The sequence below is a fragment of the Peromyscus leucopus genome, chromosome X (assembly GCF_004664715.2).
Source record: "Peromyscus leucopus breed LL Stock chromosome X, UCI_PerLeu_2.1, whole genome shotgun sequence".
Classification (NCBI taxonomy): Eukaryota; Metazoa; Chordata; class Mammalia; order Rodentia; family Cricetidae; genus Peromyscus; species Peromyscus leucopus.
In genome coordinates this window covers 17,109,934-17,174,497 of record NC_051083.1, presented here as the reverse complement: position 1 = coordinate 17,174,497, position 64,564 = coordinate 17,109,934, and the positions used below count along the sequence as shown (strand labels likewise).

General features: G+C 43.3%; 1 protein-coding gene across 2 annotated transcripts; it reads left to right on the top strand.

Moving 5' to 3' along the window:
• Positions 1-7,891: 7,891 nt before the first annotated feature.
• Akap4 (A-kinase anchoring protein 4) lies at positions 7,892-20,533 on the top strand. Of its 2 annotated transcripts, none has more exons than XM_028894033.2 (6): positions 7,892-8,029; positions 10,583-10,678; positions 16,114-16,164; positions 16,641-16,742; positions 17,526-19,631; positions 20,185-20,533. In XM_028894033.2, exons 1-6 carry the CDS (start codon positions 8,003-8,005, stop codon positions 20,338-20,340), a joined length of 2,538 nt encoding a protein of 845 aa, XP_028749866.1. In that variant the 5' UTR covers positions 7,892-8,002; the 3' UTR covers positions 20,341-20,533. The 2 variants fall into 2 exon arrangements, with proteins under 2 accessions (XP_028749866.1, XP_028749867.1); XM_028894034.2 differs by lacking the exon at positions 7,892-8,029 and adding an exon at positions 8,590-8,744 and having other exon boundaries at positions 20,185-20,521.
• The last annotated feature ends 44,031 nt before the right edge of the window (positions 20,534-64,564 follow it).

Genomic DNA, 64,564 nt, shown 5'->3' with positions numbered 1-64,564 from the left:
TAGTTTGACTGAAATGATTTGGGTCCAGGCCAGGTACCTCAACCCAGGAAGCAAAACTGATTGATATGGCACAGGCTCTCAGATGGGGAAAAGGAAGGTCCACCACCATCTACACAGACTGTTAGTCAATATTCTTTTACTACTAAGGATGTCTATAGAAAAAGAAGGCTTCTCACTGCAGGGGAAAAGGACATTTAAAAAAACCTTGCCCTTCCTAGAGGCTACTTGGCTTCTCCTATGAATTTCTGTCCTTCTCTGCTGGGCTGCTGACCTGATTGTCCATCAAATGGCCCTAGGATCACCCGGGTCTGTTGATATTCTGATGACATACCATGACCTGCCTGAGACTCCATGGTAAAGAAGAAATGAACAGTTCAAACCCACAGGATGATGGAGGACACCAGAGGGAAAGATCATCCTCCAGAAACAAGTGACAGGACTCTGGAAATGAACCTTCACCAGGCTACTCATCTGGGGCCCACAAAACTTTCTGAGTTGCTCAGACCAAAGTAAGTTATACCCAGAGTGGACAGTCTAGTGTAGGATGTCTCAGCCAGATGCCAGGTTTGTGCTCAAGTGAATCCAAAACAAAGAGCCCTAATCAAGTAAGGGGTCCTAATGAGAGACCAACACCCCGGTGAACTCTAGGAAAACTGACTTACTTCACTGAGATCTGACCTGCCTGGCAAGGATACAAGTACTTGCTAGTTTTAATAGATAGGTTTTCTGGGTGGGCATAACTGTTACTCACCTGAGGTGAGACTGCTGAAACAGGAGCTAAAATCTCCTCCAGGACCTGGTCCCCTGATTTGGCCTTCCCCTAGCAATAGGGTCCAACAATGGCCTGGCTTTCGTTGCCAAAACCTCTCAATTAATAGCTAAAGCTTTAGACATAGATTTAAAACATCATTGTGTATATAGATTTCACAGTTCTGGGCAGGTGGAAAAAATAAACAGGATATTAAAAGCAACTTGAACAAATCTCTCATCGGAGTCCAACAAAGGGTGGATAGGCCTCCTTCCTTTGCTTTGGTCAGCCTGCTGTACCCCATATAGGGGGAAACTTACCCACTATGAGGTGATGTGTGGAAGCCCTCCCCCACTGCTTCCCAGACTCAGAGACCAGCAGCTGGCAGAACTCTCTAACCATTCCTTTCTCTAGTCACTACACATCCTCCAGTTCTCCACACAGGCTGTTCAGTGGACTACCTGAGGGACCTAGCAAACCTCAGAGTCTACTCCCAGTTTCCTCTTCATTGAGTCTGGTGATACTGCCTGGGTCAAAAAGGTAGCCAAAAGTGCACTGGAACCAAATTGGAAAGGACTCTACATGGTCCATTCCTACCCAGGTCAAGAGAGCAGAAGCCATGGACCACTATGGACCCATTGAAATTAAGGTTTCATGAGGCCCCGGGCCCTTCCACTACCTGTCCCTCTAGCCCTTCCTGAGTCTTGTGTTTTGCACTCTGGGTATGAATACAGGGTCATGGGGCAATCACCACCATTCTCAGGCCTGGACCTACAAACTGAGGAAGACAGATACAGAGAAGGTGTTAGCTAATATATCTACAGACCAGCAACACATATTCTATCTTGACCTTTGTTTACTGATGCCCACTCTGAGTGTCTGGATATGTTGGAGAAATGAATGATGTTGGAGATTATCTTTTGAGATAGGAATACAGAGTTTACAGTTATATGCATGCCCTGCATCTGGGTCCCCTAGTTGCCAGGAACAAGGGAGTTTCCATTGTAAAACCTGGGGTAGTAAAACTGAGGCTTTCTGAAAAATTCCCTTAAAAAGATTCTGGCCTTTGGGAAGCAGGAAAAACCTGGGGAAACAGACTTCATGCCACAGGAAGGGACCCTGGGGACAGAGTTTATCTCTCACAGCCAGAAATCATCCAGGACTGCTGGTTATGCTTAGACATCTGGCCCCCATACTATATAGAGAGAGGAACTAACCAAACTGTCAGCCCACAACTGACAAAACTCATCGTGACTGGGGGCATCCCAAATTAATGTGAGAGGACTAAAAAGGAGGTAAAACTTGTCTAATATCCAAAACCTTTAACCTGGGCACTTCCCCTTATTCTGATGCCTGCTATTCTGACTTATAGGTTAACTCATCTAAATAACAGCAATATCACCAAGCCCCTAAGACTACTTGGTGAGCATGTACCAATGGTTTGACTAAATGTGCCTGTTCTGATGCTTTCCAAACTAAGTAGACAGGTTGGTCAGCACCTGGAGGTATTAAAAGAACAGTTAGATTCCCTTGCAGAAATGATTCTTCAAAATTGGAGAGCCTTAGATTCACTTCTCAAGAGATAAAGGAAGCCAGCTGGCTTTGGGAGAAACCTGTTGTTTCTATGCTAATTGATTAGGGAAAACCTAAGAAAAAAGAAAAGAAACAAAGGCATAAATCAAATAATTGATACCAACCTCTGTTCTCTTGGTCCCCCTGGCTCCTCTGTCAGCACTGACTGTGCCTTTAATTCCCATTCTGAAGGGATTAATGGAGAGGTACTTCATCTTAAACTATACGGCCAAGTATGTATCAGTTAAGTAAAACTAACAGTCGTTATGACTAACTCCATCCCTTTAGAGCAGGATGAGTCCACAATTTGACCCATTCACTAGGACCAGTGGGAAATGTAACAGGGCCCAAGACCTCGGTAGGCCCTGAGACCTTAACATAACTGGCTCCATGATGGAAATGCCATTCAGGCCATAAAACTCAGCGTGTAGACAGCACCACCTGTCAAAATGAAAACCAAGACCTAATCCACCAAAGGCCATATAGTTCTGGGAAAGTCTCTAAATGTACTAACCTTGTCTTTTGGCTTCTGCAGTTCTGCTTCTGCCTAACTGTTCTTGTTAACTGAAGAATGTTAACCCAGGACATGGCTTTTGTGCTTAAAAGCTCCCCCTGAGAAAAGCTCAGGATACACCGGGATTCTTGAACATCCAGTGTAGTTGCCAGCTGGCTAATAAAGACTTTCTGTTGACTTACATCTATGTCTGAGCAGTCTTCTCTGGTGAATACCTCACAACATTTCCACCTCAGGAATGACATTTTGCTCAGATCTGGACTTCCTAGATCAATACAATCAGATAATGGCTTAGCATTCATCTCTATTGAACGTAATTCAGTTTGTTTCAAGGGCCATAGTGGTACAACGGCACCTCCACACCCCCTACCACGCCCAGTTTTCAGGAAAGGTAGGAAGAGTTAGTGGACTTCCTAAGACACAGCTATCTAAACTGTCATCTGAACCTTACCTTCCTTGGACTTAACTCTACATCTAGCCCTCATTTGTATTCAGACCACAAACTGAACACCCTCCTTCCTGAGCCCATTTGAGTTAATGTATAGCCATCCTTTTCTTTGGGGGGAAGTTCCCTCCTCTGGAAGCGAACCCATTCCAAGACAAAAATCCTCCTAAGACCCTTCATTTTATCTTCTTTCCATAGCCTATATCTATCTCAACAGATTTTCACCAAGCTGGCAGACACCATCCAGGAATCAACCTCTGGCCCTGCAACTGCTAATGATGTTGCTACTATGTGAATCAATCGGTCAAGTCGAAGAAAGGATTAAAAACTTACATGAACTGGCTTACAAACTACAGCCTCCAAGGGCCAACTGCAATGCAAGGATTCTTGCTAAGGTCCTCTCTGGGGCCTTGGATTCTACCTCTCCTCAGCCCACTTTTCTTTATCTTCTTATAATGATTGCTCCTTGTCTCTTCTGGTTCCTTTAGGAGAGAATTAGTGAAATAACCCAACAGTCAGTAAACCAGATGCTTCTGATGATGGTATTTCATTTGGGTCTCCTACCATCACCTGACAGCTTGAGCTCCTTGGACCAGCATTCCAGAACCCCCTTTTTTAAGACCCCAATAGTCAGGAAGTAGCCAGAGGACTATCATCACTCCTTATCATCAACAAAAGGCTGGGATGTTAGGTCCAAAGTAGGCCACCAAAATGGCAGTTAAACAGAAGGATTGCTATTGGGTAAACAGAAGCCTAAATTTAACACTCTCAGGGATCTCATAAGATGGGTTTCTGCTTACCATGAAAACAGATCTGCTAAGACCGGTTTCTGTTTACAAGGACCTCCCTTAATAAATCCCCCAAATTCAACTTCCTCAGGCAAGGACATCTAGTTCCTGGTAAATCCAAACAGTTCAAAGACTCCCACCTTACTGACTGTCATACACAATCTGCTTGCTTTTCCAATATTTTGTTTTTCTCTGTCCTCCTGAGAGATAGCTTTGGCATTTTGATTCCCAATAAACATTTATTTCTACCCATGGAGTACAATATAGTTGTCTCACAGCACCTTCACAACAACCAAGGTGAATCCATTGGAGAGTGGAGATGAAAGATGGAATGGCAAGCCTCCCTGATGAATGATGCCCCCAAAGAACTGATGGGCTCAGTAATACATCCCAACCCCTAAAATTCGAATACATAAGGTGGGTTCATAAACAGGTTGTGGCTTCTGTTTACTCAATAGCAATCCTGTTTAACTGCCATTTTGGTGGCCCACTTTGGATCCAAGGAGGGCTCTAACAAATATCCAACTTATCTTCTCTTTCTTTTGCATCCTGTCTGTGATAAGAAATGGCATGTCATCACCTCCATCTTATGTTCTATTCCCCTCAACTGTCTCCCTGAAAAGGTAAAGGCTAATAGAATGTGGAAAAATGCCTCATATCTTTTGTTCACTGTAATTGTCCCCTTGCATGAGCAAGTCCTTTCTGGACAGACATACCAGCTTCAGTTGCATGTCTTATCACTTACATCAATCACCACCTGTTAATCCAGCTTCAGGGGATATTGTACTTCTTCTGAGCTCTAGAGACACTGAGCTCATATGTACACATACCTACACCTAGACACACACATGTAGACATCATTAAAAATAAATGTTTTTTTGAAAGAATAGTGTTGATTGAGCAGATACCTTGGATCTGGTATGAGGGTTTGCTGAGTGGTATTGCTGAGCCCCATAGTGAGGTGAGATCTTTACAAGGTAAGAGGGGTGCAGACACATCTAAATGGTTTAAATCACATGTAAACTGGATTCCTAAAGCTGTAATCAATTTTCTGTGCCATTCATAGACAAATGTGGCAAGACTTGTGTTGAGCCAGAGTTTCTGGGGAACAAAACTGACAGAAAGCTAAGTGCCGTGTTACTGCGTTTCTGAAAGGCTTTGAAGATGAGGCACAGCTCACAAAGGACACGCATGACAAAACACTGAAAGTTAATATTAAACTTGTCCTAGGACCGGGCTGTTACGCTCCCTAGAATGGTACATGTACTTTTTTCCCCCTGAAAGACAGTATACTGGAAGTGAACACTGTCTACTCAGGCTGAGGCCTTTTCAGTAGCCAGTTATGACAGTTGGAAAGGGAAAGGTCATGGCTGAAAGGCTGTCAAAACCAAAAGGCTAGCTCCAGAAGCAAGTATGGCAGGCTAGAGTGTGGCCCTGCTCCCCCTTGGGCCTGAGCTGGGTTGAACAGCAAATGCTAGCTCAATAGAAACCATCAAGGTGGGCAAATTATAGGAAATCTATGGCAGAGGTAGCACCCCACCCAGGATGAGGAGACTGGACAGTTCACAGAAAACGACTGTGCTTATAGATGGCTACATAGAATAGTGTCTCCTATCCATGATACCGCACCCAACACTATTTTCTGACAAAATAATTGATAAAAGTAGTGGGATATTTCCTAGTTTACTTTCCATTGGCTGTGATAAAGACGATGACCAAAAGCAACTTGGGGAGGAAGGGGCTTATTTGGCTTATACATCCCAAACATGGCCCATCATTCAAGGAAGCCACGGACCTGGAGGCAGGAATTGAAGCAGAAGCCATGAAAGATTACTGCTTATTGGCTTTCTTCCTAGGCTCATGTTCAGCTACCTTTCTTGTATGTCCCAGGACCACCTGCCCAGAAGTGGAACCACCCATGGTAGGCCAGGCCCTCCCACATCAATTATTAATCAAGAAAATCATTAAAACTATGGACTTATTGTGGTGGTTTGACTGAGCATGGCCCCCATAGGCTCAGATTTTTGAATGTTTGGTTGACAGTTATGGACTGTTGGGAAGGATTAAGAGGGGTTGGCGGCTTTGTTTGAGAAAGTGTGTCACTTCCAGGGGTGCTTGAGGTTTCAAAAGCCAATGCCAGGCCCAGTTTCTCCCTCCCACCCTCCCTCCCTCCCGCCTCTGCTCTCCCTGCCCCCACCTCCAACTTGTTGATGAAATGTAAGCTTTCAGCTGCTGCTCAGGCACAATGACTGCTGCTGTCCTCCCCACCATGATGGTCAAAGACTAACCCTGTGAAACTGAAAGCAACCTCCCAACGAAATGTTTTCCTGGGTCATGGTGTCTCTTCACAGCAATAGAACACTAACTGTGACACAGGCCTCTAGGTAGACCTGATGGAGGCAATTCCTTGACTGAGCTTCCTTCTTCCCAGCTACGTCTAGGTTTGTCTCCAGCTGTTAAAATCTAACCACAGCAGGATCTATTTCGGCTGTATCTGACATTTCCAACAGTTCCTTTTTGTATGTTCTTAGCTGTCCATTTCTGATTGGCACTTGCTTGTGGTGGACAATGATGGACCCTTAACCATCTTAACCACCCTCTGTAAAAATGTTTCATTATATGCTGCTAACCCTTCAATGTCATATATATATATATATATATATATATATATATATATATATATATGTTTGGAAAGACAATGAAAACAGCAGTTAAGGATGTTAAACAAAGATATCACATGTAGGTTTAAAAACAAGCTACTTCCAGGTGCTGTAATATTACTTCTGCAGTCAGATTTAGTCTGTCACAGAAAGAAACTTACTTGTTTTGAACTAAGCCATGTCTCACAGACACTCATAACCAGTTACGTTCCTGAGATTAAGTGACTGTTGTTGTGAGAAAATGTCCAATGCTCAGGCAGAAATGGGAAAAGGGAGTCAGACATCTCCAACACCCCCTCTAAGGCTCTGAAAACATCACAGGAGAGGGTAGAAAGGAGCTCATAGGACTCAGGATGCTAACCAAATTGAGAAGCCTCAGGAAATCCCATGAAAGTTCCAAGACTTAGAAAGATGCCCACCCCACCCCCAAGATTGAAAAATCAGGACACAATCGCTAAGAAGAGGATCCTCTCCGACTGGCTAACATATATGTATCCATTAGTCATAACCCACAATGCTGCTGATATGGCTGCCATTAAGTAGCCGTCCATTCTCCTGTAAGTAACCTCTCCTATAGTCCTATATGTAACCCCAAATAAACTCATTGGTTCACTGAACTAGACTCTGGTAAAATCATTTCTCTGATCTGCATAGGTGCCTTATCTACAGTGAATAGAAATTCACTGGATTATTTTCAGGAGAAAAACAAACACAGAATAAGAAGAAAGTGAAGCTATGGCTGTAATGTGAAACCATATTATCTAGGGGAGCATCTCAAATGGTTTTGAGTTAAGTTTCTTCACATTCAACTGGTGAAAGAAGAGACATACAGGGAAAGGACAAATTCAAATAAAGTATGATTGGGACATGGATGATAGCCCTTTGGTGTGTGTTAATGCTTTCAAACTGGTTTAGACAGGAGGTATCTTAATGGATAATTCTCTAAAACATTTTGTAGCTAGCAATGATCACTAGCCAAAATGGGAAACAGTAGTGGGCTTAAGTCTTTTTCATGGTTTGAAGATAAAAAGGTGACTATCAAAGCTTCCTAGACCTTAGATCACTCAGAATTCTCAGAATAAAGCCTACCAGTTTGTGCTGTCACAGTTCTCTATAGAAACAGTGATGTCATGAACTTTAAGTTCTAGTACCAGCTGGCAAGTAAGGCTTTAGGAGAGTATGGAGGGTTGAGAAAAGACATACCATCTTGAGGCAGACTGGAAGAGTCATCGCAGCATCCCAATTCTCCAGAAAAGAACCATCCAACGGTCCCAAATGATTGCCTACTGTGGTACTGCAAAGGTAGAAGTAGCTTCTACTTCTTTTGGCTAGTATGGGAGGTATCTTTTAGTGGCTAAGGCAGCCCCCGGTCTTTACTTTGCATTTCATTTGGGATAACTTAAGAATGACTTGGGTCAAAATTTCTCTCTTTCAACATAAATCTAAAGATCTTTTGCTACATAACTCTGGTTCTGTGGTGGGAAATTCAAAGGGAGGCAAACTAAACTGGGAAAACACTTTCAGTTTACAAAGACTGGAAGTAATTCTGTATGTGAAAGCTACAATCCTTCAGCAAACTGGTAATGAGTGGGATTAGATTATTTTCAAAGTCTAGTAGGAAAAAGGAATGGGATGCTTGATACTGAGAGGTTGTGAACTGTGTAAAATGTTATGAAATACATGTGCTCCACAAGACATAATGAAAAGTTGTCCTCCAGCAGGTAGCTTAGCATACTGTGGCTATGAAGAGGTTACTGAGTTTTCCAGGTGCGCCATGCCTTTGCTCAGGTTGCTATAGCACTGGGTATTGTGACCCAACAAAGCCCCTCATCACACCCCAGGGCAAGAGCCAGCAGGGAACAGCTTGGCCCATCAGTCTGGTCCAACACCTGACCGGGGTAGCAGCAGCTGCAAGTGCCTAAGAACTTGGCACTGCCCACTTCCATCTAAAAGGGGCACATCTCCCTTCTGGGTGGCACACATTCAGTCAAAGGTCCAAAAGAACTCCATCATCAAGGTAATGAGTTTACACATTTTATTATTTTTACAGAATTTTTAAGATCCAAATCTCACAAGGGATCTCTTAGGCTTTGACTTTTTTTTAAGCTAATAGTTGTTCACTAGATCTTCAGAAAAGAAACCCTCTCATCTGAGGGTGTAGGAAGCCCTTTTCTATGAGCCTTTCAAAGTTTTGTAGAGTTTCCTAATTGGAAACATCCCCAAATATCTAGGAAAGTGATCAAGGTAAGTACTGTGTATGAAGATAGTCACTAGATGATAACATTTTTTAAAAAGTGAGACCAAGAGAACACAGGGAGAAAGAGGGAGAAAGGAAAGATGGAGAAGGAAGAGAGAAGAAGGGATGGAAAGGGAGGGAGGGAGAGAGAAGAGGCATGGAAGTGAGAGAGTTGTAGATGGGGAGAAAGAAGGAGGGAGGTCAAAAGAGGTAGACAGGGGAGAGCAGGGGAAAGAGGTTAGAGAGAGGAGGGAGGGGTAGAGGAAGGAGCTAGATGGAGAAGGGAGAGGTAGAGAACAGAGGAGGGGAAAGGGATGGAAGAGGGAGGAAGAGAGGGGAGGGAGGGAAGGAAGGGAGGGAGGAAAGTTGAAGAGGGAAGGAGAGGATGGAGAACAAACGGACGGAGGTGGGGGGAGGAAGATGGAAGGAGGAGTAAAGGGGGAGGAAGGAGATGGAGGGGAAGAGGGAGGGGAGGGAGGTGGGAGGGGATGGAGGGGAGGGATGAAGAGAGGGAGGAGGGAGGGAGGAGGGAGAATAAAGGGGAGGAGGAGGGAGGGGAGAGGAGGGAGGGAGGATGGAGATTAAAGGGAGGGAAGAGGAGGGGAAGAGGGAGGAGGGGAGGAGGGGAGGAGGGAGGAGGGAGGAGGGGAGGAGGGATGAAGAGAGGGAGGAGGGAGGGAGGAGGGAGAATAAAGGGAGGGAGGAAGAGAGGAGTAGGGGAAGGGAGGGAGGAGGGATGAAGAGAAGGAGGAGGGAAAGTAAAGGGAGGGAGGAGGGAGAATAAAGGGAGGGAGGAGGGAGAGTAAAGGGAGGGAGGAGGGAGAGTACAGGGAGGGAGGAGGGAGAGTACAGGGAGGGAGGAGGGAGAGTAAAGGGAGGGAGGAGGGAGAGTAAAGGGAGGGAGGAGGAATGGGAGGAGGGAGGAAGATAGCAAAAAGGGAAGGATGAAGAGGGAGGGAGGATGGAGAATAAAGGGAGGGTGAAGGAAATACAGGAGTAAGGGGAGGGAGGAGGGACAGAAAGGGGAGGAGGGAGAATGGAAGGAAGGAGGATGAAGAGGGAAAGGAGGAAAGGGAGAAAGTACAGAGACTGTTCAGATGAGGAAGAATGGAGGGAGGGGGGAATGGGAAGGAGGAGGGAGGGAGATGGCAGGTGGAGGAGGGAAAGGAGGAGGGAGAGGGAGGGAAGAGGGAAAATCTAATAATCTGGTGAAAGTAAAGGAGAAGAAAAAATATACTTTTATTTGTGTGTAAAAATGAATTCCACAGCCCTCTAATACTTAAGAGAAGAAATTTATCTCACTAAATTCTGGAGAAAATACAATTCAAGTCCCAGACACCAAAACACAAGTCTGTTGAGTTGTTAACTGGTCTTACACAGCAAAACGCTATCACTAACTTCTTCAGTTGTCCTTGGACATTTGGCTTGAGCCTGGCTTGGGAAAGGACAACTGTAGGAGCTGGCAGCCACTTGCTTCTTTCTGAAACAAGTTGGTTCTTTCAGAACCTGCTGTCACTTCTCACATTTAGTTGGGTAGACATAAATCACTACATAGAATCCCTAGTCTCTAGACTTGAATTTGCTTCCTCATGCACTCCTTTTTTTGCTTCTTCCTGAAGATGTCTGACGATATTGACTGGTTACACAGCCGCAGGGGTGTGTGCAAGGTAGATCTTTACAGCCCAAAAAGACAACAAGATCAGGACCGAAAAGTGGTAAGACACAAACTGATTCAAAGGAGTAGAAACATTTTCCATATGGGTACAGACATGCTGGAGGCCAACATAAACTCATGGAAGCTGATATGTGGCTTCTCCAAGCGTCCAAGCAGAGTAAGGGCTTTCAGATGCCAGAACACATGGACATCACACAGGGGTGAATCAGAGGAGGGGCAGAGTGAGGAGTGATGTAAGTCAACTGGACAGGGGAAGAGGAGCCTTAGGGAGGGAGGAGCCTAAGAGGGAGGGGCCCGATAGGGGAGGGGCCTAAAAGGGAGGGACCTAAGGGGAGGAGCCTAAAGGGAGGAGCCTAAGGGGAGGGGCCAATGGGGGGAGGGGCCTACAAGGGAGAGGCCTAAGAGGGGAGGGGCCTAAGAGGAGAGGAGCCTAAGGGAAGGGAGGGACCTGAGAGGGGAGGAGCCTAAGAGGGAGGGGCCTGTGAGGGGAGGGGCCTACAAGGGAGAGGCCTAAGGGAAGGGAGGGGCCTGAGAGGGGGAGGAGCCTAAGAGAAAGGGGCCTATGAGGGGAGGGGCTAGTGAGAGGCGGGGCCTAAGAGGGAGGGGCCTAAGAGAGGAGGGCCTAAAAGGGGAGGAGCCTAAGGGAGGAGGAACCTAAGGGGAGGGGCCTAAAAGGACAGGCTTGCAAGGGAGTGGCCTGAGAGGGGAGGGGCCTAAGGGAAGGGAAAGGCCTGAGAGAGGAGGGACCTAAGGGGAGGGGCATGTGAGGGGAGGGGCCTACAAGGGAGAGGCCTAAGAGGGGAGGGGCCTGAGAGGGGAGGAGCCTAAGAGGGAGGGGCCAGTGAGAGAGGTTGCCTGGTAGAGGGAGAGGCCTAAGAGGGAGGGGCCTATGAGGGGAGTGGCTAGTGAGAGGAAGTGCCTGGTGGAGGGAGGGGCCTAAGAGGGAGGGATCTGATCAGGGAGGAGCCTCAGAGGGAGGGCCAACAAGGGGAGAGGACTGAGGGGAAAAGCCTGGGGAAGGAGGGGCCTGAAATATGGAGGGCCTAAGATGGGAAGAGCCTGAGAGAAGAGGGACCTAAAGGGGAGGAGCCTAAGGGGAGGGGCCTATGATGGGGAGCCAATGAGAGGAGGAGCCTAGGGGAGGGAGGGGCCTAAGAGGGAGGGGTCTATGAGGGGAGAGGCTAGTGAGAGGAGGTGCCTAGTGGAGGGAGGGGCCTAAGAGGGAGGGACCTAAGAGGGGAGGGGCCTAAGGGAGGAGGAACCTAAGGAAAAGGAGCCTAAGGGCAGGGGCCTATTAGAGGAGGGGCCTACAAGGGAGAGGCCTAAGAGAAAGGAGGGATCTGAGAGGGGGAGGAGCCTAAGAGGGAGGGTTCTGAGAGAGGAAGAGCCTAAGAGGAAGGGTCTACAAGGGGAGGGGCCTATGAGGGGAGAAGCCTGGGGAGGGAGGAACCTGAAATGGTGAGGGGCCTAAGAAGAAAGGGGCCAAAGGGAAGGGAGGGGCCTGAGAGGGGGAGGAGCCTAAGAGGGAGGGGCCCATGAGGGGAAGGGCCAATGAGAGGAGGAGCCTAGGGGAGAGAGGGGCCTGAGAGCTAAGAGGGGGGAAGGCTAAGAGGGAGGGGCCTAAAAGAGGATAGACCTAAGGGGTAGAACTCTAATGGGAGGGGCCTAAGAAGAGAAGTGTCTATGAGGGGAGGGGCCAATGAGAGGAGGCACCTAGGGGAGGGAGGGGCCTAAGGGAAGGAGGGGCCTGGGAGAGGGAGGAGCCTAAGAGGGAGGGGCCCATGAGGGGAAGGGCCAATGAGAGGAGGAGCCTAGGGGAGGGAGGGGCCTAAGAATGAGGGGTCTGAAAGGGGAGGAGCCTAAGAGGGAGGGTCTATGAGGGGAGGGGCCTATGAGGGGAGAAGCCTGGGGAGGGAGGGGCCTAAGGGAAGGAGGGGCCTGAGAGAGGGAGGAGCCTAAGAGGGAGAGGCCCATGAGGGGAAGGGCCAATGAGAGGAGGAGCCTAGGGGAGGGAGGGGCCTAAGAGGGAGGGGTCTGAGAGGGGAGGAGCCTAAGAGGGAGGGTCTACAAGGGGAGGGGCCTATGAGGGGAGAAGCCTGTGGAGGGAGGAACCTGAAATGGGGAGGGGCCTAAGAGCAAAGGGGCCAATGGGAAGGAGGGGCCTGAGAAGGGGAGGAGCCTAAGGAGGAGGGGTCTGGAGGGGAGGGGCCAATGAGATAAGCCTAGGGGAAGGAGGGGCCTAAGAAGGGAGGGGCCAATGAGAGGAGATGCCTAGGGGAGGGAGGGGTCTGAGAGGGGTGGAGCCAAAGAGGGAGGGGTCTGAGAGGGGTGGAGCCTAAGTGGGAGGGGCTTATGAGCAGAGGGGCCAATGAGAGGAGGAGCCTAGGGAAGGGAGGGGGCCTAAGAGTGAGGGGACTGAGAGGGGAAGGGCCAATGGGAGGAGCCCAGGGGAGGGAGGGGCCTAAGAGTGAGGGGTCTGAGAGGGGAGGAGCCTCAGAAGGAGGGTCTCCAAGGGGAGGGGCCTATGAAGGGAGAAGCCTGGGGAGGAAGGGACCTGAAATGGGGAGGGGCCTATGAGGGAAGGGTCCTAAGGGAAGGGAGGGGCCTGAGAGAGGGGAGGAGCCAAAAAGGGAGGGGCCTATGAGGAGAGGGGCCAATGAGAGGAGAAGCCTAGGGGAGGGAGAGGCCTAAGAAGGGTCCTGAGAAGAGAGGGCCTAGGAGGGGAGGGGCCAATGAGGGTAGAAGCCTAGGCGAGGTCTAAGAGGGGAACAACTTAAAAGGGAGAGGCCTAAGAGAGGAGGAGCCTAAGAGGAGATGAGCCTAAGGGAAGGGAGGGGTCTGAAAGGGGTGGAGCCTAAGAGGGAGGGTTCTATGAGGGGAGGGGATAATGAGAGGAGGAGCCTGAGGGAGGGAGGGGCCTAAGAGTGAGGGTTCTGGGAGGGGAAGGGCCTATGAAGGGAGGGGCCTTAGAAGGGAGGAGTCAGGAGGAATCTCGGGGGAGGAGTCTAAGGGGAGGGCCCTATGAGGAGAGGGGCCAATAAGAGGAGGAGCCCAGGAGAGGGAGGGTTCTATGAGGGAGGGACCTAAGAGAGGAGGGACCTAAGGGGGAGGAGCCTAAGGGGAGGGGCCTATGAGGGGAGGGGCCAATGAGAGGAGGAGCCTAGGGAAGGAGGGGCCTAAGAGTGAGGGACAGCCCACAAGGGGAGGGACCTAAGGGAATAGAGGGACCTGAGAGGGGAGGAGCCTAAGAGGGAGGGGCCTATATAGGAAGGCCAATGAGAGGAGGAGCCTAGGGAAGGGAGGGGCCTAAGAGGAAGGGGTCTGAGAGGGGAGGGGCCTATGAGGGGAGGGACCTATGAGGGGAGAAGCCTGGGAGAGGTCAAAGAGGCAAAGAAGCTAAGGGGAGGGGCCTAAGTGGGGAGGATCCTAAGGGGAGGGGCCTACAAAAGGAGAGCCTAGGAGGGAGAGGCCTAAGAGGGGAGGGGCCTGAGAGAGGGAAGAGCCTAAGAGGGAGGGTCCTATGAGGGGAGGGCTAATGAGAGGAGGAGCCTAGGGGAGGGAGGGGCCTAAGAGAGAGGACTCTGAGAGGGGAGAAGCCTGAGAGGGAGTGGCCTATGAGGGAAGTGGGTCTAAGAGGGGTGGAGCCTAAGCGGAGGGGCCTATGAAGGGAGGGTCCTCAAAAGGATAGAAGCCTAAGAGGGAGGGGCCTATGAAGGGAAGAGTCTGCAAGGGAGGGGCTAAGAGGGCAGGGGCCTAAGAGGGGAGGAGCCTAAGGGAGGGAGGGGCCTGAGAGGGAGGAGCATAGTGGAAGGAGGGGCTAAAAGGGCAGGAGCCTAAGAGGGAGTGGCCTAAGAGGGAGGGGCCTAAGGGGGAGGGGCCTAAGAGGGAAGGTTCTAAGAGGGAGGGGCTTAAGAGGGAAGGTTCTAAGAGGGAGGGGCCTAAGAGGGAGGGGCCTAAGAGGGAGGGGCCTAAGAGGGAAGATTCTAAGAGGTAGGGGTCTAAGAGGGAGGGGCCTAAGAGGGAGGGGCCTAAGGGGGAGGGGCCTAAGAGGGAAGGTTCTAAGAGGGAGGGGCCTAAGAGGGAAGATTCTAAGAGGGAGGGGCCTAAGAGGGAGGGGCCTAAGAGGAAGGGGCCTAAGAGGGAAGGTTCTAAGAGGGAGGGGCCTAAGAGGGAGGGGCCTAAGAGGGAGGGGCCTAAGAGGGAAGGTTCTAAGAGGGAGGGCCTAAGGGGGAGGGGCCTAAGAGGGAAGGTTCTAAGAGGGAGGGGCCTAAGAGGGAAGGTTCTAAGAGGGAGGGGCCTAAGAGGGAGGGGCCTAAGAGGGAGGGGCCTAAGAGGGAGGGGCCTAAGAGGGAAGATTCTAAGAGGTAGGGGTCTAAGAGGGAGGGGCCTAAGAGGGAGGGGCCTAAGGGGGAGGGGCCTAAGAGGGAGGGGCCTAAGGGGAGGGGCCTAAGAGGGAAGGTTCTAAGAGGGAGGGGCCTAAGAGGGAGGGGCCTAAGAGGGAAGGTTCTAAGAGGGAGGGGCCTAAGAGGGAAGGTTCTAAGAGGGAGGGGCCTAAGAGGGAGGGGCCTAAGAGGGAGGGGCCTAAGAGGGAGGGGCCTAAGAGGGAAGGTTCTAAGAGGGAGGGGCCTAAGAGGGAGGGGCCTAAGAGGGAAGGTTCTAAGAGGGAGGGGCCTAAGAGGGAAGGTTCTAAGAGGGAGGGGTGTAAGAGGGAGGGGCCTAAGAGGGAGGGTTCTAAGAGGGAGGGGCCTAAGAGAGAGGGGCTTAAGAGGGAGGGGCCTAAGAGGGAGGGGCCTAAGAGGAAGGGAGGAGTGATGGTTGCCTAGTAACCAGCTTCTATTACCTAATACTACTTAAGTCATAATGTTTAGCTACCAATAAGCTGCACTGGGTCCACCTCAGGAGGGCAAATTACTTCAACTATTTCATACTCTTTCCCAAATTTTAAACTATTTAGATAGTACTTGTTTTCATCTTGATCAAGTACCATTCATTTTATTATTTACTTGATGTACAATTTTGTAGCATTAAAAAATGATTTATAGTTAAACATGAGTATCACCCTAAGCAATATTGTTTGTAACACCACAAGCTGCATACTCTACTATAATGTACATTTTAAACACAGAAATGTTTACCCATGTACTACTAAAAGGTTTGATATTATCGACAGTAAACTAGCACATCTTGAGAAAGACTGATGTAGTAGAAAATGCCCTCAATTTGAAGTTAGGGGATTCCAAATTCCGGCACAAAAATCAGCCATGCCATCTCAGGTTTTTTTCCAATCAATGTTTATGGATATTTTCTTTTGGGCTACACTATTTTCTTTTGTGCCACATTCTGCTTAGAAATAAATACACTGTCGACTAATTTGCCCAAGAATTGCATGAGGTAAGTGTGATTATCATTTCCAAGAGAGAAAGTGTGACCGTTTCCCCAGAGCCTATCTAACTTTGCCCTCCTAATTTTGTGCAGATATGCTTCGTGGATGTGTCCACCTTGAATGTGGAAGATAAAGATTCCAAGGTGGGTATTGCCTGCTCAAAGTTGAAAACAGTGACAAAAAATGAGTGGGAAGGGTTTTCTGTGAAGTCTGGGGAGGAAAGTTGGAAGGGATTCAGGGGGAAGGCCCAGGGTATCTGGTTCTGGATTTATTGTCACTCTTGGTAATTAATTTCATTTTAGAAGTCACTTACATCAGTGGTTGGGCTAAATAAAAGCATGGATACACATAATCTTTCCAAAAAGGTATGAAGTAACAGAATAGCTCTTGAGACTGAGAGTCTTGAGTGTCATCAGAGGGCAAATTAGCAATTTGGGGAAATAATCTTGTCGCATTCTTCAAAATTTGTAGCATTGAAACCCTACCTCTTCTGGAGAAATAAAAAGATGATGGGAGATATGACCTTAATGCCGTGAAGTTATACCCTAAGGGGTGGAGCAGCTTGCAAAAATCTCAAAAGTCAACTTTTCAATAAAAATCTCACCCTTTAATTCCACAGGGTGCTGCTGGTTCCAGGTCTGAAGGCGAATTAAATCTGGAGAATCTGGAAGAAAAAGAGATCATTGTGATCAAGGACACTGAAAAGCAAGACCAGTCTAAGGTGACTTAGCCTCTAAGGTTCTGTCACTCCTAATTTCTAGGGCTCAATATTAAGTCTGAAGACTCTGGGTCAGAGACAGTAAGGAAATGGTTGTCCAATAGGTTCACCAACCTGGAACACATGACATTCTAGAAAACAGAGGACTAAGTTTAGGGTTATGGTAAGTTCCACATGAGGTATTTTTAAACAGTGTTCATTAATCACAAAGGTTCAGGATACCCCCTTTGACTTGGAAGTATCTACTCCAAACAGAACCTTACTATCCTTGTTCTAAGAAAGATGTACACTTAGTATCCACCTTGCTTGCTTATACCGTGCTCATGTGTTTCATATTGCCCACCATTCACTACAGAATAAAGATATGGAACAGAGAAAACACATAACAATCAAGAATTTGAGTACCTAAGAGATTATACATACAAACTGTTGAAAAGGTTCTCTATCCATATGCATATATATATATATATATATGCATTTAAAGTAATTTATACAAGCAAAGACACACACGACTAGCTACATGTCACACTTATAAACATGTACATGAATTGATAAATATACTGACTGACCTTTACATATAGAGTTAACACATACAGAGACATGCAGTTGTACTAATGTACCCACATGTGGAAAACAAATTGACAGTGACTTCTTTACATATTCAGACATACTGACACATACAAGTATATTTTTCCATTTACTAGTATGTACAAATGCAAATAAGAAAATACAAGGGCCTACCCAAACTCTTCAAACACTTATGGAGAGGTGTTCTTCTTTTTCTAGACGGAAGGATCTGTGTGTCTTTTCAAACAAGCTCCCTCCGATCCCATAAGTGTCCTCAATTGGCTACTCAACGATCTCCAGAAGTATGCCTTGGGTTTCCAACACGCATTAAGCCCCTCAGCCTCTAGTTGTAAACATAAAGTGGGAGACCTAGACGGTGACTATCACAAAATACCTTCTGAAAACTGCTACAGTGTGTACGCTGATCAACTAAACATGGATTATTTGAACAAAGGACCTCAAAGCCTACGCCTAGAAATGGCAGCATCCAAAAACACCAACAATAACCAAAGTCCCTCAAATGCTGCAGCCAAATCTCCCAGCAATCAGAGGTCAGTTGCCACCCCGGATGGAGAATGCTCTATGGATGATCTTTCCTTCTATGTCAACCGATTGTCTTCTCTGGTAATTCAAATGGCCCGAAAGGAAATCAAGGACAAATTGGAAGGTGGAAGCAAATGCCTCCATCATTCAATGTACACATCCACAGGAGAAAAGGGGAAAACCAGCCCCCGAAGCGCTGTCAGCAAGATTGCTTCTGAGATGGCCCATGAAGCTGTAGAACTGACCTCAGCAGAAATGCGCGGCAATGGGGAAGAATGCAGGGATGGCAGGAAAACCTTTCTGTATAGTGAATTATCTAACAAGAACAAGTGTGGAGAGAAGCAGATGTGCCCAAAAGATAGCAAAGAATTTGCAGATTCCATCAGCAAGGGGCTTATGGTTTATGCAAATCAGGTGGCATCTGACATGATGGTCTCGGTTATGAAAACTTTGAAAGTGCACAGCTGTGGCAAGCCAATTCCAGCTTGTGTGGTCCTGAAGAGAGTACTATTAAAGCACACCAAAGAAATTGTGTCTGATCTGATTGATTCATGCATGAAGAACTTGCATAACATAACAGGAGTCCTGATGACAGACTCAGACTTTGTTTCTGCTGTCAAGAGGAATCTTTTCAATCATGGAAAACAAAATGCAGCGGACATCATGGAGGCCATGTTAAAACGTCTGGTCAGTGCTCTTCTTGGTGAGAAGAAGGAGACTAAATCTCAGAGTCTGGCATATGCAACCTTGAAAGCCGGAACTCATGATCCGAAGTGCAAGAATCAGAGCCTTGAATTCTCAGCTATGAAAGCTGAGATGAAAGGAAAAGATAAATGCAAAGGGAAAACAGATCCATGCTGCAAGTCACTGACAAGTGCTGAGAAAGTCAGCGAACATATCCTCAAAGAGAGCCTCACGATGTGGAACCAGAAGCAAGGAAACCAAGGCAGGGTGCCTAACAAAGTATGTGCCAGTAAAGATGAGAAGAGAGAAAAGATCAGTCCTTCCACAGATTCACTGGCCAAAGATCTGATTGTCTCTGCCCTTATGCTGATTCAATACCATCTGACCCAACAAGCAAAGGGCAAAGATGTATGCGAAGAGGAGTGCCCTGGTTCCTCCATGGGATATATGTCCCAAAGTACACAATACGAGAAGTGTGGAGGTGGCCAAAGTACTAAATCACTCTCAATGAAGCATTTTGAAAGCTGTGGAGCTCCTGGACCATCCGCATGTTCGAAGGAAAGTCAACTGGATTCCCAGAAGCTGGATATGTCAAACATGGTTCTGTCACTGATTCAGAAACTTCTTAGTGAGAGCTCCTTCAGCTGTGATGAGCTATCTGAAGGTGAGAATAAGCGTTGTGATCCTAGATCAAACAAACCAGTTTCCATGCCCAAGAGACTTGAAGAGCAATGCCCAGACAATCCAGAGATGGACTTCATCAGTGGGATGAAGCAAATGAACCGCCAGTTTATAGACCAACTGGTAGAATCCGTGATGAAACTGTGCCTGATCATGGCTAAGTACAGCAACAATGGAGCAGCCCTGGCCGAGCTGGAAGAACAAGCAGCCCTGGCAGCTGGTGGCCCTAGATGTGGCCGTGAAGGTGCAATGTCACAGTATCACGATGCTCCTGGCCCCGAAGTTATCGTCAATAATCAGTGCTCTACAAGCAACTTGCAGAAGCAGCTGCAGGCTGTCCTGCAATGGATTGCAGCCTCTCAGTTTAACGTACCCATGCTCTACTTCATGGGAGATGATGACGGACAACTAGAGAAGGTAAGAAATGCACCAACACCCAACAAATTAAAGGTCATATGGGTGGATGTGAGCAGGATAGCATTCGTAGATAATCACATTCTCTATCTCCACACACAAGCACACACACACACACACACACACACACACACACACACACACACACACAATTGCAGTTCCCACATTAGATTCAAGTGAAATCACATAGTTAAATCATTTTCAGTATGGGAGCTGAAACGAAACCATGCAATTTTCCTTAAACCCATGTCATAGGTTTTTGGTTTTGTTTTTTTTAAGGGATGGAGAGTAGTAGGAACTCCAGACTTTGACCTAGAGTTCTGCACAGACTAACTTGAGGGTCTGTGACCTGGTGAGAAGTACTTAATAAACACAACTGATTTTCAGAAGGCTTAAGGAAAAAAAGGATAGGCATGTCAGCAGCCTCCAGTTCTGGATCTGTGACATGACTTGAACCCAACAGACAGGCACATGGAGATGTTAGTTCACTTTGCCCAGTGGATCCTCTTTCTAAAAAGTATCAGACTAACTCAAGCTAACCCTGCTCTCTCCACAGCTCCCTGAAGTTTCAGCCAAGGCAGCAGAGAAAGGGTACAGTGTCGGAGATCTTCTTCAGGAAGTCATGAAGTTCGCCAAGGAGCGCCAACTGGATGAAGCCGTGGGCAACATGGCTAGAAAGCAACTGCTAGACTGGCTTCTCGTTCGCCTGTAAGCTGAGAAGTCCTTAGACTCCCCTCCATCATCCTCTCCCCGGCAGCAATTCCACCCCAGCTGGAGCCACCCTCACCGTCAGGCTGCTGAACTGCACAACTGTGATCGCATTTACCAATACATCTGAGCAGTTGCACTGTGAAAATACTGGGTGCCCTCCCTGGGCAACATGAATAAAAAAAAATTCAAAAACGTGTCATTTTCTTGATTGGAGGGAAGGGAAGGGAAATGGGTTCCTTTTCTGTGGCTGCTGATAGTGTTGGATTTGTGTCCAGATATCACTCTGGGCTATTTTCTGAGTACCCAAGACACAATGTCCCCAGGTGGTCTGTTTCACCAAAACCTCCATTTACAGTTTATTTAGAGTTCTGTCATTATGACCTTGTTTCTGTTAAAATAGCAAACTCAACTAGATAATCCCTTTTTTAATCCCAGACATACATCTTTCTTAGAGTGTAAAGATACACTTGTTTAAGATGAATGCACATACATATGCACACATACACGTACACACACAAACACAAAGATGTACATAGACACAGACACACAGACACACACAGAGACACAAAGACAGACACACACACACAGACACACACACACACACACACATACACACACGGGTTCACTATGCATGGCTCAATACTGAAATCTGATTCTCCACTCTTGGAGTTGATCAGACTTCCTTATCATTCACTCATTATTACTTTGAAAGGAAAATATTCCAAAAATATGAAGTTAAAAGACGGTAAATTGCCCTTCTATCACAATATTATGGTATTTCAAAGTCTTCTTAGGGCCTAGGCACTAAGATCCTACAAATTCTACACTTCCCAAGAATCAGATTATGGAACTGATTACAGACCAGATCAAGACAGCGGTCTCAACTCTGTGGCCTCTGTCACCTCCTTTACTATATACTTGTGGCATGATTTGTCACTCGAGGTGCTATGTGTGGCATAGGATGTGGTCTTGGAGCCTTCATCTGTAAAATGTAGCTGAAAACCACAAACACACTCTTTAGAGGCTAATCTGGAGGAATGGATGTGATAGTGTTTCACACCTGGTAGATTTGTTACAAATGTAAAGACATGAAGAAATCCACACTTCCCAAAGCTTATCCCAACAAAGTTGGGAGTATTCTCTTACTTTCAGAACTGAACGCAAGAACCATCAGGAAGGGAGGCAGGTAAGAGGCAGGTAAGAAGCAAGAGACGTGGGTCAGGATTGCCTTTCCTCCACAGTATCTGGGGCCAGTCAGAAGGAAAGACAGGCCTCTATAAATTGGGTCCTTTCAAACCCCAAAACCTTCCAGGATGAAACTGAACCAAACATTTTCCAGCCTTACCCAACCCGGTGTAAAGCTCTGGAGTTGAGTCAGCACAGATCTCTTTTTGTCCTTGAAGAAATTCCTTGATAAACAACTCCTGAGGCCAAGGCTGCCTTTAAAATGACTCGGTCCTTTGCAAGCACAGCTGGGTCCCATGAGAGCTTACTTTCTTGATTAACTTGGCTCTTACCTTGCTCCTGATTTGTGTTATAAAGTAGCCTTGGGGATTCTTTGAAATGTGGAAATAGAGCAAAGGAAGTTACATGTTCTGTTAAATGAGGCGGGTTGGGGCAAGATGCTCTCTAAGGGACCTTCAGTTATGACATTTCAGGATTATGAGACCAAGTCTTCTCTCCAGACTTTCTCCAGGAACCATATGTGGGTAATAGGTAAATTTGGGGTAAGGAAATTTGATCTTTTCCAGAACCAACTGACAGATCCCAGCAGAGAAAGGAATGCTTTGGGTTATGAGAGCCCTGACGGGTCTGGAGGATCTCAATAGTCCTCAGGATTTATTCTTGGAGAGTGAGGCCCTGACCTTTGACCTCTGTAAATGAGAAGTGGTCCTAGGCATCCCAATAGCAATGTGGCCATACTCAATAGAAGCAGCTGGAAAAGCTCAGGGCTTATGCTGAATGAGAGCCCTGCATTAGTGGGAAAGGAAGCAAGGCAGGGAAATGCGATCCTCTCCTGGCAGGAAGTACAGTCTTCTTGACAGCTCCTAACAATTTCAGCCTCTTTAAAATAAGGCCTCCATTTCAAAAAGTCAGGAGTGAAACTTGTCTAGGAGGTTGTCACAGGACCATAGCCGCACTGTGCTAAGACAAAAGAGGTGCTTGTCTGCGTAAAACACACACACACACACACACACACAAAAAAAACACAAAAAACTGAGCTATCAAGATAAATTCCATACATGTACATAATATATCTTGGTCATATCCATCCCCATCCCTCCATCCACCACCCCCAGGCACTCCCTACAACACATCTCCTGCCCAACTTTATGTCCACTTTTTATAACCCACTGAGTCCAATTCATACTGCCCACATGAATATATGGGGTCATCCACGGGGGGCATAAGCAAGCTAACAATGATCACGCTCCCAAGAAAAGTGACTCTCCCTTCCTCAGCAGCTCTCAACTGCCAATCCTCAGGAGCAGGGCACGCAGGTCTGATGCAGGTAACCACAGCTGTTCTGAGTTCATGTGTACATCAGCTGTGAGAACAGTATCCACAGCACCCCCCCCCCATCCTCCAGTTCTTTCCACCTCCCCTCTCACCCTCCCATGCTTGTCCCTGAGTCTTCGGTGGGAGGGTTGATATAGATATTCCACCTACAACTGAGCACTCATAGTTGCTTATTCTCAGTACTGTTATGAGTCTCTGTATTAACCACTACCCACAGCAATAAGTTTCGCTGACCAAGGTTGACAGTAGCACAAATCTACAAATATACACATAAGTATTTAGAAAGCAGTTTGACAGCATGGGCATTTAGAAAAACAATGCCCATATGTTCTTTTCTAGGGTCTATGTCTTCCTTAGCCTTGATTTTTTTTTTACCATGTTTACAGAAGCAGGCCTCAAATCCAACCAAAATAGTGGCTAATACTCCCAATAAACAATCTTGCCACTATTGCCTTGCAAGGCAGTACTGTAGTATGCAAACTCCAGCATTGGATAAGATCACTGACATCTCTCTGCCCCCAGCATCCCTGCGTAGCAACTTGCAGAGCCAAGAAAGCTAGACAGCAGGGAGAGATCTTCCCGGTCATTTCAAGATAGTTATCTTCAGTTGCAGGACAAAGATAAATAAAACTTAATGACATTTTAAAATAATGCCAAAACCCACACCGTGAACAAAATGCCAAAAGTGTAATACAAAAGATCAGCCACACCATAACAAAGAGGAAACACTGGCAAAAATTCATTTGTGAGAATAATACTTTATAGGAGTTGACCAAGACATTATATTAGGAGCTGTGTTGCCCTAAAAACCTGTATCAGTACAAATAGACAATAAAGCATCTGCCTAAATAACTTAGAAAGGAAACAAAAATCCACATCAGACAAGTTTAATAAGGAGAAATAAAATATGAAGCAAGGCAGAAAACTTGTGAAACAAAAAAAAAAGAAAAAAAGTGAAACTTATTTCACTTAAACCTTAAAAAGCTAAGGAGTGGTGAGGCAGCATTTTTCTCTGGCTTGATAGGAGCACATCTTTCCTAACCAAAGCTCTTCGATAATTTTCTGCTAAAACCAGAAATCTGGGCCAGTGAGGTGACTCAGCAGGTAAAATTGTTTGTTACCAATCCTCAGAACCCACATGGTGGAAAGGGAGACTTGACCTCTATAAGTTGTTCACATACAGCACATACACACACACACACACACACACACACACACACACACACACACACACACACACACACAATCTGTCTCTCACACACACACATACACACACATACACACGCACACGCACACACACACACACAGAGAGAGAGAGAGAGAGAGAGAGAAGGGGGGAGAAATCCATTGCTCTTATTGCAATTCTCCCTTAACAAGGTTCCAGTAATGACAGAAGAAAAAAATAAGTAAAAGAAAACATTCAGTTACACTGCTACTATTGCAAATGACATTTTGGTGTATCCATGAAAGAAAAGCCCCAAAAGGTTTGCAGATGGACATGATAGAAGACATTGGCAAACTGCAAGAATTTACCACCCACTGAAACAATCCCAGCCACTTTCTCCACAGTTACTAAAACATGTAAAAATACGAAGCAGTTCCGCTGCAGTACGCTGAGGTGTCAGAGCACCAAATAAATCTAAAACAATCTAGTCACCCAGCTAGAGAAAAAAAATCAAAGTCATCTACAATAGTAAGAAAGAGACGCTTGGTTTTCAAAGAGGAGTTCCAGGCACCGGGTGCTTTACTGCATTTTTATGGATGAGAATTCATAGGTGTGGATTCAGTTGTCTTTCTCAAGGTCTGCCAGTAAGTGGGAGTGAGAAGTCTATGCTTATTAAAAAACAAAAACCTGTAGGGCCGTAGTTCTCAACCTTCCCATTGCTGCGACCCTTTAATACAGTTCCTCACGTTGTGGTGACCCCAACCATAAAATTATTTTGTTGCTATTCATAACTGTAATTTTGCTACTGATATGAATCATAGTGTCAATATTTTGGAGATAGAGTTTGGCCAAGGGGGGTCGAAACCCACAGGTTGAGAGCCACTGCTATAAAACATTAATGAGAAAAATCAAAAGTAAAGTAAAAACTAATGAGTAAAAATAAACCATGCTCCTGGTTGGTTAAGAAGCACTCTCTAGCCGGGCGGTGGTGGCGCACGCCTTTAATCCCAGCACTCGGGAGGCAGAGGCAGGCGGATCTCTGTGAGTTCGAGGCCAGCCTGGGCTACCAAGTGAGCTCCAGGAAAGGCGCAAAGCTACACAGAGAAACCCTGTCTCGAAAAACCAAAAAAAAAAAAAAAAAAAAAAAAAAAAAAAAGAAGCACTCTCTAATAGACCTTATATGTTGTCAACTTGACACACTCTAATTCAACACATAGACTTTGTATAACACAAGCTTAATACTCTCTAATTCAAACATACAGATTTTATGTGATGCCAATTTAAATTTATAGGATAATCTTATGTATCCCAAGGTATTTACTAATAGTAACTTTACACTGGAGAAACTCGTTAGTCCCTTGTTTGTTTGTTGAGACAGGGTCTCATTATGTAGCCCGTGCTGGTCTTGAAATCACAACCCTCCTGGTTCCAGACTCTGGGTGATAGAATTATAGGTATGTTCCACCACACCAGGCTTCAGTGAAGATAAGTTGCTATCACATGTATCTCCTGATATGTCCTTCTGGCCTAAACACCATATTTCCAATCTAAGTATGAAATACCATCAGACAGACACAAATTGAGTCATAATCTGTACTACATTTGACCAGAACTGACTTCAAAAAGCACAAAGGAATATTTTGGGGTGATAGAAATATTCTAGTTACCTTTATAGGGGAAATGCCCAACAGAGGTATAGATAGATAGATAGGTAGATATATAGATAGATAGATAGATAGATAGATAGATAGATAGATAGATAGATAGATAGATAGAATAGAATAGAATAGATATAGCTATACTTCTCAGGACTCAGCAAACCTGTACCCTTAAATTTGCTGAATTTTAGTCTAACATCCCAAAAGGTTGGTTTAAAGTGTGTATAGGGCTAGGAGCTTAGTTTGGTGGCAGAGCATATGTTTAGGATGCACAAGGTTTAGCTTCAATTCGAGCACATGCACAAACATATTGAAACTAATAGGGGAAGCAATTGCCATCCCTGTTCCCTGAAAGAGAGACACTTTTTCAGAAAGTCTTGACTTTCACATCTCTTTGATTGGGCTCTGAGCCAACTTTAATGTGGAGACCTCTGTCTTAATTTTTTCTTTTTGTCTCTGGTGGATCAGACTAGGATCTTGAATGCTCCTCTTTATTGAAACTTCCCTCCCATATCTTATCTATATACCTAAGGTACGGAGGTATCCAGATCAACTCCTTGTCATGAAAGTTCTCACCTCTGGAAAGTCTTCCAGTAATGCCACCTTCCCCACAGCACCCTGCTTTATTTGTAATCACACAAAATGATATATTCTGTTCATCATTAGTTAGTTGTTTACTGACTGTCTCTTCACACTAGTATGCTGACTTGGGGAGCAAAAGAACTTGTATTTCTTGCCCACTACTGCACTCTGAGTACCCAGTGCAGTGCCTAGCATATAGTAGCAATTCAATACATGTTTATTGAGTAGTGAATGATCTCCGTATTTCAACATTCCCTGGTGGGGAAAAACAGCTCTGGGTTGTGAATCAGAAGACATGATATTAACCTTAGCTACCTCACTTATATAGCTGGGTGTTAGCTTCTCTACTTCAGAAAGTGAGATGCTAATCAATATATTGCATATATACCTCTCTGGAAATGTTATGAAGATCAACAGAGACAATCATAGTGAAAAGGGTTTAAAATGCTGCCTAGATGGCCCATTAAATCTTCAATACAAAATGGTAATAATAATATTTATAGACTTTACTATGGGTCAGACATGAAGTCTGCTATGACATCATTTCATCTCTCCAGCAACCCTGTGAAGTAGGAACTGTCATTATCTCATCTTAGAGGTGGAGTGATTGAGTTCCAGAGAGGCTGAGTAATCTGCAGAATGAGATGAGTAGTTTGGCTGAAAGAACCCAGCCTAGTGGATAGGCATGAATTTTTGAAAGGCTTTTGCAGGCAAGAAAGCTGAAAGCTGCCGCGAGGCACTGGGACATAGCCTCTAATGTTCACCGCATAGGTGATATCTGCACCCCCTCCCCAAGTACAAGTGGAGGTTATGTTAAAAATGCAGCACAGAAAAGATTTGCTCACAACCTTCTTGACTTCTTACTGTGTGGTAAAGAGCAACTAGAGCTAGGTTAACACATGAAGAACACACTGATGAGAGACAAGGACAGTGTGCTCAAGAGTCAGAATGTTGGACACAGGTATTTCAACACTTTAACAGCCAGTAGTGTGGTGTGTATGCGTACAAATTGAGTGGCAGCCCTAGGTTGGAAACTCTTTACTGCCTCCTTTCTTCTTCAGCTCTTGGGAATTCAGGATTACACCTGAACTAAGTCTAACTAAGGACCAGGTAGAAGGCAGACAACTCACAAGTTGCCTTCTGTCTTACTCAGCTCTATACTTTTGTAATTTTGCTAACATTAAAGTCCTGGTTTTGTGTCTGTCTTTCCAGTAGACTATAAATAGATGGTATTAAGTGGATGTAAAGGGCCTTCCACCTACTGGGCAGCCAGATAATGAATGTTTGTTGAGCCAAGCATGACCTATATGCTGATTTGGGGTATAATCCTGTGTTAGAATATTTTCACAAATTCTCTCATTATATCTCTACCCTGGCTTTGTTGGAGCCATGTTTTGCAACTGAAGAAATGAGGAAAAAGGAGATTAGATGCCTCACTTTTATCTAGAATTATTCTGAAGCTTTAACTCCCATGCTAGACTTGAGTAGTTGGTGGGGGACATACATGTGCAAAAAGTCAGAGGTGAATCAAGCATGGTTTGTTTAGGAACATAGATGTAGGAGTTGCTGGAATCATGGCGAAAGAAAAATTAGGGATGACAAAGTCAGGTCAGGTGGCAGCAGGTTGCATATCACGTTCTAAAATGTAGTCTGTCTCCTACGATCAAGAAGACCCTTGAAAGATTTAAACCTTGACATCTCGGATGAGGTTTAGATTGTGATGTGCTGACTTGCTTTGCTGTGAAAAGGATACATTTTTTTCTTCTTTTTCCCTTAAAACAATTGAGTACAGGTGATTGATGAAGCCAGAGGCATCAGGCCCACCCAGAGCTGCAGTTTCAGATGGTTGTGAACCACCCAGCATGGGTACTGGGTACCTAACTCAGGACCTCTACAAGACTTGCACACACCCTTAACCACTGAACAATCTTTCCACCCCTTTATTTTTTTCTTCTTAAAAACCAATGCCAATCTCGATGAACTTTACTGATGGTAGAAAGTGTTTCTCAAAACCTGGGGCAATAGTGATTATGAGGAAGGTAAGGAAGGGGAAGGAAATGGGCCTCTCATGTCTTCTGGGAAACTGCCAGATGTGACAAACACATTGGTCAACAGGATATCAGGGTTTTCTTTTCCTTCCCTGATGCTATACTTTGCCTCCTAGACTATGTTTGCTATTCTTACTCCTACTAGATGCCAGGAGTAATAGTCTCCAGATTCCATACTCTTCCCAAGTCCAGACGACAAGTGGATGTATTTTCTCTGACCCTAGGGTTTCACAAAGCACTTCCTTGAATATATAAATCCTGCCCCTGAAACCAACAAGAATAAAACAAAAGCAAATACCTTGACCTACTGGAGGGTTGAGAGCACCCTACCTTGCTTTTGGAAAAGGAAACTCTCCTATCAGAGGTTGCATGCGTCTTTGTCATCCAGTCCTATGGCATAAACCATCCGGCAGAGGGAAGGTGTCCAGGAAAAAAAAAAGTCTAGAGCAGCAGTTCTCAACCTGTGGGTCACAACCCCTTTAGGGGTCGCATTTCAGATATCCAGCATATCAGATATTTACATTATGATTCATAACTGGTAAAATTACAGTTATGAAGTAGCAACAAAAAATAATTGTATGGTTGGGGGTCGCCACACCATGAAGAACTGTATTAAAGGATCAAAGCACTAAGAAGGTTGAGAAGCACTGCTCTAGAGATAAATGGTCCATGTCTAAACTAACGGAGCAACATGGTTCTAGTCCTCCCAGAGCATCCTCCAATCAGGTAGCCCTGGAAAGATTTATTGTGTCATCTTTCCATCCCCCTCTAAGCATGCTCTTGAGGATTCATTCCTACTCCTCTGGCTTTTCCTTTCTTCTCAGTCTCCTTTATACAACTATCTTTCTCTGTCCATCTGTACTACTCCATGATCTGGTCTCATCAATGCTCTTCTTGATGCCCCCCCCCCACTCCATAGCTGAGTGGGCCCAACTGTGACATTGCCAGAGAGAACCAGTGACAGAGTTTGGGTCCTAAAAGATAGCAAGATTTGGAGGAGACAAAGGAAGGCGAGTGTAAGACTAAGTTCTCCCAGCTGAGTTCTTCCCTGTGGTCCTGGAACATTTAAATGCATCCTCTCAGCCATCCCACTCCAAGAAAACTCTATTCAGGCTGCAACATGGATGTGGGGATTTTGAAAGTTCTTTTGCAAGTAATGTTTCATTACTCCTTTTTATTTTGAAGAAATTAAATCCTACAGAAAGTTTAAGACTAGTACAATGAGTACCCATACCATCCATACCCTTCATCCAGCTTCAACTGCTAATATTTTGAATCCTGTTTTATCTAGCACACAAATGGCATACTCTGTATCAATAAAAATTATTACATAGAAAATTAATTTCGCGGACCTATTTTAAGATTTGAGCAGACATCATGATGATCACCAGTGTGATGTGTATTTTCTAGGAATAAGGACATACAATTCATATGTAATCCTCTTAAATATCTCAATAATAGCTTTCATAGTTGTTATCCTCCATGCTATCCAAAATCAGTGTATTGCATTTATCATGTCCCTTTTTAGTCTCCCTTAAACTAGAATATTCTCTATCTTTTTTTTTATAAATGATACTGGCACACACACACCTTTTTTTTTTTTTTTTTTTTTTTTTTTTTTTTTTTTTTTTTTTGGCTTGTCAAGACAGGGTTTCTCTGTGTCGCCCTGGCTGTCCTGGAATTCACTTTATAGATCAGACTGGTCTCACACTCATAGAGGTCCTCCTGCCTCTGCCTCCTGAGTGCCCAGATTAGAATCGCGCCCCACCACTGCCCATGCACGATACTGGCACTTTTATAACAAATTTCGTAGATGGAGAGATTATGAGTTACAGCCAAGATTGATTTAAAAAAAAAAACTTAACCAGTGGTTTGGAGAGGCCATGAGTATCCAATGAATGAGCAGGAAGTCAGAATGGAGACCTAGAAACTGTGAAGGTGAGGAGTGAAATGAGGAAGGATGGGGACTGGAGATACTGTGTGTCCTGAACCTGTAAGATCAGCACATTTAAGTCTCTTTCTTCTGTTTTTAGATAAACAGTTCATTGCTAATGATTTGTACCCTAGTGACCTTTAGCTAGAAGTACAGGGTTCTGAGTCTTAGGTCTGTGGAAATGCCTTTAACTAGGTTATCAGTCTGGACTTCACTAGTACACTTTAGCCTGGGTCATAGTCTTTTTTATGTCATTTGAGAAAACAGATTGCCAACTGGGAATGTAGCCTAGGGGCAGAGTTCTGGGTTTCCGTGAAGAGGACCTTAGGTTCGATTCTCAGTGTTCGATTCTCTTCACCGCCCGATTTCCCGGTTTTTCTTAAATAGATTTTTAGCTTTTTTTGTCCCCAAACCCAATGAATCTTATGTATCATTAGCCAATGAACCAAAATATGTCCTTCATCCCATATATATGCAAATATGTCAACCAAAAATAAGATTAATAAAGGATGTGTGAGATTACAGCAGCTAGGGCTGGAGAGATGACTCAGTGGTTAGGAGCACGGGCTGCTCTTCCCAGAGGACCTCAATTCCCAGTCCCCACAAGACAACTCACAACTGTCTGTAACTCCAGTTCCGGAGGATCCCACATCCTCACACAGACATGCATGCAGGGAAAAATACCAATGCACAGAAAATAAAAATAAATCATTTTTAAAATATTACAAGCTATTGTTCCTATGGCTACAAATACCCAAATATCCAGTAGTGACTGACCGGGTGATTTCTTCAGTCTTCTCACCTATCTCCACACAGGACCTTACACAGAACATCTACAGAATACAGACATTTATTGAGGAGGTGATATGTGTCAGGTACTGGGCCTAAGCATTACATGGCTTTGCAGAGATGATTGACGTTCCTCACGTGATCAACACCACCAACGGTCAGTTGGGTCACAAGGAGGATTTTTTAGGGGAGTTCTCAAAGTGTTGGGTCCCTTAAAAGGCAGTTTACTGTGATTTAGAGAACTGTAGGTTCACACAAGGAGGGCGGTTTAAACCGGTTCTGAGAGTCTTGGGTCCATGGAAGTGGATCTAGCTACATTCTAAGCCCTGACTTCCGGAGTCGTTACCATACGTCACAGCAGCTTCATAAGCCCGTTTAGTCAGATTCTGTTATTGCCTGAATATGGTCTTGTGGCAAAGTACTGGGATACTATGCCGAGGGCCTCAGGTTCAATTCCCCCTTCCCCTTCCCCTTTTTCCATGCGCTCTGCTGATCTTTTCTTTCCCTCACACATTTCACTCCTCTGGTTCTCTGAGCCACGTGAGAGGGATGGGAGGAAACTGAGGTGGAAAAGCCATACTTTTAGACCTTACAAGTTTTATCTCATCTCACCTTTTTTTTTTGTTCTTGTTTTTGGTTTTGGTTTTGGTTTTCTGGTTTTTCAAGACAGGGTTTCTCTGTGTAGCCCTGGCTGTCCTGTAACTCACTTTGTAGATCAGGCTGGTCTCACACTCATAGAGATCCTCCTGCCTCTGCCTCCTGAGTGCCCAGATTAGAATCGCGCCCCACCACTGCCCATGCATGATACTGGCACTTTTAAAACAAGTTTCGTAGATGGAGAGATTATGAGTTACAGCCAAGATTGATTTAAAAAAAAAAAAAAAAAGCTTAACCAGTGGTTTGGAGAGGCGATGAATATCCAGTGAATGAGCAGGAAGTCAGAATGGAGACCTAGAAACTGTGAAGGTGAGGCGTGAAGTGAGGAAGGATGGGGGCTGGAGATATTCTGTGTCCTGAACCTGTCAGATCAGCACATTTAAGTCTCTTTCTTCCATTTTTAGATAAACAGTTAATTGCTAACTATTTGTACCCTAGTGACCTTTAGCTAGAAGTACAGGGTTCTGAGTCTGGGGAAATGGGTTTAGCTAGGTTATCAGTCTGGACTTCACTAGTACTCTTTAGCCTGGGTCATAGTCTTTTTTTATGTCATTTGAGAGGCCGCAATGCCCCCTGGGAATGTAGCCTAGGGGCAGAGTTCTGGGTTCTGGTGTAGAAGACCTTAGGTTCGATTCCCTTTACTGCCTGATTTCCCTGCTTTTCTTAAGTTGTTTTTGAGCTTTTTTGTCCCCAAACCCAATGAATCTTATGTATCATTAGCCAATGAACCAAAATATGTCCTTCATCCCATATATATGCAAATATGTCAACCAAAAATATGATTAATAAAGGATGCAAAGGATTACAGCAGCTAGGGCTGGAGAGATGACTCAGAGGTTAAGAGCATGGGCTGCTCTTCCAAGAGGACCTCAATTCCCAGAGTGCACGTGGTGGCTCATAGCCACCTGTACCTCCAGTCTCAGAGCATCCTAGATCACAAGGAGGATTTTTTAGGGGAGTTCTCAAAGTGTTGGGTCCCTTACAAGGCAGTTTACTGTGGTTTTGAGAACTGTGGGTTCACGCAAAGGGGCGGTTTTAACCGGTTCTGGGAGTCTTGGTCCCTGGAAGTGGATCTAGCTACATTGTAACTGACTTCAGGAGTTAGCGTCCGTCATATTAGCTTCATAAGTCCTTTTAGAGAGCCCTTATCACAGCTGAGTGTGTGGCGTTAAGGCAGAGTACTAAACTACCACGCCTGAAGCCTTAAGTTCGACATCCACCTTCCCTTCCCCTTTTTCATGAGTCCACTCTCTTCTTTTTTCTTTCCCTCACACATTTCACTCCCCTGGCCTCCTGTATTTGGTTCTCTGAGCCACGTGAGAGGGATGGGAGGAAACTGAGGAGAAAAAGTCATACTTTTAGTCCTTACAAGTTTTATCTCATGTCACTTTTTTGTGTTTTGTTTTGGTTTTTGGTTTTTCAAGACAGGGTTTCTCTGTGTAGCCCTGGCTGTCCTGGAACTCACTTTGTAGATCAGGCTGGTCTCACACTCATAGAGATCCTCCTGCCTCTGTCTCCTGAGTGCTGGGATTAAAGGCTGTGCTGCCACCCGGCCTCCTGTCACTTTTATAAATAAAATTTATATTAGGTCTTTTCTAATGATTTTTGTGTGTCATGTGTCTGTGTGTATAGGCATGGGCGTGTGGTGCAAGTCAGAGGAGAGATTCGGATCCTTCCTCCAGAGCTGGAATTACTGGTGGTTGTCAGCCACCAGAGAGGGGCGTTGGGAACCAAACTCTGTTTCTCTCCAAGAGCAGCAAGCGTTCTTTCCTCAGTTTCAAACCCTGTATCATTGTGCCTCTCCGAATATGTGTCTTTTGGGCACTATGCACTCATTCTGTGTTATGTAACTCAGGATTCTCCAAGGGAATGGCTCAATTTTTTTAATCATCTTACATGATTCGAGGCTGTAGTCCAACAACTGCTGGAGATCGATCCAAACCATTAGTTGTTCAGTCTAAGTAAGTGACCCCCTCGGAGTCCAAGACACCAGTAACGCAGGGTCAGACTGATGGCCTAGAGAAGCAGCAGTGTGAGTATCCACCGGAAGGAATTAGAGTAGGAATAGACGCCTGTTCAGGAGAAAGGAGCTTGCATGAACTGGCCAACTTCTTCTTCATTTTTCAGGTCCCCAGACCTGCAATGATGGCACCTACATTCAGAGTGGTCTTTCTCCCTCAGTTCCTCAGACATGTATCAGTCCTCCTCTGGAATCATTTTCCCAGACACACTGGAGGATCTCCCATTCAAGTTGGCGATTGAGATTCAATTTGGCAATCGAGATTGTCCACCGTGTGTGTCTATAGGATTCACTACCTACTCATATAGTCTTACCTCTTTCCCATATCCCATCTCTTAATCAGTCCCCATCATTTACCATGCTGTCCAATTTGGAAGCACAGTACTAAATTACTCTTTCTAATGGCTATACCTTAGTCAGTGAGTCCTTGTCCTTCCTTCTACCAGCTAAAACTAGTCAGCCCCTTATTCTTTCTCACCTGTGTTATTGCTTTATTTTCTTTTTTCTGATTTTTGTTGGCTGTTTTCAGAAATGAGCAACGTTACAGATTTTAGTATCACAAACTGAACCCACCCCTTGCCAAGAAACAGAACATTCCCAGTTTCCAAAGATCCTTCTGTACTTCCTCTCAAACACTACCTCTTCCATTCTCCTTATAGATGACCACAGCTGGAATTTACCATTAAAAACCTTCAGAGAGAGACTAATACTATGCAATTCTCCGTGTCTGCTTTCCTTAGCTCAACATCATCCTTGTGAAATTCAATCACACTGTTGCATACTGTTTTATTCTCAATGCTCTATAACATTTCAATGTATTTCATATCATCCATTTTAGACATTTGAGTTGTTTCTAGATTGGACTCCTATACATGTCTTTTAGTGCTCATAAATATTCATTTATACTGAATGTCTATCTGAAAATATTTCTAATACATACATGTTCAGCATTAATCAACATCGCCAGACTCTATCAAAGTGTTGGCACTAGTAGTAAGTGATGACACATCTATGTCCTTTTTCTGTCTGTGTGTTTCTCCTTTCCTTCTCTCCTCTCAAGCACTTCCTTCTGGCCCTCTTGACTCCCACAGTATTTCTAGCACATCAGAGAGCTGACATTTCCAACAACACTTAATGAGTTTTGTTAACAGCCCTCTTGAGCCCCAGAGAAATAAAAGTAAAGTTGGCAAGTAAAGGAAGGAAATTCTTAGAAGAAACATGCAGGGGAAAGAATTTTCTCATCTTCAAGAAGATATTTCCTCAGCAACAGGGGAGAAAAACAGTCCCAGAGAGGCGGGTCCTAGCGATCCTGGTTCTGGCAAGTTTGCAGTCAGCAAAAACTCAGGATGCTGAGGAAAAGAAATGTAAGGAGTTGTTAAAAAACAAAAACCAAACAAACAAACAGGAAAAAAAACCCACTGTGTTGCCTGCCCTGCAGCCCTGCTTAGGGCCCTATGAAGCTCCCAGAAGCTGTCAGTGTGAGCAGATGACTTGATTAGAGTAATGGGCAAATTTTTACAGGACAATACTCCGGTGCATATACAGCCTCAGAACTTGGACACATTACTCTGAGTGAGGGGTTGCAAGAATAACTGAAGGGAATTTTCCCTCAGGGCTGAAGGAATTCAGAGTTAGAAGTGGAATTTGTTCAAAATTTCTAAAGAGATGGGGCATTTCTCAGACCCTGATCTGTTATTCCTGGGGAGTACTACTAGAACCCAATCTAGTGAAAAAGATCAAACTCTAGGCTATCCTCTGTTCCCCCTGTGCTGGAAGGGAGTATTGTGTCATGGTGGAATTGTGAGCTGAATTACAGCCCCTGTGCCACACATAACCCAAACACCTACACATAGCAATCCTCAGTGGTGGGCTTTTGTCTCAATGCACCATTCCTGTCCTAAACAGACATAGTCTACCAGTTCTGCCGTGACACAAATGTACCCTCAGTCACAGGTGGTTCTGAATCATTGTAAATGTGGCTATTTCAAATTCAAGTATGTTGTCACTGTAAATACATAATGACCTAATATCCAGAAAAACATTTAAGTATCACTGACAATTGTTGATACTTATTGCTTGTTAAAATTAGAATATTTTAGGTATGACTTTCTTCTTTTATGGATTGATTTGGTGCTGGGAATGGAACTCAAGACCTCTCATGCACCAAGCATGTGCTCCACTCCTGAGCCGGCCTCCTCTTTTTTCTTTTATTAGTATGACTTCCATGAAATTTGAAATTCCATGCATGGCTCATATTATTGTCTTAATGGACAGTGATAGCCTTGGTAAACTCCAAACTCCTGACTTTAGCACTAAAGCATATTATATCCTGGTATTTGCCTCTTCTGTAGCCTTGCTGCTCCTCTTGTCTGCCTCCTTCCTCCCCACACTTCCAAACTGCATGTGCACATCCCTCACATGACATTGCAGATGCTCTAATCCCCTTATGCATTGCCTCTTACATTGCTGATTTTATACAAGCTCTTTCTTTTCCTCCAAATGCACTTGTCTCCCTTGGGTCTTAATTTCTTCATGCATCAAATTAAGGACAGACAGCAGATTGCTAACGGTTCTTCCAGCTGAGTGGTTCTATAATTCAGCCTCAAAGAAGCACACAGTGGCCTGGACAATCCAACATCCATTTGTATTTTCAGTCAGTGGAAGAAAATAAGGGTAAAGTATGTGCACTGTTGACCTAGTGTATGCCAAGCTTGGTTCCTATTGCTTTCCACATTTCATAATCTCATCAGTAATCCTATGAGGCAGGTACACTGTTCTTTGTATTCCAAGTGGGAAAACCCAGGCTCAAAGAGCTAAGGTGATTCGGTAAGGTTATCAAAACCTCACAACTCATCCCTTACCATTATACCATGTCCAAAAGTCTCAGAATTAATAGCACTTTCTATTGAAGGATGCCAAGCACACAGTCAAAGGACAATTAAAGAGAAAGTGTCAAACTACTCAGACTGTTCTGTCCGGTCTTTCAATATCCGCTGCCTGGTCTTTCTCTGACACTGGTTGACAGGCTTCTCTCCCGCTATCCCTGCCTGATGTTCCAAGGTTCCTTTCTCAGAAAATCTAAGTCCCAGAGGCTTGGCCCACACTGCCTGTAAAACACCTTTGGATGCTTACCTCCTCCTCACCTTGCTCAGCAGTCTCCAGTGTCCAAAAGGTTTGGCCAGAGGGGATTCTCAGTATCATTCAAGCTAGATATTTACCTGTGTTTGGAATTTGGTTACATAATTACCAGAAAACGCATTGGTCTTAGGGCTGGAGGGATGACTCAACAGTTTGTACAGCTCTTTCAGAAGACCTAAGTTCAGTTCCTAGCACCCACATCTAGAAGCATACAGTTTCCTGTAACCCCAGCTTCAAAGTAATCCAATGTCTCTGGCCTCCGTGGACACCAGTACTCACATGCTCAAACATACATGTACACATACATACACCACATCACATAATTTAAAATAATAAAAATAAATATTAAAATACATATATGAGCCAGGCGGTGGCACACGCCTTTAATCCCAGCACTTGGGAGGCAGAGCCAGGCGGATCTCTCTGAGTTCGAGGTCAACCTGGTCTACAGAGTGAGTTCCAGGACAGCCAGGACTACACAGAGAAACCCTGTCTCAAAAAACCAAAAAAAATACATATATGCATATAACAACACTTAAAAAGGAGACTCTGAATTTTACAAACAGCATGCAGGGTTATATGGGAGGGTTTGGAGGGAAGAAAGGGAAGGGGGAAATGATATAATTATAATCTCAAAATTAAAATTAAAATTCTAAAAAGAAGTATGTTGATCTAGTAACTCTACCAACTCATTCATATATATGGGGGAATATGCACAGGAAAATAGATGCAATTGAAGATTGTCATATTAAGCAAATTAAGGTAGAGTCCATGTCTTAGTTACTTTTCTATTGCTGAAATAAAATACAGTGACAGAAAGCAACTTGGGGAGGAAAGGGTACATACAACTTGTAGTCCATCATCCAGGGAAGTCAGAGCACAAACTCTAGACAGAAACCTGGAGGTATGAACTGATGCAGAGGCCATGGATGTGTGCTTTTTACTGGCTTGCTCTTCATAGCTTTCTCATCCTGCTTTCTTATACCATTCAGGACCACCAGCCCAGGGGTGCCACTCCCCACTGTGGTCTGGGCCCTTCCACATCAATCATCAATCAAGAACTACAAGGCAATTTGGTGAGGGTATTTTCTCAGTTAAGCTTCCCTCTTCCCAAAAGACTCTAGTTTGTGTAAAATTGACAGAAAACTAGCCAGTATATGTAGAATGACAAATATTTTATGTTTTCTCTCATTTGTAAGGCCTAAGTTCAGTTTTTATAGATTTTATATAAATGTGTGTGTGTATACAATAATGTTGGAGTGATTGCTATTCCAGACTTCAAGATTTATTACAGAGCTATAGTAATAAAAACAGCATTGCCTGTACAAAAAGAGACATGTAGGTAAATGGAACAAAATAGAAAACATGAAATTACAGTCATCTGGTATTTGACTAAGTTACCAAAAATACACACTGGAGAAAAGTCTACATCTTCAACAAATGGTGCTGGGAAAACTAGATGCCCCCATGTAGAAAAATGAAATTATATATATATGGACATGGAAATAGAAGTGAACCTGTCTAGGAGAATTGAGGGGAATAATGGGAAGAGAAAAGTAGGGAGGGTAGAGAGGTATGTAATTGAGCATGATCGTGTGTGTGTGTGTGTGTGTGTGTGTGTGTGTGTGTGTGTAAATGCACTCATGAGACTCAGTGTACAAAAGTTATATGCCAAACTATGTACAAAAGCTATATGACAATAAAATTATTCTGCAAACAACAGAATAGCATGAAAGATTTATGTAGAAAATCATTTTAGGTGATTGAGAACAGAAAATGTCCCCCACAGGTTCATGCATGGAAGGCTTGGTTGCCAGCAGGTGGCACTATTTTGAGAAGGTGGTGCAAAGATTAGTGGGTAGGGCCCAACTAGAGGAAGTAGGTCACTGTGGGTGTGGTTCTGAAGTGTGTCTTGCTCTGCTGTGCCCTCTCTACCATTATGCTATGCCTCATCAGAGGCTGAGAGTGATGGGGACAAGGGACCACAGACTGAAACCTCTAAAACCATGAACCAAAAGAGACCTTTCTGTTGAAATGTTTTCTCAGCTCCTTGTCAGAGCAATGAAAGGTCTGGTTAAAGATGTGATTTGGTAGAAGAAGAACCTGTCAGATGGTTCCGTTCCTGGTTTTGCTCCTTGTAACTATGTGATCTGAAGGAAGATAATAGCTCTAAGCCATGTTCCAAGCAACCCATATGTTCTTCAATAAAGAGCACTCCATCCCTTCAGTTCCCACCATGTCTCCAGACACTTAGATCCCCTGTTGGGAGGGAGGGATGAGGGAGAGGGCAAGAGGGAGGGAGGGAGGGAGGGAGGGAGGGAGGGAGGGAGGGAGGGAGGAGGGAGAGAAGGAGAGGAGAGGAGAGAGAGAGAGAGAAAGAGAGAGAGAGAGAAAGAGAGAGAGAGAGAGAGAGAGAGAGAGAGAGAGAGAGAGAGAGAGAGAGAGAGAGAGAGAAATCTAGAAACCCCACAAGCCTTCCGCTCAAATCTGTGCCTCTGGATGGAGCTCATTCTCCTCTCATTTGTCGCCAAGCATGTATGTAATCTAAAGCAGGACATTTGACCTGCAATTCAATGGTCATAATATCGACTCCCTCCTGTTTCCTCCCATCACTTGGAACGCTGTCTCCAGTTCCCACCACAAGTCCTTGAACTTTCAACCCAGTCTTTCCATATCATTTTCAATATCCCCTTCTCAGAGTAGCCACACGCATGTGCCAAGTCCAAGTATGAAGTAAAGCTTTAACCTCTACAATGCTTTCTGTTTTCTCCCTAGCAGTTATCAAATCTGAGATGATGTATTTAACCATAGTCTCACTGAATATCTGTTTCATCCTCCGACTGTGAGACCGAGACTAGCTAACGCTGTATTTTGTGTTCCTTGTCTCACCGATTATTAGCAACTCACTCACCACTAGGTCCCTTTATGTAGATGACAGTCAGTCATGTAGAGCTTCGGTGAAAAAACACAAGTAACTCAATAACAATTCATCTTTCACTCACACACAAAAATAATAATTGTAGGTACAGGACCAAAGAAATGGCTCACTAGGTAAAAGCATTTCTCGTGCAAGTCTGGTGACCTGAGCCCAATCCCTGAACCCATATAAAGGTGAAAGGAGAGAATAAACTCCACAGTTGTCCTATGGCCACTCCACACTATTTCCACACTGTTTTATGCATTATCCTTTCTCATCACACACACACACACACACACACACACACACACACACACACACACTAGTATAAAATGGAGGTGGACAGTATAATCTACTGATATGGAAAGACATGAAAAAAGATAAATCCTTTTTCTTCTCTCTCCTCTTTTTCCTTTCTCCCTTTCCTTCTCTCTTCTTCCTCTCTCAACTCCCTCCTTGTCCATCAGAATAACCCCAACCCTCACCTTTACCTCCACACTGTGTCCTCTGAGAAGTTTTTCTTTTTATCCAGATGATTAAATTATATATAAAAGAACATTATTGCCAAAGTCAAACAGAGTTTTATTTGTTCCATTCTCCTGTCTTATTTTTCTCATTTCTCACCAACAATTATCAATGAATAGTTAAATCATGGCCCCTTAAACCCTTTTAAATGAATCTTGAGCATATTCCTTTTTTGAACAAACTTCTTATTTTGAAATAATTTTATATTAATATGGAGGTTGCGAAGATATTGCTGAGAGTTCTCTCAGTTTCACCTTATGCTAACCTGCTACATAACAACGACCTTTTGATCAAAACTAGGGATTCTAGTTAAGACTCCTAACAATAATGGAGAGGGTGCATGAGCTTACCTTCCCCTATAATCAGATTAGTGACTACCTTAATTATCATCATAGAACCAACATCCAGTAACTGATGGAAGCAGATACAGTGAGCCACAACCAAGCACTGGTCTGAGCTCCTAGACTTCAGTTGAAGAGAGGGAGGAGGGATTATAGGAGCAAGTGAGGACAAGAACATGATGGAGAAAACCACAGAGACAGCTGACCCAAGCTGGTGGGAGTTCATGGAGTCTGGCCTGTCAGCTGGGGAACATGCATGGGACTGAACTTAGGCCTCTGAATGTGGGTGGCAGCTATGTGGCTAGATCTGTTTGGGGAGCCCTGGCAGTGGGACCAGGACTTATCCAAGGTGCATGAACTGGCTTTTTGGAACATGGTCCCTAGGGTGGGACACCTTGCTCATCCTTGACACAGGGGGGATGGCCAGACTTTGTTGACTCCCCAAGGGAGGCCTTACCCTCTCTGAGGATGGATGGGGGTGGGATGGGGGGAGATGGGGATGAGGAAAAAGGGGAGGGAGGAGGAACTGGGATTGGTTTGCAAAATGAAAACCAACTTTTTTTTAAACTAGGAATTCTGCATTGAGGCATTACTATTGAACTACAGAGCATTCCTCTCTCATCTGTTTTGTTTGTTTGTTTGTTCCTAATGTTCTTTTCTGTTCTGGGACTCGGTTGAGGACACTACACTGCCATTACTGTCACCATTCCTCCTTAGCTTCCTCTGCTTTGTTGGTTCCTCAGGTTTTCTTTCTTTCTTAGGACCTTCACGGTTCGAAAATACTGGTCAGTTACTTTTCAGAACTCGGAAGTTTGGATTGATCTGGTATTTTCCTTAACGGTTTTGGTTTTGGAGAAGAACACTACAGAGGTGAAGCGCACATCTCGTTGGACGGCTTCAGGGGATACATGGCACACACATGACTGAAGACACTGGTCGATTTGATAGTCCCATCGTTTTCTCCAGTCTCTTTCATTTCATAACCATTCTAGCGGGTGTCATTAATGATAGTAGCTGGAGTAAGATACTGTTTGTTTGTTTCTCTGCCATTAAATTACTGTTTATACTTCCACACACCTTTCTATTGTATACATATATTGGTCTGAAGCAATCAGCAGGAAGTGATATAGCCCTGCCTCCTGGAGGAAGGAAATGTGTGCACATTTTTGAATGATTTTGTAAGGAAGATTTGTAAATTCTCACTCCTTTATTAATTTGTTTAATCATTTATACAGCACGGACTGTACAGGACTGTGTTGTTAATTCCCTTTGAAAGGTTGTTGCCAGGAAATGTAGACTTCCTTAGAATGGGTTTGTTTAAAAAGTGAGCTGCCCAGGCCAGGGAGGTGACTCAGCAGCACAATCCTGATGGCGTGAGTTTGAATCTCCTCTGACCTCTACCCACATGCTCACCTTCACACCCCCAAATGTGCATACATGTCTACAAAAGTAAACACATGCATTAAAAAATGTGTATCTTAAAATATAGGCTATCTGAATTAAGTTCTGAGCACCTAAGGAGGGGCTGACACCCCAAAGAGTTAATCTTCTCATTCTTGGAGCTGATTAACATCAGTCACAATTCATTCCCTCTGTACTTTTCTCCACATGGACCTTGGTTTCTGAATTCCCTCCTGTTGAGAGGTAATAGGCCTCCAACTTAACTGCCTGGGAGATGGGCAGAAGAGGTGGGATTAATCTTATTTTGTAAGCTCAGAAAGAACCAATAGAGTGGGGTCTTCAAGCAGTCCGTGTATTCCCTCTCCTGAGGTAGGCTATGACACACTGTTGCTCCTAGGAATTAACTCTGCACATATAAGGAATACCTAGTAGTGCATTGAGCTCAGAGAACAAACTCTACAACCAGACTACTGGAGTGTAAACAGCAATCCACACAACTTCTTAGTTGTGTGGCCCCAGGAGCTTTACTTCTGTCTGTGTCTCAGGTTCCACATGAGAGGTCCCTCCCTGGAACTGGGGCAATACTCAGTAACTCATAAAACTGTTGAGAGGACTAAAATTTGTTAATATGTGTAAGGGGGTGAGTACTAACTGCCGTGCTTATGAGTGCAAACAAAGACAAAGGTTTTAGAGTTAGGGTAGGACCTAGTAGCTGATGATTCCCATACAGGCCCTGGGCATCTGCTCTAGTTGCACTATGCATGTGCTCACAGCTAATCCCCTGGACAATCCAGAGAGGTATGTACCACTGGACAAGACAGGGCAAAGGAGAGGGTAGAGAGTGAACGGGAAGTGGGTGAAAGACAAGCTCAGGCTTCCGGCTTTCTTTCTACCAGTGCCCTCCGGATTTCAGTCTGCCACCGAGAGTTGAAGAAAGAACAAACCCTCGGGATCAGATCCTCAAGGAAGAATCCCTTGCTACGGAGTGCACATGCGCAGTTTGGAGGGATTAGCTGCAGGCTGGGAGGGACTTTCTGCTCGACCCCAAGGCCATTGCTGGCTTCGTGTTCTAAAGCATTGTAGCTTTTCTCTGAAGTTGAAATGTACTTTTCCTCCTTTACTCAGAACCCAGGAAACGAAGCTATGTTCTCATTTTAGCCACCTGAGTCCTCTTGGCAGGGAAGAACCAGACCTTCGTTAATTACTGACCGACCAGAGCCGCCTTGTTCCTCCCGCTCTCACAGGCAACACTACACAAGCACAAACAATGGGAACTTTGATTCCTCAGGAGTAAAACTCTCTTATCCTGTGCCAGACTTGTCAAATCCCAAGGCTCTTCATCCCAAAGCAGAACTGTCTATGGGACCTTTCCAAGACAATAGGCTTGCTTCTTGGGATTATCAGATGTACAAATTTCAATGTATTCTTCACCATCCACTCTCACACCCTGAATCAAATGGAATCAAACCCATGTATGTATTGAGGTTATATTGCAGGGGGCTAGCTGGTGAGATAGCGTCGGGAATAAAGGCACTTGGAGTAAAAGCCTGACAACCCGAGTTCCAGCCACAGGATCCACACAAGGTGGGAGAGAACTGACTCCCACAAGTTGTTCTCTGACCGCCATACACATGCTGGGTCACACATGCATCCACACATACACACAAGTAAGTGAAAAAGAAATAAGATTATATTGTAAAGGTAGTGGTAGTAGTTGCTTGGATGACCAATATTTTACAGAGTTAACCTGAACACAGTCACACCAACCCCCTCCAAAAAAATCTCCATTATGATATAGCTTGCAAAAAATGATCATACATGTGGTATTTATTATCTTAACAAAAAAGAGATGTTCATTATTAGAGAGAGTCAGTTTTGTTTAAGGTGTGTCCCCTGGTAGATCAACCGTGCTCCAGGGGATAGCCCCACACCTGGGAGTATACAGACAGCACAAATTGAACTTAATGAGTTATTTTTAAAAAGACACAAAAATTAGAAGATTAGAGAGTTGGGGTGGATTTTAGAAGAGTTGGTCAGAGGAGTATGGGGTAAATGTGAACAAAATACATCGTGTGAATTTCCCAAAGAATTAATAAGATATTACAAAATAAAAATAAAAATACAAAATACAAATTCTTTTCCTTTGTCTATATAGTATTATTTAAATGAAGCCATGGTTTCCATTATTCCAGTCTTGTTATTGTAGCCATTCCCTGGCATTTCCGGATTTTCCAATCTTTCCACCTCTGCTTCCTTGATGTTCAGTGAGTCATAAATACAGGAGCTGTAAAGAGGGTGTATCCATTGGGGCTGGGCTCCCCATAATCTGTTGATCTCTGCACTGTGTCCAGTTGTGGTTTGCTGTGATGGTCTCCATTTGCTGTAAGACAGGCTTCTTTGGTGAGAGATGGTAGCTACACTTATCTGTGGGTCTAAGGATAAGATTTAGAATGTAGTAAGCATCTTTCTATCCTTTTGATGAAGCTACCCATCTTTATATCCTTGCTGTATATTTAAATATTGTAAGCTATATTATTCTGTGATTTTTTTTAATCCATCAGTTTGGTGCTTTTATTTTTTAAATAATTATTCTTTGAGAATTTTGTAAGGTATGTAATAAGTATATGATATAGTTTGATCGTATCCACCCCCTTCCCCCATCCAACTTCTTCGAGATCTCCCCCATGACCTGCTCCCATCTTCATGTCCTCTTTCAAACGTATTTCTTTTTTCTATAACTCACTGTGTCTAATTCATGGTGCTCATACGTACACGGGTGTGAGCTAGCCACTAAAGCATGACCAACCTACAAGGATCCACAACCTTAAAGAAAAATAACTCTCCCACCTCTACTAGCCACCAACTGTTAGTAGCTCCTCAGCTAAGGGCCGGGGCTTGTGTGTTCCTTCTGGATCCATACCGAATGCTGTATGACTTGATCTTGTACAGGCAACTACAGTTGCTATGAGTTCAAGTTCAATAGTCCTGATCCTCCCCAACTTCTGACTCTTACGATCTTGCTGCCTTCCTTCTGCAATGCCCCCTGAGCTTTGGGGCAGGAGGTGTGATACAGGTATCTCACTTAGATGCTTATTCTCTGCACTTCAGCCAGTTGTGAGTATCTGTAGTAACTGTCATTTGCTGCATAGAAAGGCTTCTCTGATGAGGTGAAAATTGTGGGTATAAGGATAAGTACCTAGAAGACAGTTTGATACTCTGTCTCCTTAGCATACTAATAGTAGTAAGTTTTCCCTTCACTTATCTGATGTTCCTGCTCCAGGTTTGGGTCAGATTTGTAGTACCAGGCATGAGTACTTAGTACCACTCCTGTGAAGTGGGCCTTAAATCCAATCAGAAAGCAATTGGTTACTCCCATAACATTCATGACACTATGTACCCATGATATTTCTTGTCAGGCCAGTTATTATTGTAGCTAACAAAGTTCACTGCTGGGTAAAACGGTTGATGTCTTTCTCCCTCAACACACTGCATAGCACCTTCCACTACTATGAAAGATAGCCAGGAGAGAAGAAGTTTCCAAGTTAATATTAGCTCAACTTCTCCATGCCCTATGAACAAAGTGTGTGGTGTCTTAAGCAAGCTCTCAATATCCCGTTCTGGTGGGCAACCAAAAGCAATGACAATGACTTGTATTGTTTGGGGGCCTCTGTGACTTACCCATCAACAATCTGAGGGGAGATACCATGCATCTGACACTGGGATTTTACTCTGTGTCCTTTTAGTGCACAAATAAAAACTTTTTAAAAGGAAAAGGTAGGCACTATAGGACTAATACTGCCCATATTTGATTTTCAAAAATAGGGTGATATGTAATTTTTAGTCCTATGCTATAGCAGAATATTCCTAGGGCTTTCTTAGTGTTTGCCTGCTTGCTTGCCTTCCTTCCTTCCTTCCTTCCTTCCTTCCTTCCTTCCTTCCTTTCTTTCTTTCTTTCTTTTTCTTTCGACAGTGTCTTACTAAGTACCCCTGGCAAGTCTCAGACTCACAGTTATCCTCCTGCCTGAGCCTCAAGCATGCTGAATTTACACGAATGTACCACCACACCTGGCACTTCTTTCTGATAATGCTTTGACCTGCATGTAGTTTTTTCCACAATGGCAAATTTTCATGCAATAAAATGGCCTAGGAGTTCATATCTGCAATCCTGACATTTAGGAGATCAAAAGAGGGTGACAGTAAATTTGAGAGCACTCTGGCCTGATTAGGACATTACAGTTCACCTTGAGTTTCATAATGGGCCCCAAAATGTATACAGCAAAATTCATTTTGTCCTACAGATCTGCTCTCAATAAGCCCACATTTTACTGACTCTGGCTGCTAGTCTAGGACTCCAAGCTGACTGACATGTCAACAACAAAAATGTTGAATTCTAAGGACTCTACTTACTAGCAACAGCAGATTTTTAGCTTTCTAAGGATGTCCAGGCACTTTGGGTTTACTGAATTGTTTTAATAGACCAGATGTTTTCAATCAGGCCTAGTACATCTATAAATTTTTCATATATATTATCAATGTCTTTAGATGATTTTTAAATACTACAAAGAAAATTGGGTATTACCACAAGTTAAATCTCTTTTAGAAAAAAAATGATTCTAAAAAAAACAGAGAAGATTTGGACATATAAATCTGACATTGGATTCCAAACACATTAGTCTCTTTGTGAAAACTTGGAAAGTCCTGTCTGATGTTGCTGAATTTTACTGGTTGACCTTTAGTTCTAAAGCAGTCTTATTTCCCAAATAGTGAGTCATGTTTTGCCAAATGATGTTTTTTGTTGTGACTTGCGTACAATATGGAACAGTACAGAAATAGTCAGGCCCCCTCTTTCCAGCTGTACATGGCCTCTTTGAAGGTCTTCCATTTTAGGAATATCTGATAATTTCTGTTTTACTATAATCCTTTATACCCCTTTCATTCTCAATGTCTTTCCAAGTTAGAGAAAGGCATACTTCTCATTCAACACATTAAAATTATACTTTAATCACTAGATAATATATTCCCATTTTTCTTTACTGGTGACATTTTATGGACTTCTGCGTGTTTTCAAAATACTGAAAAAATGATCCCAAACTTTCATTTTGAAAGCTTTGATTTTACAGGTAAAGCAAACACATTTGTTTTATCAGAGTTGTACACCAAGTGTGTGTGTGTGTGTGTGTGTGTGTGTGTGTGTGTGTGCACATGCATGTGTGTGTGTGTGTGTGCGTGCGCGCGCATGTGTGTAAGCACATTCGCTCACACACACATGCATGTGTAGCATTTAACAGATTCTACTTCATCATCTCAAAATGAATGAACAGTGCATTCCCAACAATAAAGAAGCTTATAGACTGAATAGGACCACCCAGAATTTATATTTGTGCTGTCTGTTGAGTACAGAGATAAGAAGAGCCTGCTTTGTATTATTTCATGTTTTCTGCGGTTTTATTATACTGTTGTGGAAAATTTTTGAAAGTTAATGTCAAACTCTGTTTCCTGAAGATCAAAGTATCTAATAGCTAGAAGTAACATTTTTCTTGCTGCAATGTACTACATTCATTGACGAAATGTGGAAGTATGATTGATTGCTGGTAAGATCTGACAGAATCCGCTGTACAGTGTAAGGGACCAACATAAATGTTGTCAAGATTTCCCCCTACAGGACATTTCAGTGATAACCTCTAACTCAGGAAATACAGCTTTAGGCTTTAGTCCATTTCATAGAGCCATCAAGGGGACAACCCAGTGACGCTGGTTTAGGTAGTATGCTCAAGCCAATTCAGCAGTCACCAGTTCAGTTAAGCGTTGTCATCTTGGGGAAGGGGAGCTTCAGGTTGATGTTGAATGTCTGCACATCTCACCCTGGACTTGTGAGGTTCAGAGTCGACATATGCCTTCACATAGCCTTCTCCACCATGCCTAATACCCAGTGCTTTTCCCAAATTGGGTAGTATGTTCTGTTTGGGTTATTTGTCTCTCTAATGTTTTTTTGTAAATGTACTCTGTCATCAAGATATCACAATTGTTTATCATTTTTTCAGTAATTTTTGATTATTTTACAGTCTTCATTTTTATTGCCTGAATGTTTACAGAACACGGTGCTATGGTCTACATTGTGTCCCCTCAATGTTTATATGTTGAAACTTGAACTGTAAGTATTTCAGAAGTATTGGAAATAGCATAAAGAAGTATTTAGGATGAAGTTGTTTAGATGTTCCCTAACCCACTTGGTTTAATTATTCTTATTTAAAAAAAAAAAGAAATTTGTGTATGTAAAGGGGTATCACAGGTGCAGGGAAAATTATGTGAGGATGTAGCAAGAAGAAAACTATCTACAAGGCAAGAAAACAAGCCTCAGGAGAAATCAAACCTGCCAATTGCTTGATCTTGGACTTCCAGCCTCCAGACCTGTGAGGAAAGAAATGTCTGGGCTTTGGAGTTTTTTGTTTGTTTGTCACACAGTCTGTGGCATTGTTCTGACAGCCCTTGCAAACTAATGTGCATGTTCACAACATTCATGACGTTCGAGGTGAAGTTAGCATTAATTCAAACCAAATCACAGTTGATCCATATGTGCTGTCGTTTGAATGAGTAATGTCCCACATGGGAGCGCTCGATTCCCAGCTGATGGCACTGTTTGAGATGATTTGTGTGGTGCAGCCTTGCTGGGGGAAGCACATCACTGGAGGTGGGTTTTGAGATTAAAAGCCTCAAGCCACTTGCAGTTTGTTCTGTCTGCTTTGTGCTCATGGTTGAAATGTGAGCTCTCAGTTTCCTGCTCCCACTTCCATTCCTGTTACTTGCTGACACGCCTCCCTATCATGGTGGACTCTAACCTTCAGGGACTGTAAGCCCAAATAAACTGGTCTTTCTATAAGCTGCTTTCGTCACAATGTTTTAATACAGCAACAGGAATGTAACTAATATAAAAGGCAGAGTCAAAACTGAACTGCTAATGCTCACAATTTGTAAACCAGAAACCATGGTTGTCAAGATCATCAGTCAGGAGGGGAAAAAGAGCAGTCAAAGAAATAAAGAAGGTTTCTAATCCACATCATGTCTGTTTCACACGAAGAGCTGTGTAATTGTCAATCTCTGTTTAGGGCTACCATGTGGGGTTTGGTTTCCCCTTCCTAAAACTTTTGTGTCCATCACAGAAAATTGAGACAGATTTCCTAGGGGTTAAGATATTTTATGCTTGTAACAGACCAATGCAAACAGAGACATTTGGCCATCCAAGAGGTTGTTCCTGGGATGCTAGACAAAAAGGGGTAGTTGCATGATGTTTACTTAGTAATGACTGTTAGTTGTTCATATGTTCTCTGTATTCTTATCTAAGTATATTAGTTTTCAAAATGCATGTATTTTGGGGAAAATGTGTCCTCTAATTTATATCCCCTACATAATTCAAGATAAAATGATTCTAAGCTACAAAATAAATGGTTAAAAAAAATCTAACCAATCTCAGATTTTCTGATGTTTTACGTCTAAATTGATTTCCCTTTAGAATAATGGGGAGGTTAGAGGAGGGAGTTGGGGGGAGGGCTAACTAACATTAAGCGTGTTTGGTAAGGCCATATGGAAACCTAATATTATTATAAGCCTCCTAAAAATATTTTTTAAAGTGTTTATATGGCTGCCTGTGCAAAAGTTGCATAAAAGTAAGGTAGTCAACATTCCAGCAGAGACGAGGATGGGCTCATGAGGCCCCACCCCTTAGTTGAAGAGCTATTGGCAGTTGACAGCTGCGAGAGGATGGAAAGCAACTTTTATTGAGGGGTCTGGCCCCTGTTAGGAGGCCTATGCTTCCATGGATGACTCTACATCCACAAGCATATGGACAGCACTAACTGGACTCAGTTGATTAAAAACAGAGGACATAGAGTTGGGAAAGGGCATTGTAGGGGGTATCTAGAAAGAGTTCAAGGAGGAATGAGGGTTGGATGTGATAAAATACATTGTATATATTTATGAAATTCTCAAAGAATAAATGAATAATTTTAAATTATTTTGGTTTTCATGGTGCCTCCATCTTTCAAATGCCTTAGACATTTATGCAGGCAATCCAATATTGCCTAGGTAAATGACATTCCATTACCAGGCATTACATTGCCTGTTTTTTTTTAAATCTGAACTCCATATGTCCTATTGCTTTATATGATTCTTGTAGGTAGAATTATCAGTTTTGTTAAAGGAAGTTTAATGTACTTGTAAGATAGAGTAAGGTAGACTGTAGATGTAACCAACCGTCTTATTAAATAAGAAACACAGAACCAATGCAAAGAAGAAAGCCAAGAGATCAGAGCTAAGAGCCTTACCCGCCTGCTGCAGCTAGCCAAGAGACCTCTCTGAAAGGGACCTACTTCCTGTGTGGTTGTCTTTATATAGTCTTTCTGTTCTGCCTTCCCATTGGTTGTAAACCCAAACACATGACTGCCTCGTCACTGCCTGTCTGTAGAGACTTCCAGGTCTTCTATGGTATTGAGATTAAAGGCGTGTGTCTCCAATGCCTAGCTGTATCCTTGAACACACAGAGATCTACCTAGCTCTTCTACCAAGTGCTGGGATTAAAGGCGTGCGCCACCACAGCCACGCTCTTGCTATGGCTCTAATAGCTCTGACCCCCGGGCAACTTTATTTATTAACAGTAGACTTTATTCAGGACCATCCCTATAGGTATAAGGATAACCAACTGAGATTTTGCACTAAGAGAAATTCAACTGTGTTCAACTGTGAATAGAGCACAAACAAATAGGACTATATCACTCAGGGATAATGTAGGGTCAGAGCATAGAAAATTTACTAAGACAGGGGGTGGTGAGGTTGTTCAGCGGGTAAAGGTGGCTAGCGCCAAGCCTCATGGCCTGAATTTGATCCCCTGGACCCACATGGCAGAAGAGAACTGACTCCCACAGGTTGTCCTCTGGCCTCCATTAGAGGTAAGAAGAGGTTCTGGGTAATTGTCGAGGACAGGCCATCTGAGGATGGTGGAGGATGACAGACCTCAGCAGATATTGAAGGGAATCAGAGAGTGAGAATGGGTACTTTCTGCTAAGTTGTGTTAGCAGGATTCTTTCCCAAAACTGACTTTTATAAGGAAATATTATAAATGAGCCTACCAGAAGATTCAGAACCTTAAATGAAGTTTGGCTAGTCAATTAATTGTTCTGAGGTGTGGGGATAGTTGAAACAGCATCTCACTTTGTAGCTCAGGCTGGCCTGGAACTCTCTTAGCAGCCCAGGATGGCCTCACACTTGCAGACCATTTCCCTGTTCCAGCCTCCTGAGTGCTAGGATTGCAGGCTTGAACCATTATGCCTGGCTTAAGCAATGAACCTGTCATTTCCTTCCCACTGCATTTTGTAATTCCAATTGCTGATTACAATAAATTAGAATTCAATGTGTACTACGTGCATGCCAATGCTGAACTAAACTTGTAAGAAGAATTATGCCTTGTTCATTTCTGCATCATCAGCACTTTGTGGCTGTCATTTGGTAAATGTTTGCTAAATGAATAATGAGCTTTTATTGGGACTATCTATCAAAATTCCCCATTTCTCATAGCCTCTTTCTTGCAATTGCATTTAAAGCCTGGATATGTTGGCTGATCCTGGGCTTGGCTCTGTCTAGCTCATACATTTGTTTTCTGAGCGTAACCGTCATCCTGCAATACATGGCTGGTAGGAAATTCATTTCTTTAGGCTATATTTATTGACTGTCCACTGCATGTCCTGACCTGTGCCTGCAGTACCAAGAAGCAAAAGCTAAATTGAAAGTATAATCAAATGTTGGATCTCTGGCAGGGAAAAATTGGTCTGTGTGACTCATTTACTGAGGTTTCTGCATTGATGGTTTCTGGAAATTACTGTTTGGTATCATCTTTCTAGTCAAACAGAGCTGAAATTTGTGATTCTGATCAATGCTTGGAAATGTTCAAATTTCCGAGGCATCATACTGACTCCTCTGACCTCCATAATTCTCTTTGCTGGTAACAATAATGGATGTGCCTCAATCAAGAAGCCTATTATTGGGGATGGAGTTGAAGGGAAATGTCAGCAAGAGAATAATGACATTAAACTTTCCAAAAACTATTCATAGGCTACCAGACTAGATTAGGACTTGTCTAGACAGTTCAGAAAAAAAAGCAGTCTTCTTTTTAGGTGGTGGGGGGTAGAAATAACTATGAACACCTAGAAATAAACACACTTTTAAGCTTCTGCTTTATTTCTGCCATCTGATGCTCGTGAGCCTGAGCACCGTGTGAAAGGCTTGGAGACACATCTATGATCAGAGTTTACTCCAAGAACAGAATTATCTGTAGCTAATTTCAGCATAAAAGGATTTGTGGTGTTGAAATGGATTATGGAGTCATCTGTAGGGATAGAGAGAGGGGGTCTAGATATTGCTTCTACAAATACTCCCAAATCCACACCATGGAAAGAGGCCACCAAACAGCTGCTACCCATGCCAAACACGGCAGCTGCCACCCTAGCTGCCTATTCGCAGACTGCACCGTTCCCACTATGACCTGCACTACTGAATGGACTTGAGACCTGCTTCTATCCCAGTTACTTCACATCCAAAGTCAAGTCCCAAGCTAGCACTGGTTCCAAGGTCAGACACACTTAGGACTCAAGCTGCCGAGAAAGTGGAAAGTAGCAGTTTGAACCCTTTCCCCTCGAACATATAAGAAAGAAGGCACATAATAGAGGTTAAAATTCATATTGAATGAGTCAATCCAGAGGATCTGTCACAGGCCCTGATCATCAATATTAGTAAAAGGTTGTTGTCAAGATGTTTACAATTAGCCAGGTGTAGTAAGTAGCACCTACCCACAATGCCAACACTCAGGAAGCTGAGGCAGGAGGATCACAAATTTGAGGACAGTGTGGGCAACATAAAGCTATATCTGGGGGAACACAAACTGTTTCCAGCTGGAAAGAACAGAAAACTGGTTGAAACAAAAAAGGAGCTTTAATGGCCGTGTAATTAACAAGAATAGAAGCAAGGCTGGCTTGAGCCAGGGCATCCACCATGGCTCCCTTGATACCGGTTTCATTCACAGGCAGGCTATCTCCTAGTGACTAGAATAGTAATCAACAGCTTCCAAGTATGCTTCCTTCCTCGTGGGAAGAAGAGATAACTATGTCCCACTTGGAATTCTCAGCAAATGTTTTGAGATCACATCACTTTACCCACAGAGTCCTGAATCAACCACTGTGGCCAAAGAGCAGTTGGGCCCATTAACTTAGGCCTAGAATAAGATAATATTACTGAGCCTATCATTGTCCTCACAGGACAGGATTGAAGGAAGAAAGAACAAACTCTTTGTTTTAAAAGTTTATTCCACATGTGATGTATAATGATAGTCTCACAAATTACAGTACTTCTGCCTTCAGAATGTCTCCAGTTTATACACCACCAGCAATGCACAAAAATATCTACTTCCTTTTACTCTTAGTAATCCTTTATATTAGCAGACTTCTTGAAATTTTAATGGGGAACATTGTAGCTAGAGTTTTCCTGCCTTGCCCACAGTCAGGACAAATCTCTGTCACCCGCCAGTCCCACAGCTGCTCAGACCCAACCAAGTAAACACAGAGACTTATATTGCTTACAAACTGTATGGCTGTGGCAGGCTTCTTGCTAACTGTTCTTATAGCTTAAATTAGTCCATTTCCATAAATCTATACCTTGCCATGTGGCTGGTGGCTTACCGGTGTCTTCACATGCTGCTGGTCATGGCGGCACCTGGCAGTGTCTCTCCGCCTCAGCCTTCCACTTCCCAGAATTCTCCTCTCTCCTTGTCCCACCTACTTCCTGCCTGGCCACTGGCCAATCAGTGTTTTATTTATTGACCAATCAGAGCAATTTGCCATACAGACCATCCCACAGCAGAACATTATTATTTTGCTTGGCTTTTGTTGATAAGTTTTGAGATTGATTTTTTCATATTCTTTTTGATCATTTGTTATTTTCTGCTTGTTAAATTTCCTACTCATATCCCTTGTTCACTTTCCATTGGATGTTATAGGTTTGTCTGAGTTTCGGGTTTTGTTTCTACAGCACTGGAGATCATTGCGTTTAGGGACTGTACACGCTAAGCAAGCCTTATGCCATTGAACTATGTCACCAGCCCTCTTTTCACTGTTATTTGCATTTTTTCTTACAAAAAGCCTCATCTATCCCAGGCTGGCTTCAAACTGGCTTTGTAGCTGGTAATTATAAGCCCCTCAAGGCACTCCTCTCCCGTGCCCTCCCTTGAGGACCTCCAACTGCCAGGTTCCACCCACAGAGCACTCAAACTGCCATAACATCTGGACCCAGCTAGCCCCTCCAGACACAGGCAGCCAAGCTCTGGACTTGAAAATCCATCAGTCCCTCAGTTTGAAATCCCACCAATGCCTGGGCTCACCCAAAGCTCAGGACTTGAGATCCCACCAATCCCCACTTTGGAAAGCTCTGTCCCCAAGAAAAGCTGTGTAAGTTCTATATTCTGCTCAATTCTCTGCTGCTTCTCACCCAAACAGAGGCAGCCACCTCCTGGATTTTTTTTCCTTTCCAATAAATCTCTTGTGTGAGGTTTGTTGTGCAGTGTGACTTTGTGGTGTTCCTTGGCTCCCGACTGCCAGGATACCCTTCCCTTCACAGCTGTAACCCTTCCATTGGTTCCACAACTCACGACTCACTCCTGCACGCCCCCTCGGGGGTCTAAGCTGCACTGAGACCATATCCCTCTTTTCCAGTCTACCCACAATAGACTCACCTTCCAGCTACTGATCCTCGATCCTCCTGCCTCATCTCCTGAATGCTTAGACTGCGGATGTCTACCACAACACCTGGCTCACAATTTATTTTGAGACATGGACTCACTAAGTTATGCAGAATGGCCTTGAACTCACTCTGCAAGCCAGGAAGGTCCCTGACTTGGAATCCTCCTCTCCCAGCCTCCAAAGTTGCTAGGATTACAAGTCTGCACTACTAGGCCAGGCCCAGTTTGTATGTGTTCTTCTTCGCATAGTAAGCTACTTAACATGGATCATGAAGTATTTCAACAAACTCTAAACCTCGGAAGTTCTGAAACTGAATGCACACCCAGTTCTGTTTGAAGCCATATGCGCAAATGTATGCAGGCATTCAATACATTTACATTTTGATTTCCTGAAAGATTCCCATATAGCTACACTCCCAATTCATGTGCTAAGTTGAATTCATGTGAGTCATTTTAATTAAATTTGAACATAAATTTTTTAAAAGTACAAATAAAAGCCTGGGTTGTCACAATTGGCACTATGTATGCCTCCTTTGAAAAGGTGCTTTATATTTCATGTCAAATTCCACCAGTTTCAAAAATGTATTGACATTCATTGTTTTACTGCATTCTCTCAGCAGAGCCTTCCTTCCTACTGGCCCCTGAGCTTGCTTTTCCCCTCATGTCTCACAGTAGAAAAGAAAAAAAAAATGAAACATGCTGCTGCTTTTGCTTTATACCCCTCAAAAACGCAAAGAATATTTTTACCAATGAAAGCATTCACTAATAAGAAACTCACCACTGCAAACCCAGAAGAATTGCGATAGCAAAGGAAATCTCAGAAAAACTTTTCAAAGGACTTTTTTCTCTATTTGAAAAATAGATCGAGGTAGGTATTTGCTCCCAAATTATTCAACATCCTGTCTTCTTCCCTCCCCCTTCCTCCCCACTGCTGTGTGTGTTGTCTGAACCTAGGTCTTCTGCAAGAGCAGCTCTTAACCACTGGGCCATCTCTCCAGTCTCCCAGCCCCACCTCGAGATATTTGGATATTTAAAATATCTGTGTTGGTCCTATGACATCTTTCTTCTCTTCACGAGATCTTAGCAGATGTATTCCTATATTATTATGAGGCTTACAAGTTATACACTAATAAGATATTTTCAAATATGTCTGCACAGACTTCTGGAGGAACACAAGACCTTCCAAGAGGCTTCATGATAGTATTGTTTGTGTGTGTGTGTGTGTGTGTGTGTGTGTGTGTGTGTGTGTGTGTGTGTGTATGTGTGTGTGTGCATGTGTGTGTGTGCATGTGTGTGTGCATGTGTGTCTGTGTATGTGTGTGTGCAGACCAGAAATCAACCCCCAGTGTCATTTCTCAGAAGCCATTCACCTTGATTTTATAAATAGGGCCTTTTATTGGCCTCAATCCCACCAATTAGGCTAAGATGGCTGCCCAGGGAGCCCTAGGGAATCTATCTTGTCTCTGCTTCCCCAGGACTGTAATTACAAGTGCACACAACTATATCCTGCTTCTTATGTGGGTACTGGGTATCTAATGCAGGTCCTCTTCTTTGCATCTCTCCAGACCTCACAATGGTATGTTGGGTCGAAAAGTTGAAAAATAATGGATTAACAAAATGAAGGCATTCTGAAGCCCTAGTATTAGGCAGGAAACTGACCCGGGTGATCGGTGTTGTATTTAAATTGATCGGTGTGCATGCTCTAAATTCCTTTACCTACCTTCCCTATTGTAAAAATATTTTTTACAAAAGTACATATCCCATTCACCCCAAACCTGGCTCAGATTTGGTCCCATGGTAGAATGCACAGCTGCTATGAGTTCATGAGTGCAACAGCCCTTCTGTGTCCAGAAGACATTTCACAGAGTCCTCTCAGATCTCTGGCTCTTAAAATGCTTCTGGCTTCCTTTCCACAGTAGTCCCCAAGCCTTTAGTGGAAGGGGTTCCATTTGGGGATGAACATTCCACAGTCAGTTATTTTCTATATTTTGATTAGTTGTCTCTGTGTTAACCACCACTAGTCTGATGAGGGTGAGAGCTATATCAATCATGCATATAAAAACAAGTATTTAAAAAGCAGTTTGATGCTTTGTTCAATTAGCAACACTAATAAGAGTAGGTTCTCCCCCGGGGTGCATGCCCTTCCCAGCCATGGCTCTTTGTTCACGTTTGCAGAATGAATTCCCTCCTGGGGAGTGGGTCTTAAAGCCAATCAGAAAGTGATGTGTTACCTCGATAATATTTGTGCCACTATCGCACGAGTGGGCATATCTTGCCATGTTAGTTGTTATTGTAGCTCACAGGGGTCACAGGTAAGACGGCTGATGACTTTTCTCCCCCAGGAGCCTGCATTGTACCTTCTGGCTTAATGGGAAGTCTGCTGATGTTTAAATGTTAGCAGTTAGGAACAATGCCTTGGATTACTTCCTGAGCTAAACAAAATTGGACCATAATTCTTTGTAGCACATGAACAGTTAATGAACTTCACTGTTAAGTATAGTAAGGAGGATCTGGGGGTAGATAGGGAGGGGGAAACCATGATCAGAATATATTGAACACAAACAAAATATTTTTTAATTTATTTATTTTAAAAAAGTTTTTTTTCATTTTACATACCAATCCTACTTCCCCCTCCATTCCCTTCTCCCACCTCCCACAATCCCACCCCCATCTAGTCCTCAAATGGGAAAAAAGAATTAAGATTTGACATAAGAAAGTCCTAAGTTCTAGGCTGTATTAGTTTACTGTTACTACATAACATATCACCACAAAGTTAGCAAGTCATAAAAAAAACCCACCCACTTATGATTTCAGTTTCTACAGTAAAAACTCTACTTAATTGGGTATGTCATTATGTTCAGGCTTCTACAATGGATTATCACAGAGTGGAGGTTAAGATACACAGTAGAAAGATATTGCTCACAGTTCTGGAGACTGAAATTAGGCACATTCCGGTTCTGTTCATGGACCTCTTCCAGGGTGTTGATATATAATTTCTTATTATGTCTTCACATGGCAGAAAAATGTTAAAAGAGACATCTGTCAGGTCCCTATCATACATTTGAACTTGGCCAAAAGGCCAAGAAGAGATAGGGTGATTGTAGTTAGTTTTTATTTTTACTCTTTGCTCTTTGGGGACCTGCCATCCAGCTGCCAAATAAATACAGAGACTTATTCTTACTTATGAATGCCCAGCCTTAGCTTGGCTTGCTTCTAGACAGTTTTCCTTTTTTTCCCCAAGACAGGGTTTCTCTGCGTAGCTTTGCGCCTTTCCTGGATCTCACTCTGTAGCCCAGGCTGGCCTCAAACTCACAGAGATCCACCTGCCTCTGCCTCCCGAGTGCTGGGATTGAAGGCATGCGCCACCACTGCCCAGCTAGACAGTTTTTCTTAACTTAAATTATCCCAACTATCTTTTGTCTTTGGGCTTTTACCTTTCTCTATTCTATATACCTCTCTTTCCTTCTTACTCTATGGCTGGCTGTGTGGCTGGGTAGCTGGCACCTAGTGACCTCCTCTCCTTCTCCTTCTTCTTTTTTTTTTTTTTTTGGTTTTTCAAGACAAGGGTTCTCTGTGTAGCTTTGTGCTTTTCCTGGAACTCACTCTGTAGCTCACTCTGTGAGCTCAAACTCACAGAGATCCGCCTGTCTCTGCCTCCCAAGTGCTGGGATTAAAGGCATGTGCCACCACTGCCTGGCTTCCTTCTCCTTTTCTTGTTCTCCCCTCTCTTCTACATTTTATTCTCTCTGTCTGCCAGCCATGCCTATCATTTCTCCTGCCTAGCTATTAGCCAATTAGCTCCTTATTAGACCAATCAGGTGTTTTAGGCAGGCACAGTAACATAGCTTCACAGAGTTAAACAAATGCAACATAAAAGAATGCAATACATCTTTGCATCGTTAAATAGTCTATAGCATAAACAAATGTATCACATGTTAAACTAATATTCCACAACAGGTGATCCCTTTTTATAAGGGCACTAAACCCTATCATAAGAGTGCCAGTCTTAGGGTCTAATCACCTCCCAAATAACCTACCTTCTAATGTCATCACATCAGGATTAAGGTTTGCAACCCAAAACTCTGGTGGGAGGTTACACACATCCAGTCTATCAACCTGAGTCACTGCTCAGGGTCTCATTTGGCTAAAATCAAAACATTGTCTAGGGTTGTTGTCTCATCTGAGGCTCAAGGTTTCTTCTGACCTCACTAGACATCAATTAAGCTTGCCATATTTCAGTCAAGATCTGATGTCACGATTACTTCCCATCTCCAAGGACCACATTCAGCTCTTAAGAGTCCATCCTAAACAAGCCTTTATACCTTGTGGCTCCCTCCATGTTCTGGCTCTCACAATATGATATCCTATTTCTTACAAGGCCAATGGACTTTAAAAGACTGCCCTAGTTAGGTCGGGCTCACCAAGGGTAATTCCCTTTTAATTAACTCAGTCATCTATGATTAGTGTCTTTATAGTGATAAATTTCTTTCATTTTTGCCACATAGAGTAACCTAATTATGACAGTGATAGCCCCGTATGTTCATAGGTTCTCCTTGCACACAGAGGAGGGATGCATACTAGGGATGGGAATATTGAAGCTATCTTAAGATTTCTGGAGCACTACAAAGGCTTGTATCTGCCATTGATTTCAACTTCATGCAATTGTTGAAGTGTATACTTACATCTGCCATCAGACAGTTTGTTTTTAATATCTAGTGTCTTCTTCATTCTTCTGCTCTTCAATTACTATCTTCTTTCTTGCAAAACCTACATTTCACAGTTTTCCATTTTGATATTTTTATGTGTGTGTGGCGGGGAGGAGTAACCCATGGCCTCAAACATTCTAACCAAGTGCACTGTCACTGAGATATACTTCTAAACCTGTTGTTTGGGAAGGTTTTCTGTAGCTGGAGGGCTTCTCTCCAGGTTCCCCAAGCCCCGCAGTCCCACAATCCACTTATAAAATAATCACTCAGACACTTATATCACTTATAAACTGTATGGCCGTGGCAGGCTTCCTGCTAACTGTTCTTTTATCTTAAATTAACCCAGTTTTATAAATCTATACCTTGCCACGTGGCTGGTGGCTTACCAGAGTCTCTACATGCTGCTTGTCCTGGCGGTGGCTGCAGTGTCTCTCCTCCCTTCTTCCTGTTTCCCCAATTCTCCTCTCTCTTTGTCCCGCCTATACTTCCTGCCTGGTCACTGGCCATCAGTGTTTATTTATATAGAGTGATATCCACAGCACTTCCCCTTTCTTTTTTTTTAAAAAGGAAGGTTTTAACTTTAACATGGTAAAATTACATATAACAAAACAATTACCAAGCAAGAATTATAGTTACAATATTAAAGAAGATGTCCCATCTATCTTATATTTGTGAGTTTAAGGTTTTATAGCCAACTTATCTTTTATCATAACTGAGGAAATTACGACTATCTAGTCTTTAACCACATCAAAGACCTGAGAAGGAACATAATGGTACCTGAGAAATGGTAGACGGATGCAAGCAACTTTCGGGAATCTTGCAAGAGTAGACCAAGATAGCTGGCAGCCTGGACAGTCACCTAATAATGTTTCTCAGCATTGTTGGTGCATTCAAATTGGCTACAGGCCTAGAGTATATGACGGACCATTTTTAGAAGCAGGAATTCTGAAAGACCATCTTACCCTGTCTTGGCAGAGTACAGTGGTCGCTTTCCTTGTGTCCCGCTTGTCCAGAAAGGACAGCATTGCATTCATACTGTTAGCTGTCAAGGCAAGGGCAGTTCTTTGCCCAGTAGGCCATTTTGTGCCAAAAAGACAAACTTCCAAATGGAAATGTCTTAGAAGCCCAACATTCTCTCGGGATCAATTGGTGCAGCCAGGAGCAATTGTGTCTCACGTCAACAGAATTCTAAGTTATTTAAATGCCATATTCTCTAGGTCTATGAAGTGTTTGAAGATTACCTATTTATCTGAAATATATCTATGTATACCTAGAAGACTTAACTAACATGGCTACAAATATGATTATCATAGATGACTAATTATTAATCTATTTTTAATTATCCATTACAATTTTAAATGAGTTACATAAACACAATACCCCAAACAAGAATATATATATATATATATATATATATATATATATATATATATACAGTATAACAAAATTAACCCCAAGTTTGTATCAATAAACTAAAATTTATACCAATGCAAAACATTTTAAACATAAACTAAAATCTATACCAATGTAAAACATTTTAAACAAGTTGTTCTTATCATCTCCATATCCTATATATCCATATCATATCCCCTTTTCTTTTTTAGAAAGAGATCACATTTATAATCAACCTGTTTTAAATAAAAATATTGGTTTTTCTCTGTCCCACACCAGAGGGCTCTTCTGATTTGGGACACAAGAATCTCTTAACCATTTTTTTTAAAGCAATATGTCTGGGTTTAGAGGGGGAGTGAGCCAATTCCACCTCTAAAGCCAGCTTGGTATATTTGGGAATTTGGGCGTAGCATCTCTTACTACTTCCTGCTGGAGGGGGGCGCTGTATCATATGGGGACGCAAAGAAAATTTTAGGCCTATGGGGTAGTCCGTGAGGCTGTATTGTGGGAGCCAGTTGCCTTGAAGCCGTTCTGGATGTTGGATTATCTGGGCCATGGTGTCATCGGAGACCTTTCAAGGGGTCTTGGCTGGTGAAACCTGATGTATCTTAATCTGGAGCAAATCCACAGCCTCTGGCTTTCTGTGGAAACAAAAGCAGAACCTCTTTTCCAAAGCAACATATCCTTAAATCCAAATTTTGAAGTCAAGGTAACTTTAAAATATACATTTTGGCATAACTCAACAGTTTTTGTTATCAAATGTTTTTCTTCAGTTACGAATATCAAAGAGAACATAATCCAGATTCTCTGTGTGGTAGCCATCTTTATGTGGCTTATGTTTTATATTACCTTGAGCCTTGAGCCTATTGATTTAAACTGTACCATTGTAAGCCTGAAACGGTGCTGTGGCTGCTGGCTCCGCCCACTTCAGCTTCCCAACATGGCAGTGGTACGTTTTCCGCCAGCTCTGGGAGTCATCAAGTCTCAGAAATAGTGGGTCTAAACTTTTATCAAAGCAGCGTGTAGCCCAGAAACCTCTTTTTTTTTTTCTTTAAGTAAAGACTAAATCTACCACACAGCTTAATGTGTCACTGGCAGACGCCTCATTTCCACCATACTGCGGGTCAAACGCACACGCCAGGAACCCGCCAGTGTTCAAACCTGCGTTTTGCTGCGTCTAGCTGCCCATATGAGACAAGAAGCAGGAACCTGGTTTTGGCTCTGTTTAGAATTGGTTATTAAATATTCTCAGGTTTAAGGTGGTAACTCGAGCCGTTGGGCGCCATTTGTAGCTGGAGGGCTTCTCTCCAGGTTCCCCAAGCCCCGCAGTCCCACAATCCACTTATAAAATAATCACTCAGACACTTATATCACTTATAAACTGTATGGCCGTGGCAGGCTTCCTGCTAACTGTTCTTTTATCTTAAATTAACCCATTTTTATAAATCTATACCTTGCCACGTGGCTGGTGGCTTACCAGAGTCTCTACATGCTGCTTGTCCTGGCGGTGGCTGCAGTGTCTCTCCTCCCTTCTTCCTGTTTCCCCAATTCTCCTCTCTCTTTGTCCCGCCTATACTTCCTGCCTGGTCACTGGCCATCAGTGTTTATTTATATAGAGTGATATCCACAGCAGTTTTCCACTGTAGTTATTGCTCAGTGTGGGGGTGGGTTGTGATAGGCATTTTAAGTCAGATTAATACCAACTTATTTCAAGTGAAACACAGAGATTTTGCATCAACATAGTACCATTACCTCATTATTGAGGATTTGAGTTACATGTGTGTATCATTGCAGTCCAACTTGAAGGCAGATCTGCTAGAGAGTAGTTTTGTGTTGTTGTTTTTCAATCTTTGTTTATCTGGTTATGTCTTTATTTCTCCTTCATTTTTGAAGGACATTTTTCTGCATATAGAATGCCAAATTGACAGGTTTAGTTTTGCTTTTGATGCTTTAAATATGTCATCCCACTGTCATCGTTTGTGATTTCTGGTGTCTATGAGTCATTTCTCACTTGCTACTTTCTAGTTTCATTCTGTGACATTATCTCTTGACAATTTTATTGTGATGTATTCATATATAGATATGTTTTGTATTTATTTAGAGTTCATTAAGCATCTTAGATGTATGGTGTTTTCTCATCAAGTTTGGCAATTTTGGGGGTTTTGAAACTTTTTATGCTATCAGTTCCTTTATGAAACTCTTATTATGTATGTATTATATTTAATGATGTCCCATGTTTTCCTAAGACTTTACTCATGTTTCTTCAATTATTTTATTCTCCTATTTTCAGATTGCATGTTCTCTATGGGTCTCTACTGAAGTTCATGAACTACTCCTCCTGCCAACTCATATCTACTGTTGAACCCCTTTAGTGAACTCATTTCAAGCATTTTACTTTTCTAGCCCCACTGTTCCTTTTAAAAAATAATTGATTTACTCATGTATTAATTTTTATAAGACAGGGTCTCAATGTAGTCAAGGATGGCCTCTAAATCATTATATAGCCAAAGTCTAAACCCCAAATAAGGAAATCACAAACATGTGCTACTATACCCAGCTTTGTTGATATTTTCTATTTGGTAAGACTATTTGTCTTTGATATTGCTATTGGATGAGACATTCTTATCATACATTCTGCTTATTCTTTTTTCACTTTATTTTTTAATACTGTATTGTGATGGATAATCTTGGTCATCAACTTGACACACTTGAGAAGTAGGAACTTCAACTAAAAAATTGCCTCCTTAAAGTTTTCCTAGGAGCATGTCTGTGGGATATTTTCTTGGTTGCAGATTGATGTAGGAGAACCCATTTCACTGTGGGTGGTGCCCACTCTGGACAGGTGGTTCTTGATTGCATAAGAAAGATGGCTGAACACAAACATGGGAGCAAGCCATTAAGCTGCACTCCTCCATGGCCTCTGCTTCAGTTCCTGCCCCCATGTTCCTGCTTGAGTTCCTGCCCTTACTTCCCTGGATGATGAACCGTGATGTGGAAGTGTAAGTGAAATAAATCCTCTCCTCCCACAAGTTACTTTTGGTCATGGTGTCTATCACTCCAACAGAAAGCAAACTAAAATGATGTATATTCATTATACAGAATGTGGGGTTTCATTATAGCACCTTCATATATGTACACCACGTACTTTGGTCATACTTACCCCTCTGTGATCCTTTTATCATTTTCCCCTAGTCCCCTCTTGTTGGACACCCTTCTTTTCCCAAGCAGTCCCCCTTATACTTTCACGGTTTTGATGATGCTGTTGTTGTTCTGAGACAGGTTCTAGCTATGCCCCCCACCAAGGCTGGCCTGATGTTCCTCACATAGCCCAGACTGCTCTTGAGCTAGCTTTCAGTCATCTTTTCAAGTCCTAAGACTAGACAAATGCACCATTACACTCAGGTTGTTCTTGTTGCTGTTGCCATTGTTAATCTAGCTTGTGTATATGAGAGAAAATATATAATATTTGTTTTCTGGATCTGAATTATTTTATTTAATATATGTAATGTGAACTGTAGTTCCATCCATTTTCCTGAAAATTACAGAATTTCATTCTTATTTATTGCAAAATAAAATTCAAGTGTATATGCATACCATATTCCCTTTATCCACTTATTTAATGAATAGGTACTTTAGCAGACTTTATAACTTACCTATTATG

What these genes read in the sequence shown, in the direction of transcription:
- Akap4 (XM_028894033.2), top strand. Translation starts at nt 8,003, where the DNA reads ATGATTGCCTACTGTGGTACTGCAAAG. An exon ending in CCTACTGTGGTACTGCAAAG is followed by an intron (nt 8,030 to 10,582) that starts GTAGAAGTAGCT and finishes TTCTTCCTGAAG; the next exon opens with ATGTCTGACGATATTGACTG. An exon ending in ATGACGGACAACTAGAGAAG is followed by an intron (nt 19,632 to 20,184) that starts GTAAGAAATGCA and finishes CTCTCTCCACAG; the next exon opens with CTCCCTGAAGTTTCAGCCAA.